The 69,245-nt window shown below is 35.3% G+C and overlaps 8 protein-coding genes and 1 pseudogene across 11 annotated transcripts in view; 3 read left to right on the top strand and 6 right to left on the bottom strand.

Moving 5' to 3' along the window:
• Nucleotides 1–2,758, top strand: part of LOC145600093 (inorganic phosphate transporter 2-1, chloroplastic-like) — a 3,110-nt gene extending 352 nt beyond the window's left edge. The window contains exons 1-3 of the mRNA XM_081655950.1: nt 1–574; nt 1,323–1,514; nt 1,706–2,758. The exon at nt 1–574 is cut by the window's left edge and continues 352 nt beyond it. Of these exons, the coding sequence (XP_081512076.1) occupies nt 1–574; nt 1,323–1,514; nt 1,706–2,548 (1,609 nt within the window). The 3' untranslated portion in view covers nt 2,549–2,758. The remainder of the gene's footprint in view (nt 575–1,322; nt 1,515–1,705) is intronic.
• LOC145600092 (beta-arabinofuranosyltransferase RAY1-like) lies at nt 483–8,058 on the bottom strand. Of its 2 annotated transcripts, XM_081655949.1 has the most exons (8): nt 7,780–8,058; nt 7,314–7,657; nt 6,376–6,628; nt 5,520–6,296; nt 5,144–5,390; nt 4,006–4,571; nt 3,580–3,890; nt 483–596 (listed from the first exon to the last, which is right to left on the bottom strand). In XM_081655949.1, exons 1-6 carry the CDS (start codon nt 7,819–7,821, stop codon nt 4,132–4,134), a joined length of 2,103 nt encoding a protein of 700 aa, XP_081512075.1. In that variant the 5' UTR covers nt 7,822–8,058; the 3' UTR covers nt 483–596; nt 3,580–3,890; nt 4,006–4,131. The 2 variants fall into 2 exon arrangements, with proteins under 2 accessions (XP_081512075.1, XP_081512074.1); XM_081655948.1 differs by lacking the exon at nt 483–596 and having other exon boundaries at nt 3,417–3,890.
• Nucleotides 8,059–12,135: 4,077 nt separating this feature from the next.
• LOC145601028 (uncharacterized) lies at nt 12,136–20,760 on the bottom strand. Of its 2 annotated transcripts, XM_081656935.1 has the most exons (12): nt 20,288–20,760; nt 18,988–19,036; nt 17,960–18,385; nt 16,642–16,958; nt 16,369–16,563; nt 16,089–16,280; nt 15,911–15,985; nt 15,771–15,837; nt 14,619–15,672; nt 14,473–14,529; nt 12,893–12,967; nt 12,136–12,605 (listed from the first exon to the last, which is right to left on the bottom strand). In XM_081656935.1, the coding sequence occupies exons 1-12, from the start codon at nt 20,648–20,650 to the stop codon at nt 12,536–12,538; spliced, it is 2,940 nt and encodes a 979-aa protein (XP_081513061.1). In that variant the 5' UTR covers nt 20,651–20,760; the 3' UTR covers nt 12,136–12,535. The 2 variants fall into 2 exon arrangements, with proteins under 2 accessions (XP_081513061.1, XP_081513062.1); XM_081656936.1 differs by lacking the exon at nt 12,893–12,967.
• Nucleotides 20,761–21,207: 447 nt separating this feature from the next.
• Nucleotides 21,208–31,094, bottom strand: LOC145600185 (ABC transporter B family member 26, chloroplastic-like). Of its 2 annotated transcripts, XM_081656083.1 has the most exons (18): nt 30,533–31,091; nt 29,322–29,449; nt 28,171–28,213; nt 27,852–27,896; nt 27,647–27,769; nt 27,388–27,491; nt 26,727–26,781; nt 26,572–26,642; nt 26,392–26,494; nt 25,093–25,303; nt 24,551–24,624; nt 23,740–23,796; nt 23,087–23,161; nt 22,911–22,985; nt 22,508–22,789; nt 22,254–22,318; nt 22,100–22,160; nt 21,208–21,785 (listed from the first exon to the last, which is right to left on the bottom strand). In XM_081656083.1, the coding sequence occupies exons 1-18, from the start codon at nt 30,986–30,988 to the stop codon at nt 21,705–21,707; spliced, it is 2,109 nt and encodes a 702-aa protein (XP_081512209.1). In that variant the 5' UTR covers nt 30,989–31,091; the 3' UTR covers nt 21,208–21,704. The 2 variants fall into 2 exon arrangements, with proteins under 2 accessions (XP_081512209.1, XP_081512210.1); XM_081656084.1 differs by lacking the exons at nt 21,208–21,785; nt 22,100–22,160; nt 22,254–22,318; nt 22,508–22,789; nt 22,911–22,985 and having other exon boundaries at nt 23,093–23,446; nt 30,533–31,094.
• Nucleotides 31,095–32,008: 914 nt separating this feature from the next.
• Nucleotides 32,009–34,032, bottom strand: LOC145600764 (uncharacterized protein At4g26485 pseudogene; annotated as a pseudogene).
• A 4,502-nt stretch (nt 34,033–38,534) lies between these two features.
• LOC145601484 (uncharacterized) lies at nt 38,535–43,641 on the top strand. The gene is made up of 4 exons (XM_081657505.1): nt 38,535–39,156; nt 41,903–42,055; nt 42,161–42,366; nt 43,257–43,641. Exons 1-4 carry the CDS (start codon nt 38,692–38,694, stop codon nt 43,462–43,464), a joined length of 1,032 nt encoding a protein of 343 aa, XP_081513631.1. The 5' UTR covers nt 38,535–38,691; the 3' UTR covers nt 43,465–43,641.
• A 1,523-nt stretch (nt 43,642–45,164) lies between these two features.
• LOC145602379 (large ribosomal subunit protein uL15x-like) lies at nt 45,165–45,839 on the top strand. The gene has a single exon (XM_081658573.1). It carries the CDS (start codon nt 45,239–45,241, stop codon nt 45,680–45,682), a length of 444 nt encoding a protein of 147 aa, XP_081514699.1. The 5' UTR covers nt 45,165–45,238; the 3' UTR covers nt 45,683–45,839.
• Nucleotides 45,840–48,399: 2,560 nt separating this feature from the next.
• Nucleotides 48,400–54,802, bottom strand: LOC145600218 (protein DETOXIFICATION 29-like). Its single transcript, XM_081656121.1, has 9 exons — nt 54,363–54,802; nt 51,468–51,663; nt 50,774–51,119; nt 50,515–50,601; nt 50,373–50,429; nt 49,990–50,228; nt 49,740–49,858; nt 49,195–49,281; nt 48,400–49,074 (listed from the first exon to the last, which is right to left on the bottom strand). The coding sequence occupies exons 1-9, from the start codon at nt 54,684–54,686 to the stop codon at nt 48,967–48,969; spliced, it is 1,563 nt and encodes a 520-aa protein (XP_081512247.1). The 5' UTR covers nt 54,687–54,802; the 3' UTR covers nt 48,400–48,966.
• A 3,282-nt stretch (nt 54,803–58,084) lies between these two features.
• LOC145601271 (protein DETOXIFICATION 29-like) lies at nt 58,085–65,061 on the bottom strand. Its single transcript, XM_081657257.1, has 9 exons — nt 64,651–65,061; nt 62,279–62,474; nt 61,759–62,104; nt 60,704–60,790; nt 60,530–60,586; nt 60,180–60,418; nt 59,669–59,787; nt 59,206–59,292; nt 58,085–58,251 (listed from the first exon to the last, which is right to left on the bottom strand). Exons 1-9 carry the CDS (start codon nt 65,026–65,028, stop codon nt 58,201–58,203), a joined length of 1,560 nt encoding a protein of 519 aa, XP_081513383.1. The 5' UTR covers nt 65,029–65,061; the 3' UTR covers nt 58,085–58,200.
• Nucleotides 65,062–69,245: the final 4,184 nt, after the last annotated feature.

Raw genomic sequence — 69,245 nt, 5'->3', positions numbered from 1 at the left:
TCCTATATTGAGGTTAAGGACTTCAAGATTTAACTACCCTCTTGCTTCTTTGTCTTCCTTTGCTGATGCAGGGGGGCAAGAACATGAGGAAGTTATTGGCAATCATCAACAGATTAAGGCTGATGATGAAGAGGCGGCGAAAACGGATGAATTGTCTGGAATGGCTAAGGCTTTTCACATATCATCCAGAACAGCTGTTGCTATATCAGTATGTATAGCATGTGCTGCTCTGATTTTCCCCTTGTTTATGCAGTCACTTGGTCAAGGGATGCCGCTTAAGACTAAGGTGCTTTCATATGTCACCTTGCTGTTTGGGTTCTACATGGCCTGGAACATTGGCGCGAATGATGTAGCCAATGCAATGGGGACATCTGTTGGCTCGGGTGCTCTGACGATACGACAGGCTGTTGTAACTGCTGCTGTTTTGGAGTTTTCCGGGGCGCTCTTGATGGGTACTCATGTTACAAGCACAATGCAGAAGGGGATTCTTGTTGCTAATGTGTTTCAGGGGAAGGAGTCATTGCTTTTTGCAGGACTTCTTTCTTGCCTTGCAGCTGCTGGAACTTGGTTACAGGTAAATCTCTGAGGCTCCTGCTCTGATTCATCAGTATAGTTTATTATATAATAGGAATATATGAATCCCACATAGAAGCAAGTAACAAAATTATAATTATGATTTTCTGCTCGAATTTGCAAAACATAGAAAAGGTACAAATCATATTACAGGAATGAAGTATTGTATTAATGTGTCTTTAACTTCTGGTATAATTCTGAATGTGGCCTCTTAAAGGTCTCAAGATCAAAAATGCAAATTATTTGAAAATTGAACAAAAACAGCAAAAAGATAGAACCTGAAGAAGTGAAGAATGCATAGAGCTTCAAATAATCAAATTTCAAGATAATTTCTTTACTAGAATCAACAATCAACGATTAGTGAATAGTATTTTCAATACCTGAGCTGTGGGAACTGTATTTCATAAAGATCTTTAAACTATAATATGCATCATATTGTAATAAACAAGCTGAGAAACTGTTACAAAATTTAATTCACACGGAATACTTCAGACAGGACATGGCAGAGAGAATAAACATGTTAGTGCACCTACAGCCGACAAGCATTGTGCAGTTGTGCTTAAGGTTACCCATAAACCACAGGATGCAACATGCAACCATTGTTTCTCCTTTCACTCAATGTGCAGGAATTAGCAATGTTCTGAACATAACCTTTAGAACACAAAAGTAAGAAATGAACATCAGACTAGCATAATGCAGACATGCAGCATATGTGCTCAGGATTGACAATCTAACATTGTGTTATACAGGTGGCCTCCTATTATGGCTGGCCAGTTTCGACGACTCATTGCATAGTAGGATCCATGGTTGGGTTTGGCCTTGTCTATGGAGGAGCTAATGCTGTCTTCTGGAGCTCACTGGCAAAGGTTGCTTCTTCATGGATTTTTTCACCCGTACTAGGTGCAGCCATGTCATTTCTCGTGTACAAATGTATCCGCAGGGTATGTATATGTTTCATGACATTTCAGCTGATGATTTCTAGACACAAGTTTCACTTAATTCATGATTATCTTTTTGGGAATTTTGCCTATAGCTTATGAGATCAAGTTTAAAAAAAAAGTCATGAAATTGTTAATTTAGAAACTTCAATTGATACAGAATTCAGAAGATCTAACTGGCATCCCTTTTCTAGTTCGTTTACAGTGCTGAGAATCCAGGACAAGCTGCTGCTGCATCTGCACCAATAGCAGTATTCATGGGTGTAACTGGAATATCATTTGCAGCCTTCCCTCTTAGCAAGACCCTTCCCCTGGCTATAGTCCAGGCATTGGCTTGTGGAGCAGTTGGAGCAGTTATCGTTTATCGAGTGATCAACATACAGTTAGGCCATCTACTTGCCAAAGCCAACTCATCAACGGAAACCCAACACAAAGATGACCACCATCCTGATCATCAAGAACAGAAGAACATTGGGCTGCTTTCTGATATTGCCGGCCCTAAAGGAACCCAACTGGAGATAGTGTATGGCGTGTTTGGATATATGCAGGTCCTCTCAGCGTGCTTCATGTCATTTGCTCATGGTGGAAACGATGTCTCTAATGCTATTGGTCCATTAGCAGCAGCTTTATCTCTACTGCAAGGAGGGGCTGCTGCAGGGGCTGCGATTCATATCCCAACAGATGTTCTTGCATGGGGAGGGTTTGGGATTGTAGCAGGTCTTACGATGTGGGGATACAGAGTGATATCAACCATTGGAAAGAAAATCACTGAACTCACACCAACAAGAGGGTTTGCCGCAGAGTTTGCCGCTGCATCGGTGGTTCTCTTTGCATCAAAGCTAGGGTTACCTATCTCAGCAACTCATACGTTAGTGGGTGCTGTAATGGGAGTAGGGTTTGCCCGAGGGCTTAATAGTGTCAGAGCAGAGACAGTAAGGGAGATTGTCACTTCTTGGGCAGTGACAATTCCTGTTGGTGGAATGCTAGCAGTTTTATACACAGCAATCTTGACCAAGGGTTTATCGTTTGTGTTATGAACATGATTCAACTATAACTTAGAACATTGGTACATCAGATTAAAATTGAGAGAATTTTGATTTTGTATGTGAGAAAAGAATGGTTCTCCGACTGCTAATTTCTTATCGGAGATCGGAAGTACATTACTTCAGCATTTCTTTTATTTGTGACCATAATCTCTTATATATATGTTCATCATCTATGAAATGTAAAATTACAATAGTTCTAAATTTTTACCCCAGTAATTCTATAGAACGAGAATGGTATGGGTTTGTTGAGAAGACAAAAGTACACATCCATCTAGACTAATAATGTCAGGGTCAGAACACTGAAACTGAAAGAAAATTTGGGCAGGCATAAGGCTAAAGGCCAGCAATCATTGTGACATGTTCAATCATAATGGTAAAGAACTTGCCATTTTCTGATTTTGGTTAAGGTTTTGTTGATATAAATAAAGATCAAGGAAACTATATATGTCAAATATACACAAAGTTAAAAACAATGTAATCCACAAATCTAGCCTGAAGTTTCTAAGCAAATTAAGAGTCTTGTCTTAGCACCAAGTACTGGATTCAAACTAAGTTTCCTAAGATCAAAAGTTATAAACTGGCTTCAATCAAGTCTTCAGACATGAAACCGTGACTATGATGTATGTAAATCTTATTCGTGACTAAGTTAACCAACTGAAGCTATGGCTCCAAGAATTCAAGGCATTTATAACAGGCCACTGGTAGTTTTGTAGAAATATAAGATAGTTTGAATCATGTTTCAAGATAGTTTGAATCATGTTTCTTACAGTATCTTCAGTAATTAAACAATCACTATGTATGCAAGTATGCAACCAATAAATTCCCAGCTATTTGCAGAGACCAACATAGATTATACTGCTTGAATATAACATAAGCATACATCACCATTACACAGAGTTCTGCCAACTTAAAGCATATGTGCAAAGCCAATAATCTTATTTACACATATTGACTGCACAAGAATAAGCACTTTAGATTTGTGGACAGACATTGATTTCAAAGGTAATAGAGGGATGACGTACCATAAAATTTTGGATGATCTATAGATGTCACTCGAGCAGACAGCCTAGGAAGCACCCTCTAATCAGAGACATGAAAAAAAGAATCATCGTCCTGTCCTTATTCTCCACACCGATCAAAATCTTACATTAAATCAAGATTCTTAATCAGAAACAAATATGGTCTTCGAAAGAACTCCTTTTGATAGTATTTTCCTGGAAGAAGCTCCTGATAGGTTTTAGATCATGCAGACATTCAACATCTTTCTTTTTTTTTGTAAATTTCAAAGATGTATTATACTAGTCCCAGAAATTAAAGCAGCTCTTCAGCATGTCTGCAAAAAAAAAAAGCACAGCATCTTTTGGTAAATATGGTCAGCTTGCATAGAATCCAGCAACTGCACTAATGTATCTCTTTTATATTTGTTTTTGGAGTGAGATTCTACTGACCTTGTATTCTTTCTGCTAAAGCAAGGCCACACCAAGACCCAGTTGGGGAACAAACAGAACTGTACACTGTTTATCATCTGTTCAGCTTATTTGAATTCAAAGGTCAAGAGGTTTGAGTTCCTACAGCTATTTTAGCACCTTCCTTCTTTGCCAGCTATGCAAACACATCCTTGAGCTAATGTCATAGTCCCATAGACCTGAATGTACCTGACGTTTTAGCTTCTTTGTCCTACCATTAATCCAGTTATTATGGAGAACGTAACATCCCATTTTTACACAAGCTGCTCGAACATTTCTTTCCTCCCACAAGCCTTGGTATGCACCATTTGGGAAGAGATTCCTGTCCAGAAATTGTACAGTAAGATTTGTTCTGGGTTCCCAGCATCTATCATCTCCAACACGATTTGCGCCATCTAGACCACATAGAGTGTCATAAAAACTTGGCTGCTCAGATAGGTCTGAAGTCATAGCGTGCATCACCACTTTCTCCATGGCAACAATGGTAGGATCATCAGACCGAACAAAATAGAATCCAGAGTTCAAGCGTCTTGGTAAGTTAATAGGCACTATAAGATGAAATTGAGATCATAATAAGATTAAGTCGTTGATAGTATTTGTTTGACACAGATAATGGGGGTAGTTGGTAAAAAGTATATTGGGCCAAAAAGAGTGTATCCAATCCTAATTAGTCACTTAAATATAAGGTGGTGTTTAGTAAGTGGATTCAAGTGAATCTACACTTTTCCGATAAGCGAATAACGGGAGCAAAATAGCATGTTGAAGAGGATATCTGATTTAAAATTTTTAATAGCCATAAGAACTTTTTGGCACCCCTTAGAATACCATATATTTACCGTATGCTACAATGTAAAGCAAATTGTACCCATATCCTTATGTGTCATACTACAACTACACAAGTATACATCCAAAAGGCAAAATACTACATAATTCATGATTTACAGTCTACTAATAAACTTTGGTATCTATTATCTACTATCTACAAATCTAATCTGCTATCTGCTAATGTAAATAGATTTTGCTCTTTTGAAGAGAGTTTTTTTTAACACTTTAATACATGCTGTGTACATCAAAAGTCAGATGTACAAAGAAAATTATCATGCATTGGGACTAGGAGTACCTGATACTTTGTATTCATCAGATTGTGCAACAAATACAGAAGGACCAAAAGTCTGCAGCAATGGAATTGGATTTTTGAACCAGTAAACATCAACATCACTTAAAATTACATTGTATCCCAGCTTCAAAATCTGCAAAACTAATCTGGATTTTGTTTTGGTGACCTTTTGAAAGCACTTAGTCCCAAAGTGACAGTCATTGAAACTGATATTTCTTGGTGCTAACGAGTCCCTGAAAACAGGAATGCCCTGTAAAGAAAATAATGAAATCATTTCAAGACAATGGGAAAGCATAATAATATGGGACTCCAAGGTTTTTAATGTAGAACTAAGAAATGCAAACACTCTAGCTGAGTGCCAAAGGAGAATATCTGTTACCTGTTGGATAGAGAACTCATATGTTTCATCATCAAGGGCGCAGACAAGAAGATTACTAATCATTAAATGCCGCAATCTGCAAACCCAATTCATTAACATGTCCTTGTAGCTGTATCCAGCAACAGCAAGCACCACGGTATTGTTTTCATCAGCTAAATTAGGCAGGAGAATTTCTAAGCCATATGGAAGGTGTAGGGGTACAGGACCACTCATCTTGCTCTCAACAGAGAAATTCATAATCCTAGCAGAAGAGCTAAATCCAGCAAGACAAGCATTTAGATTCTTTTGCATCCTAGACTGCAAGATTTGCCCCTTCCACAAGCTATTTGAGCCGTGATGTTTAGGTGAATAAACAATATTTTGGTCTTTGTTGGTAAACATAAATTGTCTATCACAGTTTACAAGCTTTATGAAATCAGAGAAATTAGCTAGATGAGAAGAAAACAGGCCATACAATTCCGCAAGTTGAAGATTACCACTGTACTCCCAGTTTGTCTTTGTATGATCAACAAAAGCAGACCCTCTATTAGATTGAATAGGTTCATGATCGTCTGAGTCCTGCACATGAAAATTTGAGATAGTCCAGCTTGCATCAAACACAAACCTATAGTTGGAATGATATATTTCATTGACGAACCAATGATTATGTACTCCTTTCCCATATAAGAAGGGGGGGAGAACGCCCATATGTAAAGGAAGATTCTTGTTATTCCAAGCCATAAGCATCCTGCCTCCGCAGTAATCCCATTGCCATGTCTGAGCAAGAACCTCCTGCAACTGATGGAATACAGCAAAATTTCAATCAAGTTGTCTAATAGGCTCATCCACATTGAATTTGTACAAGGTTCTTTGATACCTTCTGCAATGAAATGGGTATACCATCCTCTCGTAGCCATTGCCTACCAACATTATCCAAAGAGAATGGGAAGAAATAACTTTTTTTTGAGGAGGCAATGAGGAACCAATCATGATCAAGCTCATAAACATGATTTATAGTGGAAAGAAAGTCTGGAAGGAGAATGGTTTCAGGATGAATAAGAACAGATATATCTGAAGAGGATGCCTCAGCTCTAGCAACCATGGAATGGAAGAACGGAACATTTAGAAATCTACATAAAAGAACACACAACAAAAACTTCTCAGTCTCACAAATTCCGGCAACTTTTTTGAGCTTTTTTATGTTTAGCTGCATTAGCATGTCCAAATTTGTTTCTCAAATACAAGTCTCACTGGAGATCAATATTAAACTATAAAAAATCGTTTTGGACAGAAACTCTAGCAGGCAACAGGAACAGTTACATTCACACAACTATGCATGTATAACTTCAGAACTACTCTTGCACATTTCCATTGAAGAATAATGCTCCTAGAAAATAAAAATCTACAAGAATTTGTGATATCTACTGCTTATAATATAAAGAATTGCCTTCTGAACGCCTAAGGTTTTGATACTCAAAACAAGAAGGATCAATAAAAGAAATCATGAAAAAGAAAAGGGCATCATGTAGCAACATGAAGTACCAACATTTATGATTTGTTCACACTATAGTGTCATCTAAGCCATTTTACACACATCCAAAACGCCAAAACAATTAAGCCTAGTTGCAAATTTTGACAAGGGTTCTAGCTTTGTAACTCCTTAGTACAGCAATTTGACCCTATAACACTTACAATTTACAACACTAAGTATGAGAGAATTGTGACATGATCACAGAAATATCTCATGCTTCTAAGAATTCAATCACAAAATTATAAGGCTTGAAAAAATAGAAGACAAGAATTATGGACACTTACGAAAAATCGATATCGGATTCGACAAAAATCCGAGAGCCAAAGGCAGAAGCAAAGGATTGAACAGATGGGTCATTGCCAAATAGCACAACATTGATGTTAGGAGATAATCCTAGCCATGATCGAACAGCAAGACTCTGCCTTTTTCCAACAAAGCCATTAAAAGGGCTTGGAGCACTAAAAAGGGTTATACTGGGATCACTCTTACCAGCTGAATTTCTTGGGTACAAAAAACTGGATTTTCTGAATTCAACTTTGACAGTAGGTAAGAATTGAGTAGCATAAAATGAGCAGCAAATTAATATAAACCCAGTTAACCAAATTGACCATACCCCCAATTTCAGTGCCTACAAATGCAATCAAAAACCCAGAATCAAATTAATACAGAAAATGTAAATTCATTATAATTCCTAAGTACTATTATAATGACCACTTACCAAATGGGCAGTAAAAAGTTTAAATCTTTTACCTTATTGGAGCTTAAAGATGGGAAGAAGAGAAAGAAATTCATAGTGAAGATGATTGAAGAAAGTATTGATATGAAAAGGGGAAGTTTTGATTAATATTAAGAGAAAAATTAACGGAAAAGAAGGGAAGTGGAGAAGTAACAAACACGTTAATGGTGGACATGAGGAACACCCCACCACCAACAACGGCGACATTGAAAAATGGGAAGCTAAATTCCATGTGAGCAGAGAAAGAGTTTGAATCACTTCTTCATTTCGGACTTTGTTGGTCATCAAGTTGGCCAAAGTGGGCAAAGACGCAAAGTCCATGATCTTCACCACAATGTTGACCCTTTGTCGTAAAATATTCTACATGGTGACCTTGTATTTTTATGTTTCTCTATTCAATGGATTCATTTTGAGGGAGCCATGACATTTTCGTAAATATATCAATAAATTAACCCAGTTAGCATGACAATTTCGTAAATAAGTGAACAACTTTTATTAATACGCGAATCCCACAAATGTTGACTTATTTACGAAAATGCCATGCTGAGATTTTTTGTTGATTTATTTACGAAAATGCCATTAGATAAACAAAATTTTTTTATTATCGAGATAAACTTGTATTTTTCTCATTTTTATACCTCTGGATTTTAACTTTATTCAGTATTCACTATATGTCCATATACACATGAAAATTTTTAAATTCACCGTATTTTCATAAGCTTCACAAAAATATCACCACATGCCCTTTTTTCTTAATACCATTAGTCATTAAGGGTTAATAGTGTCTTGTGGCAGCCTCTATTTCGCTCTTAATTAAACTATTTAATTAATTAGTTAAAATAACCCTTACAAAAATAAATAAAAAAAAATCCCACCACTGCCAGCCACCTCTTTGCCCCCAAAACCGCCACCCAACACAGCACCCCGTCGCCCACTCCGAGACCATGCTCACCAGCGCGTCGGCGCCCGCGTCCCTTCCTTGAACCACTATACCCAATCTGAATTACCCTTCCCTCCCCGCCTAAACGCCTCCCCCACTAGCCCTTCCACCTTAGTCGAAAACCACCATGCTGAAACCCCTTCGTCGGCGGCCCAGAAACCCCGCTCTCACGTCAATGCCGCCCAATTTATATGCAAATAACCAACCTAAAATCGAAACCTTAAGGTTCGTTAAGGCTCGTTTGGCAATGCCGTGGTTTTCTGTTTTTTGGTTTTTTGTTTTTCAAACTCATATGATATATGTCATATAATGAAACAAAAATTAGACAAACTTATTAAAATCATGATAATTTTGAAAACCGACAACAGAATAGTGGAAACACCTTTTTTTTGTTTTCTGTTTTTGGTTTTTTGTTTTTAAAAAAAAAAACTGAAAACGGAAAAGTAAAAACAAAAATCAACGCCAAACAAACCCTTAAACTTTGGTTTTAGGGTTTCGGTGTGGTGATTCAGGGAGGGAAAGAGGGTGGAGATAGTAGGTAAAGAGGCGAATTAGGTTCACTGGCGCGGGGGAGGAGGTTTGGACGGCCGACAGGTGGGGGGGGGGGTTTTCGAGGAAGGGAAGGGGTTTTAGTGTAAGGGAAGGGTGGTTCAAGGGAAGGGAAAGACGTTGGCGGGGGGTTTTGCGGTTGAGGGGTTCAGGGCAGGAATTGCCGGTGTGGGGTGGATGGGGGTTGGTGGGTGGCTGGGTTGCAGTGTGGAATGTGGGTGGGATTTTTATTTTTATTTATTTTTTATTTTTTAATAATTAAATTTTTATTTTTAAATTAAATGAGAATTAATCGTATGCTGCCACGTGACATAATTAGCCTTAATTGATTAACGGAGTTAACATCGTTAGTCATGTGGGAATTCAATGACATTTTTGTTAAACTCAGTGGCATATGGTGAATTTGAAAATTTTCGTGTGTATATGATGAATATAGTTTAAAACTCAACGGTATATGGTGAAAAAACTGTTTTCATTTTCATTTTTTTCATGTTGATCCTTCATTTTTTTTTTTTAATTAACAACCATAAAACAAAGGACTACAAAATATGGCCTAATCTAGCTAATTTAGCCAGATTATGAGCCTGGGCGACTACACTTCGTTCGACCTTTAAGCACACAACAAGACCAAGTCTAGTGGCTATATTGAAGATGTCTTCTACAATATTCCTACGTACAGTAATTATCAACGAGGGTTGGGTTCCTAAGTCCAGCAATTGCCCGTTCAAAGTCTGTGTTAATTACCACATTGTTTGCTCAAGTGCTTGCCGCTTTCAAACCCCAAAGGATCGCAAGACATTTTGATTAAAGCGATGTCTATGCTCGAATTCTCATAGTGCCCTGGCATCTCCCACAGTCTCCGCCATCATTGCACCACGCTATAGCCTCTTCCCAATCCGACTTTCCTTTCCCTTGCATCCTCTTCCACGACGATCTCAATCAAAAGCTTAAGCTGATGGTTGAGGCCCAGGAATATGTTTTATATTCTATCACTCCCTCTCACATGAAAGGCCCTTTGGGCTTGAAATGTGGATGCAACACAGGCCCACCCATACCTGGTGCGAATTAATTCCACTTTGAAGGAGGGGTGGATGAGATTCGAACCCGTAACCTTTGTGTCACGCTGGCTCTTGATACCATGTTAAAGGACCATCTCAACCAAAAGCTTAAGCTGATGGTTGAGGCCCAGGAATATGTTTTATACTCTATCATGTTGAGCCCATGAACAACCCACATGTGAGCATTCTTCTTGTCCCACACTATAAAGGGGGAGTGTAGTGGTAATGAAATCCCACATTGAAAGAATTCAAGAGTTACCACCACAATATAAGGCTAAGGGGCTACTCCCCTCATTGCCATATGGTTTTGAGGAGGAACCTCCTTGGTCTTGTAAAGTGGTGGACTTACACTCTCCCGTAACGGGTGCGGCCAGACCCGTATTTAACACCCTTGCATCCTCTTCCACGACGCATCAACAACAATATAGATGAACTCACTACTGGTTGCTTCTCCGTACCTCCAGATTATCCGAGGGTTGATGCGCACTCTGGTGGTTTGTTGGTGAAGGTCTATTAGTTATTCTACTCACCGATTTCCACCATCTGTCGGCATATACCTGCGCCATATGCAACAAGTGTGAAGGAGATGTACTAATGTCTGCAAAGATAATCTGATTTCTATGGTTCCAAGTAGCCCATCACACCGCTAGGAAGTGATCTCCTATCGACTCTCTTATTTGATCTAATATAATCATATAGCTAAGAGTCTCCATTAACTAGTCTTGAAATGGAATTATGATGTTGTCTACATCAATTCAAGATGGCTTGCTTCATCACAAGGTTATTGGTTTTAAATGCCACGTGTTACAAAGTAATTTGTCAAAAAAAATACCACCCCACCCCCTTAGGGTTGGTTAGGGTTGGTTTTGAGTGGGTTAGGACTGACTTCGGTTGGGGGTGGATTTTGCTATGGTTTGGGGTGAGTGCGGCTAGTTTTAGGGTTAATGGGGTGGGTTTTCGTGCTAGGGGAAGGGATGGCCGGTATGTTTCGGGGGTGTGGGAATTTCGATGGTCAGGTGGGGGAAGGGGAGGAACTGGGGGTGGGAGTGGGTCCTATGGGGGACAAGGAGGGATTGGGTGGTCCAATGGGGAAGGGGAGAGGGCTAGAGTTTTTGTTTTTTGTTTTAATTTTTTAGTTTTTGTTAATCAATGCTTGACACGTGTCAAATGACCTGTTATATTAAGTTGTTAATTGAATAATTAGTCATGACCTGTTAGAAGAAAGCACCCCTAAAATTGGAATTATTCTAAAATAATTAAAAGTTAGAATTATTTAAAGTAAATGGCCCAAAGTTGGGATTAATAAAACCAATTTTCCTATACTATATACTGATATACATTAAAACAAACTAACAATATCACATGTGACAATTTTTTCATTATATGTAAATCACCAATGTTGGTCAATGGTCCTAGATAAAATTGTGAACAATAAAAAAATAAATAAAAAAAGCCAAAGGAGAAGAGATAATTTAACAAGTATGCATAGGCACTCATTCGAAAAATTACTTGTAATAAATTTTGTTGAACAAGAATACTTCTTAGTTAACACTCTTTGAATAACAGATTAATACAGGGAGAGTGAAGAATTCCCTTGCACAATTCTATTCTTTTTACCAGACAAACAAAGCAACAGGCGACCCATGCATGATGCACAACACACTGGCTTTAGTGATGTATTAAAAGTATTATGATCAAAGTCTCGTGTTACCAGAAGTAAGCGTTAAACTGTTGCAATTCTAAGAAGACTGGCGAGAAGATTTATTATTGGCAACTTTATAATTCCGGTGTAAGTCATATATTCCACAGCACATTGCTTTGGATTGAGAAATTCACATGTAGATAATTATATCAAGCAGAGTGTGGGAAAACATGATACAACCTCATATCAGTTTTACAAAATTTGTAGGTACAAAGAAAGAGACAAGAACACCTAAAATCACACAAGGAATACACACCAAAAGGCACAAAAACCCTCTGAATATCTGCTTTAGCAACCCAAGAATATATCCTGAACTTCACTGCTTCGCACATATCTTTCGGCAGTAACTTTGAATTCGAGTATTCAAGTGCCTGCAAGCACCATCAGACAATGAGTTTATACTTACATCCTACATGAAGGGGCCTTAAACTCATATTGGAATCTGCCAGAGCTCAAAACTTTTGCGGAAAGAAGCACTTCATCCATCTCTGATAACATCATTCAGCGCAGTGTACGTTTGATCATCTATGACGACGGACTGGTGATCTTGATCTTGACTTTGACCTTGACCTAGATCTTGACCTTCTCCCCCTGCGTAGAAATATTAAAATTATGACAATTTGTGCAGCTTTATAATAATTGGCAGACTTTACCTTCACCTACATTAACCTGTGTTAGTAATACAGAGTTTTCTCCTATTACATACATATACTGCTGTCACCCCACGATAAATACGTTGTAATATAATGATAACTAAAACGCTGCTCTTTTACAGTTGTTCCCCTTTCTTCTGGTTTATGCTTTTTATTCGGTTTTGCAACAGATAACTAAAAAGGACTAAGGATTTAAGGAAGTTTAAACATCACACCAAAGCATACCTGCTATCGTCAAGAGAAGGGTAAGGAGAATGCCTGCGCTGTGAATGCTTGCTATGAGGAGACCGTGAAACTTGTCTAAAAATGAAAACATCCATTATACAGATCCCAAGAGCAATGACTTTATATATAAGACACGACGCTAAGCCTTAATCACTGTAGGACTATTTAAGAACAAGAACCCTTGAAATAAACATTGGCTTATTGACAGGAAATTGAACTGTCTACAGGTAAAAGGAGAAGGGTGTTTACTGTTTACTATGTCACTTAGAAGACTCTAAAAGCATGAAGTTAAGTGCCAGATTAAATAAACATAAATGAGCCAACACGCTACAATTCTATGCACCCTGGATAGAGAGAGAGAAATCCCAAAAGAAAATCAAAAATTGCAAGCACAAGCCAAAGCTACTGGTCAACCAAAACATATCAACACTAGTTGATATATTATAAAATGATTATTGAAAGAATATGATGGTTAGCATTGTTAAAATAATAACACTGTAGTCATGATGTAACATTAGTAACAGTAGCAGCAACCACAGAAGTACAGTACAACCTACAACCACAGGTACATGGGGTAAAAAGAAAGTACACAAACGTACAAATCACAATATAAGTCCTGAAAAGTGAACAAATTATATACAGGTACAAGGTATCAGTGAGAGGTAAGTGGCCAACCACTTTAGGAATTCCAAAATAAAAATTGAAATTTATGTCATACTTATGAGTTATATTATGATTACAGCAATATCTTGCAGAAACACTGTAGCCAGATACAGAGTACTACTCAATTAATTCACAAATCACAAACATATCACAATATATTACACACTTTCAGTTTTGCTCTTTGCCAAGAAAAAGCATTTGAAGAACAAAGATTCAACAAGAACTACAATGCAACACAATGATAAACTTTAAGGCAGTTAACAGGAGTTACATTAGTCGTCATTGCACTAGGATTTTATTTTGATTTATCAAGCTTAAATTGAGCCAACCAAGATAGCATAAGCAATGAAGAACACCAACAGCACAAGCTTGTGCAAAATCAAATAAGCATACAGCACATTTTAACATTAAACCTACAAGGCTACAATAGTTAAACAGGAAACTGTACGTATCCAGAAATAATTCCCTTTCAGATGCCAACCAAATCTGGAATTATTATGCTAAAAAGAGGAAAAACAAGAAAAGAAAACAGCAGTTCTACGGTAAGATTGTTATGAGGTACTGTATAACAGAGGTGACTTCTAATAAGGAAAAATAGTACACTTTCATCTTGGGTACTACATATGGGATTCATCATTCAAGAGGAGGGATAAAAGCTTTCAGCTTAAGTTCTCAGATCCATCAAGATACATATGCTCTATCAAATACAAAGCAGTTATTAAATTAAATCAGCAGAAAAAATACTTCAGAGTAAAAGCAGCCAATAATTCCATCAAAATTACCACATGCACTCTCCTTTAAATAGGAAATCAGTAACCCAGAGGAAAATCTTATACATGTTCCACATTCAAAATGATAACAAATATAAAAAGATACACTTAGGGATATGTAAGATGTAGAAACCATTTGGTACATACCTTCGCTTAGACCTGACAGGAGAAGGAGACAAATTACGCCTTTTTGAATGAACCTTCCTGTAATATAAAACAAAATAATGTAACAAATGGGCATTGGCAAGTACCAGAGACACAGGAGGGGGATAATAGAAGGGTATTTAATCAACCTTTTAGAGTCGTTTGAGGCTTCATCATCAGAACCATCTGAAACTACTGCGCTTTCCTCATTTTTCCTACCTCTACCAACTGATGAGGAACGCCTTCGTTTGTGCCTACTTGCATCACTTGAGGACTTGTGTCTTGATTTATCACCTTTATCATCCTTTGTTCTCTCTTTTTTCTTATCAGCGTCATCTTTACCACTTCTCTTTTTGTCTCTCTCCCTTTCTTTTTTGCCATCCTTCTCTTCATGGTGAGGGGACCTTCTCCTAGAATCTGATTCCCTTGTTTTCTCCGCGTGTTTATCATCATTCTCTTTCGATCGATCTCTTAAAATATTGTAATCCTCTGTTTTATCCTTCTTTTGACGCTTTGGATCTCGTCTACCACGAGTCTCCTCCTTCTCAGCTTCCCTTTCCTTACCAACCTCTATCTCCTTATAACTGTCTTTTCCAGATGAGCTCCTCTTACTTTCATGTCTATCACGTCTTTTGGCATCTCTTTCCTGGGTATCATCTTTGGCTGACTTTCTCACATATTCTTTATCAGTGAGAACATCTGGCCCACTTACAGTTGCTTTGCGACCACTATCTGTTAACTTAGCAGATTCAGACTTAACGATAGGTTGTTCATCATCAACAACACCATCACCTTTCTTACCCACAGACATGGAACTTCTAGAAGAGGATTGCTGAACCTCTTTATTCAACTTAGAAGCAGGAGAATCATGGTTGCCATTACTACGATCACCTTCAGTAGCAGCCACATGTTTTCTGTAGTCTTCAAGTTCTGGCTGTCGATGACCATTCTCTCCAGCTACTTTGCCAGGCTTGGACATGCTTGAAGTCTGGTATTCATCTTCATCATCAGAGGAATAATTTGCCAGGCCTAAAACATTCCCAGCCCCAGGAGTACCAGAACTAGATTCTCCACTAACATGTCCCTCGGATGCTTTTGCTTTTACAGGAATAAGGACCTTAGCAGAAGCCTTAAGAGCTGGAACAGTTGGACGTGGTGGTGATGTTTTGAGAATTGGAACATGGTTCTCAGGTTTAGCCAAAGCTGATAGAAACAGCACCAATTCAGAGGGCCAAGATGTCAGGTAAATATCGAAATAGATGGCAACAAAAACACGTGCATGCAAGCATCATAACAATTACCGTCAGCAGCGAGATCATCTTCACTAAGTACTTTTGTGGCGATTTCATCAAAAAGCTCATCAGTCACCTATGTGCACAATGAAAAAGTCAATAAACCCAGAAACATGAAAATGAAGACAACTTTCAACTCCCATAGCAACCTTCAAGAGAACTTCAGTCAAAACACGTTTTATTTCCTGGTTGATGGCAGCAGTTTTCTGCACTTCTTCATAGTCCTAAGAGAAAGAAATCATTATAATACAACAACATCAGCTCAAGAGTAGTTAACATCATGCTGAACACTTTTAACCTGCTTAAAACAAACACAGGATAAAATACCTCATCCTCCTCTTCAGCTGACTTGGCTGAATCCATGCTTTTACTGTCTGCCTGATCACCCTTTGCTGTTGACTTATCAATAATTTCATCTTCGTTTGATTGACTTTCCTCTTTAAAGGGCTCTGGTGTCGAACTTGTAATTGTTGCTTTATTCTTAATTATTTCCTCTCTTAGCCAGTTAGGCACTGCAGCCTAACAAGAACAGAAAAGGAGCAGATATGACTATACAATTTCTCAAACAAATAACAAAATTGACCCTTGTCAGAACAAAAGAAAATGCCTTTTTAGGACGTTCAGAACTCAACGAAGCCCCATACGCATCGATGGGAAAAGCTGCAGTAGAATGTAGAGAACCTCCTGCACCCAAACCAACAGGTGAAGTAATGGATGGAACCGTTGGCTGAAAGCTTGGGCCTCTTCCAAACATAGGTGCAGGCTGTCCAGGATGTGGAGGTATACCTATAGACGGATCATGCTGCAATAGTTTTAAAAAATAAGCTTATGTTTAAGCAGATACTTAATAGTCTACATATAAAAATGTCAAATCAAAGACCTGTGATGCTGACGGAAATGCAGGTGTAATAGGTGGATAGGATACGCCTGGGGCAACAGGAGCTGACCAGGCATGCAAAGAAGGCACAGCAGTAAAAGAATCTGTTCCTCTTACAGGACCTGATGAATCAGGATAGCCGGATTGCATCTTTGAATCACTTTCATGATTGTATCTTGGAGCAAAGCTAAGAGGCTGATCCATTGGATCCATTGCATGATTTCCATATGCAAACTGAGTATGATCCATCGGTACTGACCTACCATCAGCAGGAAGCAATGGATGTCCATGTTGCTGTCCCTGAGAGCCATCTTCCTTACCTGCCACATGTTTTGTAATCAACTAGCTGACAATATGCCTACAAATCCACACTAACATGCACTCATACTCTGCTTCAACCATCCTTTATGAGATGGGATAGTGATTTTACATTATAGCCAGAAATTTAGGTATTGTTCTAAACTTGTAATGCATCTTTTAAACTACAGGCATAGCTTATTCTAGATCCTACCACGCTAAACACTAAAAAGGTAATTCTTCTTCTTCTTCACCTTGAACACCTTAATCCCATTAGTGGGGTCAGGCGTCAGCTACATGAACCAACATGAGGACCTCCCAGGAGGTCACCCATCCTAGTACTACTCTCAATCATTGTGGCTCATGCCAAGCGATGTGACAAAGTTTACACTGGCTGTCACTGGCCTAGCATAACCCTCTTCCTTTATCCAGGCTTGGGACTGGCAGCGGAAAACCCCACTGGCGGAGAAAAAGAAAAAACTTAATAACTGCTGGCCACAAAAAAACTTATTTGAGCATATGGACTGGTAGACGAGATCCAAAGCGTAATTAAAAAGATAAGGTAATTTAAAAATTTATAAAAAAAAACTCTCAATACTATAGTCACATCGGTAATACAGGCAAGCATCTGACGGTTGTATGAATTATAAAATAGCTCAAATAAGACCTGCAGGAGTATGTAAGTGTAACTGTATCCTACATAACTGAATTTAATTTGGAAGCTTATAAACAATCAGAAGAATATATATGCATATATGTAATATACGAAGAACGCCAAAACATCAAGACATTATTAAAAGGTGGTCAGTTTCTTGAACAATGTGATTCATAATCTCTGCACAAAGACCTTCAGTTCATAAAATGGTTCTAAAATGTCCTCTTCTGAGCCATTAGCTAAAAATCCAACATGTGGTTAAAGCATTAGTAGCTAGGATTTGAGTAGCCAATCTTGTCATAGCTTTAGGCATAATCGTTCATGTGAGCTACTTCACATGAAAACACAAAACTCCAAGTTAATAATTACCTGGAACAGAAGAATAACTAGAAGGTACCTCCTGCTGATGAACAAAAGAGCTTGTTGATCCTTGATGGCGAGGAAATGCAGCACTCGTATCTCCACCAAGAGCTCCATCTTTAGTAGCGTATGAGAGATGCGCATCTGGGGCATATGAACTGAAGGATGCAGGCTCCTGCTGATGAACCATCGGTGGTCTATTTAAAGGTGCACTTGATGCTTGATAATTCTGATAGCCAGATGAGGGATAGGAAGCTTGCTGAGCATCTTGATAATGAGATTCAACAGGTTGGGAATACTGGTTTGCATAGTGTGATGGCTCTTCTTGCCGTACCACTGATGTGAACTGTGCCTGTTGAGGCTGACTTTCCATCGCAGACCTGGCAGATGCCCAAGCCCTTGCCTTGGCTTCCCAGTCTTCTTCATTTGCATGGGCTGTTTCATAGAAATAAGATCATTAAAGAGATGTCACCTTGCTTGGTTTTAACAGTTTAATTGGGGGAAGATGAAGAGTTCAGCTTATTTGTCTGAACTTATTAACACAATAGAAAATTTTATATGTGAGAGTGTCATAACTTGATTTTCACTGTTCCTTATTGCTGAACTTATCTGGAATTATTTAATTTTCTGAAATCATTGAAACTTATATTGTCTTTATAAGTCAAAAGAAGTTGAACAGAACCGAGACCAACGTACAAATAAACACTGCTAAAGAAGGTAAGAGCTGATATTGAGTTCATGAAAAAAAAATTAAAACATTAGAGCCTAGAGGTTGAAGGTATAGTATGTCTATCTACAATCCTAAACATGAATCCTGATAAGATAAAATTCCCAATGAAAAGACCATGAATATGGCCAATATGGATAAATCCAATAGTGTAATACAATAGAGCTAAGTCACTAAGAATTTGGACTATGGAGACAACTAATTATGCCCCTTTAGTAGTAGCCAAATTCACATAAGCATATTGCTGAAGGCGTTGCAGAAGAAACATCTGACCATGCAGTAACTATCATAGCCAAAGGAGATGGTTTACCTGGATATTCCCAACCTGCATGATGGTTCCAATTTGCATTTGTCCAATCCTGTAAAGTATCGAGAAAAACCTTAATAACTGCTGGCCACAAATAACAATTACAAATATATATAGATCCCAGCAAGCCACAAGAAAGAAACAAAAAGTATTGTATAGTGGGGGAGGCTTAAAGCAATATGGATGCTATAGATTGGAAGTGAGCACAGCAATATACTAATAATAAGGAGTTTAATGCATATGGAAGGAGTCATAATACACGGAGTATATCATATAAGATAATTCATATTGGAACATCAACAAAGGCAGTAAAAGAGTTGTAATAATCACTCCAAGTCTACATGAAACAGCTACATCTTCGAGTGAGAGTAAAACATGTTGGCCAGATGAAGAGGCATGCAAAACATCACTCTGTCCATTGCATAACTGAGGTGTCATCAGGCCAAATTATCAATATAGCACCAAGTTACCTTCTCGATTTTTCCTTGCTTCCAGACTAAAAAAAGCAAGAGGCTAACAGGTGCTCATGGTATAGAACCACTAAACTGATAGCATTTTAAATAAATTCAAACCAGTTCATTATTACTACAAGTCTCCATGAAATGGCTAAATCTTAGGTGAAAGTACAACATATTGACCGGATGAAGAAGCATGCAAAACATTACTCTGTCCATTGCATAACTGAGGTATCATCAGGCCAAATCATCAGTATAGCACCAAGTTACCTTCTCGCTTTTTCCTTGCTTCTAGACTTAAAGAAGCAAGGGGCTAACAGGTGCGCGTGGTTCACCCTACAGTTTAACACCCTAAAATTTGACTCAATCACCATGTCCAACTATGATAACAAGAAATCAAGCAAAATGTCCCTTACAAAAACTTCTCATCTGTATAATATATGCAGCTACAATCGTCATTCATTGAGCTTAAGAACCCCAACCGGTAAGACATGCAAAAACTTATCTTTAATCACTATCATCATACTTCAATATTTCAGAACTGAAATCAAATGTTACAGGAATATCATATATTCTTCACAAGTCATCAAACAAAGGCAACAACATTCAAGATTCAAAAATGTCAACATTTACATTTACCCACAAAAACAATAGTAGTATACATAAACAATCAACCATAAAAGGAAGATAATTTAACAATTCCAATCAAAACAAAAACAGCTTAGCTTAAATAATTCCAAGAAACCCCAAACAAAAAAGAAAACCTACACTAAAATTAAACACACCCTAAATAAAATCAACCACAAAAAACCCTAAAAATCAAAAACCCTAGAAAAAGAAAAAGATACCTGATGCTGGTAAGGAGGAGGAGGAAGAGGGGGTGCTTGAGAAGGACGAGGGGGAGGCGGCGGCGGAGGAGGGTAAGCTTGCGCAGGAAAAGGCTGGTGAGAGTGCCCGGGATACGGCGGCGGCGGAGGTTGCGGGCCCCATTGATTCTGCTGCGGCGGCGGCGGCGGAGGGGAAGGAGAGTGCGAAGGGTGGTATTGAAATTGGCCGGAATACCAGGAGTTTGCCGGCGGAGGAGGCGGCGGCGGTTGATTGTGGTGCGGAAAATGGGGATCAGCCGCCATTGATGGCGGAGCTTGAGGTTGTGGTGGTGGCGGAGGAGGTGGTCTCATGTAGTGGTGGTGCGGCTGTTGGTAAGACTCCATTTTTATTTTCTCTCTCCTCTATTCTTTCGTTTCTCTGTGATATAGAAGTATGATGCAATTCTATTTGATTTGGGGTAAGAACGAAGAAGTGTTACACTTTTTTGAGGTGAGGAGGATATTTTTTACTCAAATTATAATTTCGGCTTTTGATCTGTTGCTTTATATTTCCATCGCTTAGTGATGATGCGATAAAAGGGATATAAACCGAGTCTTGGATATCACCACCTAAACTTTACTGATTAAGGTAGTTGTTTGGTTGACATATATTTTGTCTTTTTACTATTTTAATCAAACGAATTTCAAATTAGTTTATCACTCATGGAAACCCATTAGGGTTTGGTGCAAGTCAGCAAGTATGATTTGAATAGTTTACCATTAGGTTAAGCTTTAGTTTGTTAAACCCTTGATTGTTTTACCAACAATTGAGCTAGGTTGAAGTGTTGAACCAACCATGGGCAAACTAGCAAATGGTAACGGTCAAGGTTCATAGAATTGCAAAATCCATTTTGTCTACCAAATATTGTCTTGCTCCTGAAATGGTAAGTTAGAAGACCACATATTATAAGTTAAGTTCCATATTCAATATTGTATCCAACATATACTGTTACAAGGAGAATCCAACGGCACAAGAAGGTGCAAATGCGCACTGATTGATGTGATACTGTATAATGTACACTTGCAAGTTAGACAAATTCCAGATTGAACTAACTAGTTTCTATATATTGGATTATTAATACACAATGATATAAAAATTGGAAGGAAAAACAATGTGTCGCAGCTACATCAAAAAATTGAGCTGCGCCTTTTAAGTCATGTGGTCGCCACCATCAGTCCATCAACCCACCAAAGCACCAATGCACAATTTCTTCATTGGATCTGTTACATGAAAATTTTGACTTTTTGCCTAATTCACAGATCAGCAGCTGAACCATGTTTGGTTCAACCTCTCGTGGGTCGTGACTGCAGTAGAAGACTACTGTTAAGAAAGGTAAAACAGCGCACCAATGTGTTCTGTACTTCATAGCAAGTAACTTTCATGGAATTGCTCAATGCTTCAAGCCACAGCATCTGCTTGTTTACGGGTTAATCTTGCATACAAGCCATCCTTTAGAAGAAGCTCCTTGTGACAACCCACCTACACAGATAAAACTGGACTCGTAAAGACGACAGAAGAACAAAAAAAAAACAGCCACAGAAGAACAAAATTGACATCACTTTTGGACACCAAAGGGATAAATTTGCACATAAAAAGTTCACCTACAGCTAGTTGCCTATAAGTCAATTTACATTTGCAATTAAAATTTTCATCTATCTCATCAACTTTCTACCATTACTTGGTGGGAATTTTAGAACATCGTGCCAAATAACACATATTATACATTAGAAAGCTTCAAATCAGAGGCTTGAGAATCAAGATCGTGATTGTCAATCATTTATGACATGACCTACCTCGACAATATGACCACCACTCATCACTACTATTTTGTCAGCAGCTTGTATTGTTGAAAGCCTGCATAAATGGAGCATCAAATTCAACACAGTGAGAAGCCGTGAAAATGTGTGTGATCACTTTTCATTAAAGGCTTTTAGGTGATAGACAGACCTATGTGCAATTACTACGACAGTCCTCTTCGATCGCGAGTCATTTTTTACTGCACGAAGAACGCCCTACATACAAATTGATAAAAATAGCCATGTCAAAATACCCTCCTTTCATATTCTTTTCCCCACTTTTTTGAAGGAGACAAAAAAGGCAATCTAATACAGCTACTCAGAAGGATTTATCAATATTTTTGTTTCAAGGAACTCATGATATTTCCCATGGTTGAGTGTATCCTGGTTGAGTTATACACAAACCTTGATATTGTGTTCGCTTTCTGCATCCAAGGCACTAGTAGCTTCATCGAGAATCAAAATGGCTGGATCTCTGACGATAGCTCGAGCGATAGCAATCCGTTGTTTTTGTCCACCGCTGAGCAGATCATCATCAACAATGGTATTATAACCATTGGGCAAGGATGAGATAAAGTCATGAGCAAAAGCTTGCTTAGCAGCCCACTCAACATCTTCTTGTGTGACCTCTCTGGGACACCCATATCTAATGTTTGAGCTTATGTCCATTCGGAAAAGCCGAGGCTCCTGTTCAAAGAATGTGTGAGCATGGTAGGTTGTGAAAACTATATCTCTATTACCACACAGGCAGGTTACTAGCTGCCTGGCTGATCCATCAAGCTTTAACTCAAAAGTGCAAGACAAAAACCTGGCCCACATATCCCATCCTTGCTCTCAACCATTGAGCGTCCAACTTCTTTAGAGGAAAGCCATCAATTAGTATCTGCAGAAAAGGATAAGGCAAAAGAAATAAGTATTCTTTTGAGAGAGTGTAAACCTATAGTATGAGAGAGAACAAGCATTCGGAATCTAAGACACACATACCTCACCACCAGTTGGCTCATAAAGACGTAGAAGAAGATTCACGATTGTGCTTTTACCACTGCCACTAAGACCAACCTGACAAAATAACTTGATTAAAAATGGGTCTTTAATGCCATTATACAGAAAGGAAATTAAATACTATTAGTAGTCCCTTTTCAAATGCTGATGAGCTATTGATTTATTGTTCAAGCGTTTGCACAAGCCCCAGGCTCCTCCTCTCCTCATGTAACTATGTAAGGCCGTCAGAGCTATGTTGGGGGGGGGGGGGTGGAACTGCCAGCTAGCTGACCCACTGGCCCAACTAGGTCCAGGGCAATTGAAAACTTCTGTGCTCAAGCCTGGCAAACATGAAAAGCAAGACTACAAGTCTGTGATTGATTGGACTAAGTGGGCACCATACAAGGGCAGATGGAAGAACCAATGGGTGGCAGGGACCCTAGCCCCTCCAGAATGGGCTCCGGTAGTTTTTTCTTTTGGTGATAATTTATGAATTTCAACGTCACTACTCCACAAAAGGTAATTGAATTTTTTTCAAAAATCCAGAACACCCCCTCCCCCCAAAAAAAACACCCAAACAAAGAATTTAAACTCATCGTTAACACCAAAGTACCAAATTTTAATAATGAAAAAGAAAGAATTGAGTAGTCCCTTACTATAGCAATAACTTCATTGGGGTGCATGGAAACATTAATGCCTTCTACTACATGTACCTGTTCAAACTTAGCATGTTAGTCACATAAAATAGTGCAAGCAGCTAAATAAGAGCTGGAACCTTATAAACTTTCAGGTTGCAATTGACAAGTCACTACAAGGAGCTAAACTATGGTATTTTGTAATCTGAATTACAGTTCTGAGATACATGAAACCTACATTTCTGATTTTTACACTCGAATGTATTATATTATACCAAATGGTTCAAGCAATTTAGTGATAGAGAATACAATTTGGAAGAGATGGCGAATTAAAAAAAAAAGGATAGCCACAGCTCATTGCTCAGAATATGAAAGACAAGCTACCCAAAAAAAAGCATCTCTAAATTTTCACAAGGCATCTAAGCTACTAACTCTGTTTCACATTTTTTTGCAACTTTGAAGAGTGCACGAACTCTTAGGCAAAATTTGTTTGTGAGTGTAAGATAGAGAGAAAAAAACAGGAATGCATGTGATGAGGAGAGAGATAAAGAGAACTGACAACCTAAAAAGGAAAGAAAACATTAGTTGCAAATAATGTGTAGCATCCATTTTTGGCAAAAGTTGCAAAATGTATGAAACAAAGGTAGTACAATACTTCCATCCTGCCTACTTGCTTAGTTCCACGGTCTTAACTCTCAAGTTCCACAGTCCACACATCATCCAAGCTACACCAGCATATTATAGCATGTGCAGTATAAGACAATTCGAGACACTACCAGAGTTAGTGGTTATGTGCTAACCGAGCATTAGAGTCTCTGAAGATTGAACATACCTCAGGCCTTGTCGGATAGGAAAAGGAGACATCCACAAAATCAATATGCCCAGTCAGTTTTTGCAGTTTCAATCCTGCATCATGTTTCCAAAAAGTAAAATAGTAAATAACTATTAATAATAAGTGATCACATATTCACATATAAGAGCTAAAGCTTAAGCATAGAAGAAACACAAGTTGCATGCCAAGGCATGTTTTATTTTCTAATAAATAGTGAGATGGATAGCCAAGCAACTAATATAAAAAAGGATCACAAAATTCACAATAGTGATATTGATATGAGAGGTCCAGAGTTAGAATGCGTAAAGCCATTATATCATAAGAGCACAATCAAAATAAGTAGTCACAGTTTTAAAGAGCAACCAAGGATTTCAATGGAGCGAGGAGACCATGTCAGGACCAAGTTCAGGAAGCAAAAACATTAAAAATATTGATCTGAGAGGTCCAGAATCCAGATACTTAATCCTAGTGAATTTTGTTCTTCTTTATTCTATACATATCTAATTTTCAGACCAAGAAAAACCTTAAATCTGAGAAACTACCTTCCGAGATGAACTGTTCACTAGGCACAAGATCCATCAGCTGAAATACTTTTTCACTTGCTCCCACAGACTGCATTAATGATGATACATTATCCCCTATCCACCAAGTGGAATAGATTAGCCATTCACTATATAGCAAAAACTTAGTTAGTTGTTCTGCTGTTAGACGACCGGCCAAAATAGACATTCCCCCAACCAGCACAGCAATGACCTAAATGGTGAAGAGATATATGTCAGTTTTCACAATACCAAGAATTTAGGCTCATAAAGTTTAGAAAAAAGATAATCTAACACTGTTGGGAGCCATTACCAAAAACTGGAGACGCTAAATTGGGTATAATAGCTAAAATCAAGAGCACAAACAGCAGTTTTTACTCTAAGGACATGAGTTCAAGCTTTTACTGTAAGGGCACGACTTCAAGACTAGGGCTACGTTCCGTTCAACATTTTTAAGTAAACATTTCCTTTTTATCAGAAATGATCAGATTAGATCAAACCATATCATTTTAATTGTGTTTGTTTATCGCAAAACAAAAAAAATAAAAATAAAATAAAATAAAATAAATAAACAAATAAATAGATATGTAGTTTAAAAATATTATTTATAATTTAAAAAAAAAAAAAACCACCATGTTTGGAAAGTACCCATTAATACATCCCATTAACTAACATTTAATTAGGATTTTTGTGCATATAGTGGATGATCAACTAGCTTAGTTGAATAAAGTCTTAAGGAGTGGTACTCAAGACCTGGGATCAAATCCCATCTACATCATTTGCCCTTGTGCTCTCTCTACACCCAAAAAAAAATGTACACATAAACTCAAAGCTTGGTCAAGTCAGGAAATCACATCAGATCAAATCAAGTAAAGTGCACATAGCCTAGAAGTAGAATTTTGGTATGAAAGCAAAATGTGATAGACACCAATAGACAAAAGCAACCAGCAAAGTGTACCAGAATTTTTAAATCAACTCAGCCCAAAGTTAACAACAAGCATTCAAATAATAAGTAGCCAAAAGGTATGCACTATGCAGTAGTATACAATATTAAAATCTGAGATTAGCATCTTGATAGACAATGCTTGTATTTTTCCTTCATTATTTTATCCAATCATATCAATAATCAGAAAAGTAATGCTGCGCAGCTTGGTCCAAAATGGTTTTTGTCGTATACAAAATGCCAACGATTTTGCAAATCGCACAAATATAAAAGTGGTCAAGCATAAGTTGAGTATTTCTACATAAAAATAAATAATAAAAAAATAATAATAAAAAAAATTGATAAAAATTGTGCCAAACCTGCGTTGAGTGATAAAGAGTATTGAAGCTGACATTCCAAAGTCCATATGCAGCACTTTGTCGTAAGCTGATACCAGCTAATCTTTCCAGCCACACCTCATACCTATCCACAATTAAATGTAGCTCATTTGTTTACCATACAAACAGCCTGGTTTGATTTTTTTTATAAAGTATACCCACCTTCCTAATTCTTGCTCTTCTGTGCCATAAACTCTAACAGTTCGCATCAAAGAAAGTGTCTCTTGAGCGACCTATGTCCCAAAAAAAACTGAGTAAGCAGATGTTGCCAGGAGAGAGAAAAAATAAATAAAAACAAGGAGAATTATGGGCATTACATCATTGGCAGAGGCAGTGTACTCCTGGGTCAGCTTTGCTGCCTTCTTCTGATACCTGTAAGACAGATTTCAGATCCTTTCTCACAATAAAGTGACAAAGCTGTTAAAATCTGAAAGACAACATGCATAACCAAAGTCCAAATCATGGCCCACTAACCATGATTAACAAATCACCTCTTCTGACTTCCTAAGTCACTTAGGTTGTCAGGTGTGATATTGAAATTGAATTTTCAATCACATGGTACGAAAATAAGAGGAGAGGGGTGTGTTGAGACTAAATTTTTTTAGTGGTCACAGAAGGCCATGTAAGGACAAGTCAGAATTTCATTCCAACAAATAAAGGAACAGATCAGCATAAGGTCATCTGTCAGACTAGAAATGCACTGCAGCAATATGTTGAACTTTTTTTATCTCAGGGTAAATTTAGGTAAGCAAGGAAAGTATCCTAAAAGGGAACATTTTCCAGACAAATCAAATTTCTTTTCTTTTCACTATGTATTCTCTAAAAGCAAGATTCGACATTTAATTTTGACCAGCACGAAATTGTTCAGAGCATGATTTTGGAATGCTAGAGTATACATAATAGATTATTTGTCAGAGTAAGAAAGCAAAGGAATTCTATGTTCCAAGTTTATGAAGCAAGCATGGCATGAAAACTTACTGGCCATATATAATCATAATTGACGAAAGAGTGATGCATATTGCTAAGGTGCACAAACCAAGCGGCCATGATAAAATTAGCAGATAGATCAAGGCACCAGTGCCCTGAGATAGCAAACAAAGAGTGAACATTATCGAGTAAATATAACAAAGATCTAAATTTAAGCATACAAAAAATAAAACATTATAAAAAATAAAATAAAAAATAAAAAATAAAAAAAAGGGTAAACATTCCAGACAAGCATAAGGCAAAGGAGAACCTGCAGAATATTGCGTGATATCAAATTAAGATCATTTCCAATCACACGAGACACCTGCTGACAATCTGCCCCGAGCCTGCTAGTGAGATCACCGACTGTTGAAGCATCAAAAAAGGATATGTCCTACAGAGAGAATGACTCATATCAATACATTAAATTTCTATATCCCAAGGAGGGTCTTGGAACCAATATGAAGGCTCAGCACCTGAAGCATGAGTGAGGAATACAACGTTTCTCTCATTCTCTTGACCTGCATATGAGCATGAACTATGAGTCTATGATCAAGATGAGCAAAACAAGATGCCAAACAATAATTAAAAGGAAGAAGTTTTTTTTTTTTTTGAATTTGAGCTAGTCCCTTTCCCCAAGTAAATGTTAGTTTGTAAAGGAAGAAACAAAATCTCGGTCAGCTGAAAGTCTGAAACCAGGAGTTCATATAGTTTGAAAGGATGACTGATGCAGCCAGTGGACATTTACAAATCAGAACAAGTAAAGAAAAGTATGTACAAAAAACCTCCACTCACTAGGATCATATTTGCAACGCTGAAACAGCCTCCTCTTATGCCACTGTAGCTCAAATAAACATGTTACAAGTCAGTTGCTCTATTACATAACTGTACATATATTTTATACTAAAATTATTGTCACAAACATCAACTTGTACTTCAACAAATTATGATTTCAAATTCAGGCTATCTCAGTACTCAAATTTCCCAAGACTTGATCCCTGAAAATCCACGTGGCTTTAAGGGAACAGTGTAAAATACCCAAATACCCAATAACATTGATGTGCAATAAAGGGCCAACAGTAGATAAAAAAGTACATGACAAAGTTAAACTTTCTCACTAAACATTTAACATGGACTTTCTTATGACTAGTTCTAATTAATCTCCATCACATGGAACATCTTTTGTATACTTGATATTTTCGCTAAGCATGTCAGCAGTTCAATGAAATGTTGTCCCGTGAATAAATCACACTAAATTGAACCACAGAGTAGTCTCTAGCATTCCCCAGCTCTTGTCAACCTAATATAAGGAATAATACTTAGTAAAAAGCAGGCCAGTCAAGGATTTCATAAGGTAGATAGTAAGTACAATAACTTGGCACATTGACCGACAAGATTCGGACCATAAAATTAATTGCAAGAAGCTTTGTAATGCCTTCAAACTTTTAACACAATATTCCGATATTTTTGACAACTAAGGTTTGAGACTTTGAGCCATGGGATAAAACCTAATTACTACCTCCGATTACTTTTATATGCGACTTTGGAACATTTTATATCTCTTAAATAATACTCCAAAGTTGCATGTAAAAGTAATCGGAGGTAGTATTACCTATCAGGTGACCAACATGAAACATATCATGATATCAAGCAGCAATTCATCACCGTCTACATATTTCAAAAAGTCATTCCAAACATGCAATCCATGCCAACATAATATGATATCAAATTGCTGCATAAAAACAAGGCCAAGCAACATTGTTGAAATTCATTACATTTGAAGTGTGGACATGTATGCTTAGACCAACATCCAAACTCACAAAGGATGATTCAAGGGACAGGAAATCAGCAAAAGTTGAGGCATAAGAACTAGGAAAACTACAAAGTGTCATCTCCTATATTATAGTTCAGAGAAAAAGGATGTATTGACCATACAAGATTTTGACCTGCAAATTCCTGCAATGATGCAAAAAATAGACAAAAGAACCACGTTTCGACGGAAAATCATAGCATTGCCACTCTGTGCTGAAAAGATTGATGCTGTCAAGAAGTGTGGTATAGAGATCTCTGCAAGCTGAAAGGGCAAAACAAAGCACCATTTTTCCATCAAACACATGAACAGAACATCTGCTATCAATTAGACTTGTTAAACAAGCAAAGTCATAAAAACTGCATAAGTATCAGACATAGTCACATAGATCCCTTTATCCATTCATAAAAAAACTAAAAGTATGAGCACTGTAAATTAGAGATAGTGACAATCATGGATTTCAGTTTTTATACGAACAATGGACACCCTAGTAGTTGCTATCTAAAAAGACGGAAATTTTAATAGCCAAGCATTTTGCTTCACCATGAGCCAGTAACAACACTGAGTTACTGAGTACACTATTAATCGACCACTTTCAATTAGGTTATAAACCTAATACTGACAATTGTAACTAGCCAAGATCAACTGAAATAAGCATGTCTTTACTTTCACTCATGTCACAACACTACTCAACAAGTATTAGGTATGATTTACGTACTTTTATTTTTTTTAATCCAATTCTTCAAATGTGTAATTGCTTCAAAACAATGAGCATAAACTTCTAAAAATGATCCATAGTAAGGTATCATAAAGTGGCAAGTTTAATTTTGAATGCTTCCATCAGTATTCTTCAGAGGCGACACAAGTATTATGAAATAATAAAAGTGAGCCAATGTAACAACTAACAAGTAATAATTCAAACCGAGAGAGTATAATGTTACTTCTAGTCAGGCGTTCCAGCATTTAAACCCTCTCTAACTCATGTTAGATACTACTCAGACATTTTGGTAAGCAAAGCTAGCTTTTGCAACAAACTAGATGATGTAGCTTCTAAAATATTTCCACCTTGAACTCCAATTAGCATCTAAGTTTTCAGCTTCCAACCGCCTTTTCAATCAACTTTAGACTTTCAATTAACCTTTTTAACTATCAATTTCGGCACGCTCGAACCTTAACAAACCACCTTTTCAGTTTTCGCCATATCCTTAATCCATAGCAAATTAAGCAACAATTACAGGTTTAATTAGAATACTATATCAAAAATTAAAATTGGATAGCAGGCATAAACACCTAATGCGCATAAACACAACCATAATAATATACAGTAAAAGATATGGGAGAATATACCGCAGTGATAATTAGAGCAGAAAAGGCAGCAAAAATGACCCAACGATCACTCCTCACCAACGTCCACATCCGATGAAGCGCATTCCAAACAGTCACCGGCTTCGCTTTAAGATCAACCTCAATTTCTTCATCAGACAACTTCCACCATTTTCCTCCGGGCAAAATCGCCGGCAAAAATTCAAAAATCCGTCGAATTCTCTCTCCTAACTCAACCTTTTCTTCAAATTCTTGATTCTCTGGATTAGTAGCAATTGAGATTCCGTTGACCGACGCCGCCGCATTGACGGGAAGAATTCGCCGGCGCCGGAGGAAGTTTCTGGAAGGAGGAGGAAGGCGAAGGGTTGAGCATGGTGTGGGGAGGAGAGAGAAAATTCGAGGGTTTGGAAGTGGTTGAGAATGGCGGAGAGGAAGAGGAAGTGGAGGGGTGAGTTTGAAGGTGAAGGTAGAGAGCGCCATTGATGATGAGGTATGAGTTTGTGTAATTATTACTTCTACCGTGTTGAAGTGCTAAGTCTACCGTTGATATTATGCTGCGTAAAGAAGACACACACCAGAAATTCCTTGGTTTTTTCATTTATCCGTTCTTTTTTTGTTCTTTTTTGTTTTTTTTTTTATTATAATTTCTAAGTCAAGGAATGTGCTGAACTTGTGTTGGTTGGTGAAGTTAGACGGTTTAGGGTCTGTTCTCTTCATATTATTTTCAATTTAGTTAAGTTCTTATTATCCTCCTTTTATAAAATATTCAGTTTAGCTCAGCTCAGTCAATCGGAATAAGCCCTTAAACCTGATCAATGGGTAGGCCGGGATGGTTTTGGTCCGAGTTCGAGTTTTTAAAATCAGCCAATTTCTTGGGTCAGGCCTAGTTTTAGGCTGAAAATCCCAGGCCCAAACCTGCTCAAAATGGCTAGGTTGTGCTGGCTTTTCAAGGGGGCCAAAAAATGAAATAAAATAGCATAAAAATGCATAACCAAGCCTCCCAAAAAAATTTAAAATTGGGTGGGGTCGAGCTCAACTCGATTTCTGATCGAAAAATGCTGCCCAAAACCCATCCAAGTTCGGACCGGGCCATCTTTGATCAGCTCTATGTGAAGTTTTGGCCTTGTCAGAACAGTTGGCTTGTAACATACCATCTTTTATTGTCAAAGGCCGACTTTACTCGAGATATATTTAAATGAGCCGTTGAAGTCTATTTCTTTTTTTGTTATAGATGGGTTAAAAGTAATTTTCTTAACTTTTTTTTTTTGCTAGATTAGTACTCCGTACTCCATAACATTTAGAAACTAGATCATAGCTACACTCCCCTTTATTCATTATGTTATATTATTCAATTATCGTGGTGTACAAGAAGTATAGAATTAATTTTTTTCCCTAGATTTAGAAAATGTTTTGTAATTTGTTTATGTTTTTTTTTTTTGGTGCTAGATTAATACTCCTTACTACATAACATTTAGAAACCAGATCATAGCTACACTCCCATTTATTCATTATGTATCATTCAATTATCGGTGGTGTACAAGAAGTATACAAATAATCTACATTACTAGATATGCACTGCATATAAATAGATAACGTACTTTTACAATGACTACAACAATTCCGTAGCCCATATATAATTTTTAATCCAAACAATACATTCAACACAAGTTTAATTTAATTCAAGATCAATATTAGACTCCTTCAAAAAAAAAAAAAGATCAATATTAGACTTGCAATAAGTTAGGCAACCAACAACAATAATAACAACATCAACAAGTAATTTCAACTTGGATCCACCTTTTATTTAGAGGACAATCCAAATTTGTAAGTTTTACTAGGGTTACAGTGGAAGTATCTGTCCCCTCCAAACCCAAACTTGGTCTGATAACCAGGATACTTGAGATGTTTAAATCTGACTGCTTTAATTAGATATAACCCTTGATCACTTCCTAGTTTTGGTATATCCCATTGACGATAAAATCCTCTAGATGATTTCGATGTGATGTGTATTTCACCATCTTCCCTGATCATCTTCTTCGCATTTTGTAAGAAACCACTTATCAGCTTTTGATGCATACTGCAAAGCATTCAAAAAATTCGTTCTAAGATGCAAATTAAGATGCCCTATTAATCGATTATACAGTATATCATCATTGGCGGATCTATGAAGGGGCCTGGGTGGCACCGGCCCCCCCAAATTTTTTATTTTTTATTTTTTTATTTAAGTAAATATATAAATTTATAGGTTAAATACAATTTTTATGCAATAAATAGCATTAAATTAGCTTTGTTATAGTGGTAATGCATTGAGTTTGGACAGATCTTGAGAACAAATAGTATAGGGTTGCAAACTAGTCTTATGAATTATGATGGTAATAAGGCGGTCTTAAACAAATTGTTTTTAACATAATTATTATTCTTTCAAGTTCTTCAAATTAATTAATTCTTTACTCTATTTTTTTCATATAACAAAATTAAATTTTATCACCCCAAGTTGACCCACTTTAAGGGTCTTTGTTTTTTCTATATTTCACTCTTAAAAAAAAAAATTAAATAGAGAAACCCACAAACACTGCTTTATATATAGGATATTCAAATAATTTTATGGTACGGATAGAATATGATAGAGAAAAAGCTTATGCTCACCGTAGTTGTACATCACCTTTACCAAATTTCCCAGCATGTGGAAAATTGAAAATCACACGATCGAACATCATGCTACCAACGAAGGGATGATTCACCATTTTCGTGGCGTCAACACCATGAAGGACCACACCACCTCTAGTCTCCAACTCGGCCTTATTGTTGGGGAACTTGCGGTAGTTTTTGATCAAAAAGTCTGCAAATCCAATACTTTCACAACATTATATTGTTACAAAGATGCACATTTTTTTTTTGCAATCTAGCCACAAACTCGATCTTATAACATTGTGTTAACAATTAAAAGCTCAAAAAAAAAACATAGTTGAACAAGCTAATTAAGTTCGCTTACCTCTAAGGTCAAGAGAAGTTGCAATAATGTTACAAGCCGATGTACCAAAAGCAACAGCCAAACTCGCGGAGAAAGAGAAGTCGCCTTCGCCAACAAGTAACACCCTCTGATTACTAGTGTACGGCCCTATTTTACTAACAAGTATTTCACTTGAAACATTAGATGATACATAATTTACCGCAGTTGTAACATTTTTTTCTAACACTAATTCCGCTATAACTGGATTATCATCACCGTAGTCTACGACTGATTCTTCGTTACTTTCACTGATCAGATCGAACACAATGTGGGGAGCTGGTGAAGAATCCAAGTTGTTGTCATCATCATTGTTATTCCATGGAATACCGGTACTCAAATCGGAAACCGGCTGAAAATGATGATCGGATATGTTGATGTAGTAGTGGCTTTCTAGCTGATTATACTCATCAACGTAATATGTTTGGTTAACATTGGATTGAAGATCTTTTCTTTGTGTTTCATTTCTTGATTTTGCGCAAATCCAACTCCATAAGTTGGATAATATTTGACCCATTTTTTGGACTATAATACTGTATGACTAAAATCTATCTATATTATGAACTTTCATAAATAGAGTGTATAGACGTATAGTAAATTAAAAGAGCTTAATCCATCAATTGGATATAATAAATTGGATTATAATTAAATAATCTGCATTCATGGTAAGTTGACGACTTCATTGACTTCATTTGAATTCTGATTGGCACGTACCTAGCTAAATTACCCACTCCATACTCCAATAGGTTAAGAGAATTTTTTAATTTAAGTCATAAAGTGAACAATAAAAGCTTGCTACTACTAGGCACTAGCCAAGTAATACTCCTAAACTTCTAGGAAAGCTTCAAGAGACTTCATGTATAGTACTAATGTACTATACGAGTATACGTTACTGACTAATTAATAGGTACGGAATACCTATTAAAAAATTGCCAACAACTTTTACTTCCTTAATAATAGTTATAGATAGATTAGCATTCCACTCATCTATCATGATGTTTGTTTAATTTGATTCAATTCCTTTTCATCTTTATTAAAGTTACACTCCCTCCATCCCATATACTTCGTATAATAGTTGACACATTTGAGTATTTCTCACTATTTATATATTAAGCTTGACTATAGTATACTCCTCCGTTTGTTTGTTTTTTTTTTTTTCTTTTTTTTCAGAGTTGTAACAGTTTGGCTTTTACACAATTTACTTGTTTCACTTTGACTAGCTTTATTGATTTATGCTTAAGGGCATGTTCACATTTACTTAATTTCAATTTAGTTCAACTCTAATCAGTTCAGTTCAACTCCAATCAGTCCAGTTCAGTTTAGCTCCTAATTTCCCTCTCTCATAAAATACTCATTTCAGCTCAGTTCAGTTCAGTTCAGCTCCGATCAGCTCCAATCAGTTCAGTTCAGCTCCAATCAGTTTAGTTCAACTCAGTTCAGTAAATGTGAACATAACCTAAGTAAAAAATATAGTCGTGTGGGATCGATCTTGTTAGATTCGTATCGATTTATGCAATATTAATTAATATCAAATGTTTATAATTTTCACATATAGGTAATTAAATATATAAACGATTGAAAACATGCATTGGCAAGCGTGAAAAGAAAAGTGTTGCAACTATAAAAAGACAGAGGAAGTATAGGTTAGAAATTAAGTAGTAATATATCACTTTGTTTATTTGTTTTTGTTTTGTTTTCGTTTGTTTGTATGTTTTTCCTTTGTTGTGTGCTTTGTTTTCTTTTGGTTTTTTCCCTCTCTTTCACCAAAAAAAAAAAGTAAGTAGTAATATATTAACAATAAATTAAATCATGAAATATAAAACTTGATGGAATATTATAGTAGAAAATAAATTATAAGTATTCTTCAAAAAAAAGAATAATAATAAATTAAAAGTATAGTGGCCTGATAGTGCTGGTAGTCTGGTACCATGTGAAATCCAAAAAGAATTTGGGTATAAAATTAAAAAGCCCAAAGTATAATGATATATATCTAATGGAAAATTCCTAAAATTAAAGCTATATTTTTATACTGTAATATAGAATGCAATAATATCATTAAAGAATGGAAGGATTGTAATTAAATTTCAAAGAATGGTGATGAAAGACGACTAAGGGCCTGTTCTCATTGACTGAAATGAGCTGAATTGAACTGAACTAAATATTATATAAGAGAAGGAAATTAGGAGCTGATGAATTGAATTATTAGAGCCGAACTAAAAATAATCGTATGAGAACAGACCCATACCCGCCCCGTTCCTTTTTACTTCTTATTGCCCTCGGCCTTGTTTATGTGATCAAGTTAGAAAAAATCAATAGTTAAATTCATTTACATATATATTCATTCCTGTCAAAAAAAAAAAAAAAAACACATGTCTATTCATTATCATGTGATCTATTAATCAAATTAGAATATATTAAATATTAATTACCTTGGAAAAATTGTTAAGAAAAATACGACCTTTCACCGATATTCCAAAAAATATAACAATCTTTTGATTAACCCAGAATAAAATGACCTTTGTTTCAAAAAAAAAAAAAAAAAGAATAAAACGACCTTTGACATGTATCTTTTCAAAATAAAACATGATCGATTGGTAACTTGTTTAATAATGACACGTGTCGTAATGTGATTGGTGTTTATTTTTACATTTTTACAAAATTGATTTTAATTAAAAAAAAAAATTAACCACCCTTCCATCAGCCTAGTAAGGGCATTTGATGAATTTTTTAAAAGCCCTGTAGTATTTGGTGAATTTGTGAAAACTTCATTTCATTTGATGAATTTTTTAAAAACTCAGTGTCCATGGCACACATTTGGTGAAATTGCCTTTTTTCAATTAATTTTTTTTTAATAATTAAAATTATTTTTTTAAGGAAAAATATTAAAATCAAAGAAAAATCTAAGATAACCTATAAAACAGTTTATCGATTTTTTCATGATATATGAGTGTCAAAGGTCGTTTTATTTTGGGATAATCATAAGATCATTTTATTTTTGGAAGATCGATGACAAGTCGTATTATTTTTGGCAATTTTTCCTAATAACCATTGGAATTTTGATAATCAACTTGTTCTATACAAAATATATTGTACTTATAAAACTGAAAGTCTCAGATATGTGCTATAAAAATCGTTATAAAAATTACTTCATACTCTGGTTAAAAAAAATGTAAGGAAATTCCCGGTCAAAAAACATAAATTAAAGGAAAAAGAAAAATGGAAGAGGTAAAAACTGCAAATGTTATTAATCAAGTTTAAAAGCTAATTAAAGTGAAGAAATAACCCCTTCAAAAAAAAAAAAAAAAAGTGAAGAAATAAAATATGAGAATAACTTTTAAAAAAGAAAGTTAAAGTATGTGCATGATAATGGAACCAATTAGTCTTCCTTGGTGGCTTAGGAACGAAGTATACCCATTAGGACAACATACTCTTAATTTTGGGAAATCTATTTGATGATATCCGAAAGTTATGTGTGGAATTTAGTTCTTTCTCCATTTCTCATGTTAAACGAGCAGCTAATACTGTGGCTCATTGGGTTGCACGATGGGACACGAGTGTTAATAGGGAGCGTATTTGTATGAACTCTTTCCCCCAAAGTTTATTAATTTTGGTGAATCTTGATTTATGTTAATCTAATTGCTCGTTTTGCCTCAAAAAAAATATCGGGGCGGAGGGGAGTATTATTAATTAAATCACCTTGATTGCAATATACGAATTGTAAAATTAGATCGAATTGAAAATTTTATTAAGAAAATATGTACTCGGTCGGTATTACAAGGGTTACTTAATTAATGTTATAGGGGTTACTAATACTTTAAATGGTCACATCGTGTGGCCGACCGCACACAAGACGAGTGGATTTTATTATTACTTATACTTAATCATGTTATTTTCATAATTATAACATGATTGATGATTGGCTTAGATGGTTAAATTACCATCTTTCTTGTAAGAGATTGGTTGTTTGAATCTCCTTATCCTGTTTTAGCCCTTAGGGTTACATATAAGAAGCTAATTTTGCCATGCATTCCTAATTTTTATTTTTGAATGGTTATATAATTCCTATTGATATCAAATTAAAAAAGTATTAAATTCTTATTTATAGTGCTAAGGGCAATATTTAATATTAGCCATAAAATTATTATCAATTATTATCAAAACTAGGTTAGAACCCGTGCGATGCACGATTTGTGTAAAATCTATTTTTAAGTTGTACATTTCAAAAATAAATCGCTATTATACATGGATATAATAATATAATTACGTACATTTTGTAATTTTAAATTTTTTTATTTTCATCAAAATTATGATATAGTATATGCTCAACGTCGCCTATCTCATAGTTCAATGTAGGAGGTCATAGGTCATTTATTAGTGTGATATTTAAATGTGTTTCAATTTTCTACAATAAAGTAATAGGTTTTAGTTGTAATGTAGAAATTTCTAATATTTAAATTTCAAAAATGTTAAATATAATAGCTCTACTATAAAAATGACATTATCATTGTATTTAGACGGGAAATTTTTTATTAAAAAACGACACGTGTACAGTGATGACGTCAGCATATTTTGTTTTAATACGAAGTAAGGGCCTGTTCTCATTGACTGAACTCAGCTGAACTGAACTGAACTGATCTGAACTCAGCCGAACTGAACTGAACTGAACTCAGCTGAACTGAACTGAACTGAATATTTTATAAGAGAAGGAAATTAGGAACTGAACTAAACTGAATTGAGCTGAACTGAACTCAGCTGAACTAAAGTGAACTGAACTCAGCTGAACTGAACTAAATTTCAACGAGAACAGGCCCTAATAGTTAATAGAAGAGATTGAACTATTGATAATAATTTTCTCTACAAATGCCGTGATCCTAATCTTTAAGACAATCCATTTCTTCAACGCATTACCAAACTCCCAAATAAAACACCCGCCACAAGCCACGTAATTCAAACCTGTTAACACCATAATACCCTCAACAAATCCCTTTATTCCACCTTTACCACCCATTTAATCACTGTCTATAAACCCTGTACAAGAGGACAAAACCGTCTTTTCACCCGCCACTTCTCAAAATATCTCTCAACCTCTCACACATCATCACTGATCTCTCCTTCACGGCTCCTTTTGTTTCTTACTGTTGAAAGTTTTCTCTCTCCTCAAATTTCTCCGGCAACAATGGCGGCCATTCTCGGAAATCTAGTTTTACCTGTCGACCTAAATTTGCCGGCGAAGGTCATCTCCGATCACCGGAAAAAGCTCCGATTACTCCCGTACGACGTCGTGTTGAGCTTAGGCTTGCCGAAGAGAGAGAAGGAGTTCCAGATATGGGGAGAGTTTTCGACACTTGGAAGGGTGAGTTTCTCGAGGAAGTCGAACGCTGTAGAATATTCTAGCGACGAAGAGAACGGAAATGGCGGCGGAGAAGGTGGAAATGGCGGCGGTAATGGCGGCGATGATGAAGAATTGTTTGATTGGGAGATGCAGATGAGGAGGAGAGTGAAGGAGCTTGAGGAGATGAGAGAGTTGGAGAAGATGGCGGAGGAGTTGCAAGGGAAGATTGATGCTGAAGGTAGTGAAGGTGATGGTGTTGATGAAACTGAGGAGGAGAAGAAGATGAGAGTTCGGAAAGAGCTCGAAAAGGTTTGTGATCTGTTCGCCTTTTGATTTTGATTTTGATTTGATGAATTATTTGTTAATTGAATGATTTTTAATGATATATGTTGTTTTGATGATGAATTTTTAGAAATATTTAAATGCCTAGTTGTGTTTTTTATTTGATTATTTAATTTTTGATGTTGTGTTGTGGTTTTGTTTGGAGATCAATTGACTGAGGAAGTTTAGTTAGTAATTCAGATTCAAGCAATTTTTGTTTTATGAGTGAGGTTGCGAACTATGCGTAATTGTAGATGTAGAGGTAATGAAGATGGTGCCCAATTCAAATTATCGGGTGCAGGTAGGAATGTAGGGTGAGAAAATAGGGGGGCGGATATTTGGTTATTGAAGTATTGATAAAATGAATTTGATACAACAAGAGGTATAGACTTTGTTGGTGGTTAGATCAAGGGGCTCAAGGCTGTAGTAGAGGTTTTGACAAGTAGAAATGGAGAATAACCGACAAAGATGGAGGGAGTAGAGCATGCAATTCAGGAGCAGACGAGAAGTATCGGGTAAAGCCAAGGGTAGCAAAGGCACCCATTGCTTCTGAGTTTGGTAAAGATGGTGGTATTTTGAAGCATATGAGTAAGGCGATTTGTTTTGGAGAATGGGCTTAGGAGGAGGTTAATAAGGTAGACAATGGAAGTAAAGTCAAGAGTCCAATGAGTAGTTGGCAGTTTAGCATAACGCTTTTGAGTTTGGTATAGATGGTTGTGTTTTGAAGCATATGTGTAAGGCGACTTGTTATGGATAGTGGGCTTAGGAGGCGGTTAATAAGGCAGACAATGGTTAATAAGGCAGACAATGGTAGTTCAATGAGTAGTTGGCGGTTTAGCATGAAACAAATAGTAATTAAGTGTATAAGTTGGTGTGTTAGATGTGAAGTGCTATGGAAGAGACAATAGCAGGTTTGTTTAAGATATTCACTTCCATTGCTGGAGTAAATTTGGATAAAGGGAGAATTGAAGAATACTTTATGAAGGGTGTGGAAATGGAGATATGTTTTTTAGATGTTAGGATTATTTTAAGCGCCTAACCCAAATATACTTAGACCTTGTTCTCTTCACCCAAATATACTTAGACCTTGTTCTTTTCATGGGCGCTATGCACTTAAGTTAATTATTGAATATTATTTGAATAAGGTGAAGAGAACTGGGCCTTACTTAAATGATCCACATTCTACCATCTTGAGGATATTAAGTCCAAAGGAGCACTCAATTTAAGCAAAGATGATAGAAAGAGTTGGTATCTTATTATTTTTGCAAGAATTAAAATGAGTGATGATATAGATTGTAGCACGATAGTCATAGAATGGATGGCACATCACCTTTTCAAGTATTAAAATCTGCTATTGTGCCACCTTATCGAATCTCACCATCAAAAATGAACTCTTCCACTTAGCTGATAATATAGGAGCTCAACTAAAATTTCCAACATCACATTGATGATCTCATTGTATCTGGAATCAATCAATCAGTCAAAGCCTTAATCCCATAAGTGGGGTCGGCTACATGAACCAAAAGTGATTATTCCGTGTAGTCATCGACAAAAATCTTCATCCTCCATCCCTTACGATCCAATGTCTTATCCTCATGCAAATCCATATACTTCATTTCCTTCATAACTCCTTCCGACCAAGTCATTTTCGGTCTCCCTCTCCCTCGTTTAACCCTTCCTTGGCCTCACTCTTTCACTCTTCGTACCGGTGCACTCTCAGGTCTCCGTCTTACATGTCCAAACCAACGTAGGCAATATTCCCTAAGATATATGATTTGCATAATCAAAGGTAATATTCTCCTAGGAAGATATTTACATTGTCAAAGTTATGATTTGTGCCAAGTATAATTTGAGAAGATAGTATCAAGAAATATTCTTGACATTTATTCCCATACTTGTTTCTTGATGCTGTTGCTGGGTCACTCTTGATTCTTATAATTTGGTTTCTCTTATCTGCAGACAAAGTAGGATAGTGGAAAGCTATACAATTTTGAAGTAATTTAGGCTGCGATTGCTATTGCTTTTTCTGAGTGTTGCATGATATCATGTAATTAATGGCTCGTAGGCTCGTAGAGATGATGGTTGAATGCTAAATAAGCTCACTGTTCTGTTTTGAATACTTTAGTCCTAGGAGCATAGGCACTGGCATATGCTCTGTTATGCACTGTCCAGTCGTTACTCGAGCCTTCTGACTTTCTGAGTCATCGGAATAGTATAATAACAAATTTTAATTGCTTGAAGTTAGCTGCTACATTTGTCTGAAAATGTTTAGCCACTGCTTCCTATAGTATCATCCATTCCTCTGTGTTGCATACTTTCAGAAAAAGTTTTCAGGAATCAGGATATCTTTTTTGGGAATGCCTTTTCCATGTCTTCAAACTGGTTAGGTTGAGGGTTAGGACTTGTGCTGCTGGTCTGCCGCCTATGGACATCCTCAAGCCTTTAGTGGATATGTGATTGTTTCAAATAAGTGATTTGAGCAGTTAGGTGAAGGACTGAAGCACAAAATTGTCATCTAGAACTTGCTTATCTAGCTAGATGATGAAGAGTTGATGACTAGATTTTTCTACTAAAATTGTTTCTTAATGCAGAGAGTATATTTTATTTGTTGGGTCTATGTAAGGCATGAAGATTGATGGCTTTTGTTTGGTTTATTGTTTCCCTCTTTATGCTATTAAATTTGCTTTTTCAATGAAGCTAATTCATCAGTTCTTCTCTCTTGATGATACTGTAGGTGGCAAAGGAACAAGCTGAACAAAGAGCAACTGCTAAATTGATGTTTGAGCTGGGTCAGAAGGCTTATGGTAGGGGCATGTATAAACGAGCTATTGAGTTTTTAGAAGCTGCATTGACAATCATTCCCAGACCTACGCTTTTTGGTGGCGAGGTCGGTTTGGCTGCTAGCACATGATGAAATATGGCTGCTCTCTTGTTATAGTTGGTGAATGTAATTGTGGTTGGCCTAATATCATTCTCTTTTTATGGTTTTCAGATACAAATATGGCTTGCTATGGCATATGAGGCCAACAACCGGCATGCAGATTGCATTGATCTGTATCAGCAATTAGAAAAAAAGCATCCCAGTGTCAGCATTCGCCGACAAGCTGCAGAACTTCGTTACATCTTGCAAGCACCGAAAATAAAGATAACCCAAGAAGAGATGGTAACAATCCCGTTGATTGGTAATAGTTATGACAGGTGATTCTCAGGACTTACATCTCCACCTCATTTATCTTAAGAGTTCATGTTATGGGTTAAGGGCACTTTCACCACTTGCTATGAATGTAACTGTATCCAGCGTCACTGAAGCTAAAGAGAGATTAACAGTTTATCACAAGAGAATATACACTAGGTATAACATATATTAGAGATTTCTCCTCTATTCTAGGTATAAACCACGATTTTTTTATAATTTTTTTTTATTATTTATATATCGATGGCAAGAAAATTACTTCAGTGTGCACCACATTACATATCCAAGAGTAGACACTAGTTTTGAGTCTTAGTTTCACACGACTACACTTGATTATAAATGAAGCTTTTGGTCTAGCCATTAAACCCATTGGGGCTTAGACAGACCATGACTGGTATACTCTACATGAATTTACTATATGAACCTGCTGTGTGGACCGCACCTACTCTTAAGACTATGGAAAAATCACTAGACCCTCACAAGAATTTGTGGAGAAGTCACCAAAATAGCATAACAGAAGACTTCTTGGATCATGTAGAGTGTCACCAAGAGAGAATTCTCGTCTTGGATCAAAGATAATGCTTAGGGACTATGCCAAAATTACTTAATGCTTCCTAAGTTCTTTTATTTATAAAGGTCTATAAAAGCCTATTTTAACTATGTATTGATGAAAGTATTGCTTATAAAATCTGATCCAATATATCTACAAAAGCTGTAATTAAGCTTACACATTTATGCTTAATTTGTTGATAGTCTTTAGGTGTATCTCAGTTGTACCATTTTTTTGAAGCTCACTGCTGCATTTTTGTTCGCTTTATCTATGAGTGGTATTTCTTTCTGCAGATTGGCGCTTGAATCCTTGCTAACACCTGAATACTTCTATTGTCTCTTGCAGCTATGCGTCGACTTGGACCGATAAAAGCAAGGACAAGGAACAATTCATTGGTTCTTCAACTACGAGTGCATTCCCCTCATCCAGAGATTATATTGGGGACTTCCTAAAGTGGAAACCTCCTGTTAACTTGCAGGATAATCGCATTTTCTGGGCTGCAGTAACTTTATGGTTTGGTTTGGTTGGAGCTGCACTTTTACTTCAGAGATGATCAATCATATATATACATATACACCCTCCCTTATTCCTATATATAAGTAGAATCCATTCAATTCTTGATTCCTAAGGTTTTCAACATGTTGAATATGTAAATATATATATATGTGGCAATGTGCATGTTTATTGTGAACTATATATGTTAGAGCAGAATCGGCATTGTATTCTTTCTGCAATTGGGGCTAACATGCGGTCAGCCTTCTACATCTACTAGTTCTTCTGTTTCATCGCATGAAATTTTTCTTGTTTCCTCTGTCTAATTTATCTTGGACTTGGCTTATTCTTGGAGAATGGAAACGCATAGGGAGATCTACATGCTACAGTTTCGGTGTATTGGATATGGTCTGGTTGTCCTTCTAGCTCCATATTTCCCTTCCCATTTGCTTGGTGTTCAAAATTATTTCATAGGTGAGTTGCAATGGTCATCTTAGATGTTTGGCAGGCTATAAAATGGGATAACCGGATAAGTGGTACCGCTTCCATCCTTAGAAATCATGAAGTAGGTTAAATATTTGCATTTTTACTTTAGTCATCCTAAAATAATATGCCAGATTCGAAATTTCAGCTCTATTTCATAGAATTATCTTCAAAGTTTCAATGTGTCGAAAAAAAAAAAGTTGCTTCAAAGTTTTAACAAAATTTTAGATAAAGCCGTCTTATCATTATAAGACTATCTAATAGGCGGGTTAGGCTAAGGAAAGAGTAAAAACTGGGATAGGATCATAAAGTTATAATGATTTGCAAAAGTGGTCTTATGAATTATTGAATTGTATTGTTTTATATACTTCGTATATATGATTTTTTACTAAACGAAATATCATTTAACTCTGCTATCTTAAATTTCTTCCTTTAAATGAGGAATACCAAAGTTTCTTATAAGTTATAACTAGTTGTGTTTAGTTGTAACATCACATTATTTTGCTCATCTTTCAATGTATATTAATAGAGTTGCAAACAAATCGAGTCACGATAAGGTATTAGCGTGTTCGAGTTAAGTCTGGTAAGGAATGATGGTGTTGGAGCATGCTTGAGAGTCAAGACCATACAAGGTTTTAATTTTTCCTCTTTGAGCTTGATTTGTTTTGTAAACTATTTGAGTTTTAATAAATTATACTCCATAACAAAAGATGATCCGTGTGCTTTGTGTGCGGCTAACCATACCATATTACCATATTTTTTTTGACCACTTGTTTAAGTACAAAGTAGGGCCTGTTCTCATACGTTTATTTTTAGTTCAGTTCAGCTCAGCTCAGCTCTGTTCAGTTCAGCTCCTAATTTTCTTCTCTCATAAAATATTTATTTCAGTTCAGCTCAGTTCAGTCAATGTGAACAGACCCGTAATCACTAAAAGTCTGTAACAATGATCAAATAACCCAACCTCAATATGATTGGCGCCGCATAAAAGAATTTGTGAAACTTATTTATATATCTCAAATTTAATTTCTTCAAAAATCAAAATCAAAATCAAAATCAAAATTTATAAATATCCTTATACCTTCATAAATCATAATATAATGCCCCGTCAAAAAAAAAAAAAAAAAAAAATCATAATATAATGGACAGGACTAAACTACACTCATGCACTCACACTAACTGGGCCTCGAAACATTTTGACAAAAGCCCAACCACAAACCCAAAACCCCATCTCCTCATTTCCCTTCACTCACTCCATAAAACCAGAAACCCTAATCCCTCTTCTCTGGCCTCCACACTTCCCCTCCCCCAAAAACCCTACTCTCTCACAGAGAAAACCTAAATCAAAATCCACCATGACAACCCGATTGAAGAAGAACAGGAAGAAGAGAGGCCATGTCTCCGCCGGTCACGGTCGTATCGGAAAACACCGCAAGCATCCCGGAGGTCGCGGTAACGCCGGAGGTATGCACCACCATCGTATCCTCTTCGACAAATACCATCCTGGGTATTTCGGTAAAGTTGGTATGCGTTACTTTCACAAGCTTCGCAACAGGTTTCATTGCCCCATTGTTAACCTCGACAAGCTCTGGTCTATGGTTCCTGAAGATGTGAAGGAGAAGGCCTCCAAAGAGGGGATAGCGCCTGTGATTGATGTTACTCAATTTGGGTATTTTAAGGTTCTGGGTAAGGGTGTTTTGCCTGCTAATCAAGCTGTTGTTGTTAAGTCTAAGTTGATTTCTAAGATTGCTGAGAAGAAGATTAAGGAGAATGGTGGTGCTGTTCTTCTTACTGCTTAGGAGAAAAGAGAAGGTGTTTTTTTGTTTTTGTTTTCTGGGAAACCTTTTTAGTATTGAGATAATTATTAATCGTGTTTTTGGATTTTGTTATGATCAGATTTTGGGTCTTGTTAAATGGTTGTTATTATCGTATTACTGCTATTGTTTCTGTGTTTTCCGATTTTGGTTTTGAGCGTTGCTTTTCTGTGTTTTACTGCTTTTTTATGATTCACTGTCTGTTTTTTGTTATTGATTGTTAAGGAGATGTATGTTCTGATAATTTTTAGTGTTATGGATTCGGTGATTTTTGTGATTTTGTGGCCTATGAATGCTTTTAAATGAGATTATGGAACTTGTGAAAGTTTGTGTGTTGGTTTTCATTACAATTCAAGAGAAATGTTGTGTTATGCTTGCATTTGTGGTAAATTGAGGGCTTAGTAGTGACTTGGGAAGTGTTTGATGATGAAGAATATAAGAGGGTTTAGTATGATGGACACTCGACTTGCGTTCAGGTTTTAGTATGAATTAGCATGCTTGCATTTGGGTTTGGTTTGTTTTGTTGATCTTGCTTTTGGGTTTGATTTAATTTGTAAAGCTTTCATTCAAGTTTAATTTGGGGTTAAGCGAGGTTGCATTCAGGTTTGGTATGATGTAGCAAGTTTGCATTTGTGTTTGGTATGATTTAGCAGCCACCATTCGGGCTTGGTATGATTTAGCAAGCTTGCAATATGAATATTTTTTTCAACTATCCCAGTCTAGGTTGTAATTGTTCATATTTGCAGATTGTAGGAAAGTAGGATACTGAGGTTTTAAGCAGCATTTTGGTGATATACTGTGATTGAGTTCAATAGACTGTTCAATTTTTATGGAGCATTTTGCTGTTAGTTATTGTGATAATGAAATATGTTGGTTCAATTGGCCATGTTGCTGGTGATTGGTGTGATAGGTAGTAAATTTTCAGATGGACCTTTTTGAGGTGTGGGTGATTAGCTTATGGTTTAATGTGTTTGGTTATGGGTCCTGGTTGAGGCTGTTGAGGAATAATGTGTGGCATTGTGGCTTGATGTTTGTTGATTAAGTAAACGGCTGGTCTTTGGGAATTGGAAGACCTTGGGGAAAGCTATTGTCTTGGGATACAAAGGTTTATCTCTGTATATGTGAAGTTAGTTATTAACCTTGAGTTGTTGAGTTTGTGAAATTATCTTCTGAGAGGTGTAAGGCTTATTCATCTTGATGTGTTGCGAATTGTGATACTTGAGTCTGACTAAGGGTGATGGGAAGCACTGATACAGGTGAACGGTAGTTGTTAGAAAGTAGAGTATAATTTGTTCTGCTGAGGAAAAGAGGTTTTATTTGTCTTGAGGATATGCTTTGATCACGTGGTTTATATCTTTTGTCAACTTGCCTACATCCTGGATTAATTTTGTTCATAAGAGCAGCTAGTGTTGATTTTCTTTGGATTTGTAAACTTGGCAGGATTATTTTCAGATTTTTCTGTTGAATACATTCTGTTCCGAGAGAAGGATTATGGTCCTTGTTTGGGTTATGTGTTGTGCTAGCAGTTTGAGAGAGTGAATTGTGGTTAATCAATGGGTGCTTAAGAGAAGATTTTTAATGTGGATCTATGTACTGTGCTTACATTGTTAGTAGCCCTGGCTGCTACTAGTTTTGTTGTGTTGTATCTATTGAAATTAATATTTGTTGTTTGCTAGACATGTTCTGAATATGATTGTGTCTAGGGTTCATATTTGCTAGAAGAATTTTGAACAGCTTTGAGCATTATGATTCTTGATTTTATTTCGGTAAATGAGGGATATGTTTTTGGTAATGTTGGGAGCATATTCAAGCCCATTATACACCATGCTGATTTTTTTATTTGAGAATTGGGTGTAGTAGTGTTGGGAGTATATTCAGCTTGGCTTGTGATTTATGTTTGTTTGGGTATGTTTTTTCATCCATATCAAGGCGTCTTGAAGGTGTGGTGGTATCATTGAGTCTGACTAAAGAAGGAACTAAAGAAGGAATTTTGTGCTCTTCATTAATTTATAAATCCTGCTTAGTTTTAGTCTCTGCATTTACTTGGAGTTTCTCTTCGTGGAGTAGTAGTGACTGCTGAGTAGAGGTGACCCAATCTGAACTGACCTGAACAAAACCCGATTCACATTTCAACTTTTTAGAGACTGTAATTTAGCATGACTCATTTGAAATATCCCTGATGCTACTCACCAAACCCAGAGTCCCAGACTTATTTACCAGAATTGACCCCTCTTCTGGAGGGCCAAAATTTAGGTCCAACAGTGCACTTGATGAGCACTGTTGAAAAATTTTGGTCTTTGTTTTGCATCACTGATTCACTGTGACATGTCAAACTGTGTTTGTGTTGTGTCTATGAATTCTCTTTTTTCTGCTATGATACACTCTGATGTCTGAAGCATTGTAATAACATTTGCATTGAGCCATAGTATTAGTAAATACTTAATGAGGGTACCAAAGAGATGTTTTGTTGGAACCATTTGTTGCAAGTCATTATTACTATATGTTTCCTCGAATGCTATGAATCTTTAATGTGATGATGTTTTACAGAGGGTTATTGGTGTTGAAAACATGTTCAGGTGATCATAGCGTTGCCACCCAATGAAAACATGCTCAGGCTAGTTTCAGCCATTTCACCAATGTATCCCTCTGAGTTAATCTTTTTTCCAATCGATTTTACTGTATAACTTTGAACAAAGTAACACTTAATCTCATATCCATTGGTATTATTAATAGAAGTATGCTTTGTGCACAAAATGGTAATTACTGGATATGACGGGTGTTGTTATTACATAATACCCCTTTTGGTGCTTGCGTGAAACATGTAGGTTGATAAATTTAGTTTCCTTGATTAGAATCCATACATGAGATGATAATGGTTAGCTAATTGTCAAATTAGCTTGATATGCCACATAAGTTTCTAAGCTAATTGTCATATTAGCTCCAATGGCTAGCTACTAGCTTACTATTTAAATGGATCACACCTCCTTAATTTATTTATGTTGATAAATTTCATTTTATTTATTCTAATGTGTTTTATTTAAGCAAGTTTTTTCCAAACAAATTAGCTTAACAAAGCTAATTTGCATTTTCTTGCTCCAATGGTTAAGCTAGAAGCTAGGGATTATTTAATATTGCAAGTAAGTCCCTAGCTACAACCATTGGAGTTGCTCTTACAAGCTTTTCAAGCAAAAGCCTCACAAAATTGACGAGTTAGATCTTGAGAAGAAGCTATTTTCTCCTCCCACAAGGCCACAATGCCCCAACTTTTTCTATGCAACAATTTCTCTAAGTCTTGAATTGTCATCTCTCAGCATCTTGCGTTTTTCTTCTTCTATTGATTCTCCCCACTTCTTTATTCTCTCTCCAGCAATGGAAGCCTGCATATAATTACATAAATATGATAGAAGTTTTGAATACTAAACTTGTATAGCGAGGCAGCGAGCCAACTTAAAGCATCCTTATGGAGGATGAATTAGTGAGGTCTATAATTGGTTTACCTCTCTATCCCAGTTGGTTTTGTAGACTATCAAAAATAGGATAATTGTCTGTGCACATGTACCAGCGAGCATCCCAAACCATATTCCCTACAACATTTGTAACGATAAAAATCATCAAAATGAGCAAATACTCCCTCCGTCCCCTTTTGATAGTCCTTTATGGGCAAATTTTAGTCCCAAAATGTTCACCCCATTTGCTTTTTCCAACAATCATTAATATTAATTTTTTACCAAGATTCCCTCCAATTTGCAACAATACTTGTGCAAATTTAAATTTCCCATGTAAATTTTGTTTTCCCATGTACTTTTATTACTTTCTCTCTCTACTTTTTTTGCATACCCAATGTCAATTTACTTTTTCAATGTAATTTTACTATTTTTATTTATGTTTATTAATTCCCGTAAAAAATGCGCATAGGGGACTATCAAAAGGGGATGGAGGGAGTAAAAAAGAAAACCTTCGGTATATTCATCTCTAGGTGTACATACTCTCGAGTACATGTAAAAAAGAATGTTAAAAAATTTGGTGTGTTAAAGTCACATACCTTGACACCTAAACCAACAACATATCCCAATGTGAGGCCCAAGGGGATTCCTAATATGTAGTAACATGCAATGTTAATGTATGCAACCAAAGCTTGCCATCCTGCTCCAATTGCCACACCTGGTGAAACCCCATAAAGAGAACAAACATTAAATCATCTCTAATCAACAATAAACTCAACTCGGGTTGATAAGTATAGATAAGTTTAATTTTGTAAAATCGGGCGAAAATATAAGGGCTCATCTATTTACCTGAGAGAACAGGCTGAAAATTGTTGATAATGATACTAATTGCGAGAATTGGGGTTAGCTCAGTCACAAGCTCTTGTACCTCATTGCTACTGGAAAATACTGCTGGATAGTCTTTTCGAAATATAATTAGCACTGTCGCCATGATCAAACCGAACAGGAATGATGTTAATACAGAAACCAAAACTGAGAACTTTGCCATTCTGGGACGTGCTGCTCCGAGTTCATTTGATACCCTTACACTTCACAATTCAGAAACATGTATGCATTAATTACTTAAATTCATTCCCATTACTTCTATGCATAATTAGCTACCATATAAGTTACTAGTTCTATGAATTTGTCAGGACGAAGATGTGTATGTAATAAGGACTATAAACACAAACCTTACGGCTGCATTGAATCCCAAAGCCACCATCATTGTCCACCCTAGTATGTTCATGCTGCGATTAAGCTCACAAGATTAGTTTTAATTAATGCAATTATTGATGAATTTGGAAATAGATTAGCATTAGCTATTCGTCTTACCATACAGATAAAGCACCTACTGAAACCTCTGCATTCTCTAAATACCCAGCGAACAAAATGAGAGCCATAAAATACCACGTTTCTAAGCTGTGCAGATTAGCAATTAGATTAAAATGTAATAACAAAAAGAATAATGATATTTAGTTCAATTTGTATCCATGACACTGATTAACCAATTAAGCTAGTTGACATCCACGAAAAATATTTGGATAAGAATATAAGATTGTGTGCATTGTGGAGTTGAGGGCCGTAGCCTTACCATAACATCACTGCGGAGGCAACAGACAACCTAACGAAGCCCCATAGGTCATTAAAAGCCTTCCATGAAAAACCACTCCAAGCCTCTCCACACCTCCCACTGAAAATGTACGCAAGCTCGGCCAAGACTATGAACCACCATGAAGAGTCTAACACAGCGGCCCCACCAGGGAGGCCCCACCCGAGCTTTATTACAAGCAGCCATGAGAAAAAGGAATGTAGGAGCAAGGCTACACCTGTGATCGCTGCCATGGTCATCACCTTACGTTGTGCTTGTAGGAACTTTATGATTGGGAATACTGTCGCGTATGCAAATAGCTGTGGGATCATCCATGTTGCTACCTTACCTGCTCAAATGGCGGATTCAGAAATTTTTATTACCACATCTTGAGATTTTTGACCCTTTAAGTATATAGTGTTATTTTAAAACAATCCAAATTATCTTGTACTAGTACACAAAACACAGTGATAATGTAATATATGCCTACGTTTCTTTTATGCACATGTAATGCTATTACTAGTATCTTATAATCGTTTGTGCACTAGCACACTAGGTTGCATGAAAACGAATATAGATAGGTACGAGCACTAGGACATAGGTACGAACATATAATATGGACATGAAAACAGAATAAAGTACAGGACATGATTTTTAAACTATACCCCATTTACCAAATAGATGGAGCAAAATTTACCTGCAGCCTTTGAAATAGCAGGAGTTTCTCCGATGAGGAGCAAAAGCGGGGTGGCGAAGATGTAGAGGGGGCTGAGTATGAGGGCTGTAGAGAAGAGGATCACCCAAGACCTTTGCAAGTAAACTCCAAGCATGTTGAGCTGTTTTGCCCCAAATGCTTGCCCACATAATGTCTCTAAAGCACTTCCCATTCCCAGCTTCATTATATTGTTGCAACAAAAAATATTAATACCAAGTATAACGATGAAGAGTTGAAATGATGATTAAGGAAGCAATACAAAATCGAAAAAACTTTGCAATTGGAAGATTTATGGTAGGCAACATTTTATCATACGTTAAAAGAGTAACAAGGTTAGGTAAGCTATGTTAGAAAATGAAATATCTTACTAGCCTTATATTTTTACTTGTTGGGTTAGTGTGGCCCAAATGTCATAAGCCCCACTTATGTCTCAATGTTTTGAGATTGTTCAAGCATGTGGAGAAATTGGCGAAAAATAGTGGGAGATGCTAAAATTTAAAGAGTGACTATGCATATGTGTAGATGTTTTCACACACTTCTTTTCACCTATATACGTCTTCTTTAATTATGTGATGTTGGACATAAATACACCCACATGCAGATTCTCAATATTCCTTCAAGGCTCTTACCCTCCCATGTATGTTACTGAGTGTTCCCTTCTATAGTCCTATTTATATTTGGTTTAGAGGAATTCACTTAGAATGGTTGTAGATTGTTATTTCGGTTTCATTTTGGATATGTTACCTCTCGATAAAATCATGATCGGAGATTTCTACTAGACCTGATCAAGGATAGCCAGGCCCACTGGCCTGACCTGGCCTGATTTGAGCGGGTTAAACGGATCGGGCTCGACCCGGCTTGGAATTTTTTTTGAACGGGTTTGAGAATGCGGTTGCATTATTAGTTGATTTTATTGGCCCGGTCCGAAAAGTCCGTACGGCCCGACCATTTGGGCGGGTTTTGGCACAAAATTTCCCACCCGAAAACTTGGCCCAACTCGGCCCGATGATCAAGTTGTTTTTTCATCCTCGGGCCTGCCCGAACTCGGCTTGGCCTGTCTAATGATCACCTCTGATTTCTACCTACATACTATCCACGCACATAATTCACTATTCCCTCAACTTAAAACTTCCACTCAATCCCTTGTCAACCAAGCTAAGTAACAAGCAAACACTCATCCTTGGGCTTGCCCGAACTCGGCCTGGCCTGCCTAATGATCACCTCTAATTTCTACCTACACACTATCCACGCACATAATTCACTATTCCCTCAACTCAAAACTTCCACTCAATCCCTTGTCAACCAAGCTAAGTAACAAGCAAACACTCTCATTTCGCAATTTGTAAGTAAAATTATATACACCCGAATGTAAAATGTATCCAAATTAAAAGTATATTCTGCTCATTTATAAATCTTAAAATGAGCCAAATAAAAAATAATAAAAATTAGCAAAAAAACTACTACGTGCATGCACCTACCTCGAGATGCACATGGATGTACAAAAGAGACCAATTTGGATTAGTCATTTTTTTTTGTTCCGACCCCTCCTAAATAAACACTTCAGGCCCTTAAAATAAGTGTAAGCGAGAAGCGACGTAAAAGAGAGAGACACAAGATGAGGTTATTTGTCATTATTAATCAAGTCTGTGCTTTCCAACTTGATCTATTCCTTTCATGCTTTTTTTTTTTGGTGAAGTTTCATGCTCTTGTTTAGTGGTGGAGAAATTGTATGAATCATAAGACACGGAATATATGTAGATTTAAATATATCTAATCAATTTCTTCCAAAAAATAAATAAATAAATTAGTCAATTGTAGAAACAAAATAATAAAAAAATAAAATAAAAAATCATGTTTGCTATCATCATTACAATATCCAGTAATTCTTACTAATTTGATCAAATTAGTAATGTGAACGTGCAAGTTTTAATTGCCCATGATTACGAGTCTACACTCTACAACCATTACTTAATTGTGAGACGCCACTCTACAACCATTACTTAATTGTGAGACGCAGCTATATTATGATGGTGTACAGATACAATTAATATCATTAATTAGTCTTAAATTTTAATAACACAAACAATTTCTACACACATTAGCTTTAAATTTCAATAACACAAACAATCCCACCCCAAGTGCCCAACATATATAGATGGAGTATGTAAATATATATGATTACCATTATGTTATTCCCTAGATATATAATCGTCTTTTCAAATGCCAATGAAGGGGAACATGCGTCTTTTCATGTATTAGTTCAGGTGTACATGTGTAATTTCCTCATCAAACAGTAAAAGCAAGTTGCAAACAGTAATAACAAGTTACAAACAGTAATTGGACACCTCACCAAAAGTACTGAACAAATGACCACGATTTTTCAATATATTTATAGAAATGCCACCGGATTAACAAAATTTTGTTTATCTAGCAGATAAACTTGTATTTGTCGATATTGGTTTGCTCAAAATTATTAACAACTCATTGATGATATTTTGATGGTCTATATGCATAAATTTAACATTAAAGTCTTCTCTAAATAACAAAGATTAAGAGCTTGGTGTACAATAAAGGCCTTTTCTGATTTATTGAACTGAACTGAACTGAATACTTTATGAGAGGAGAAAATTAGGAACTGAATTAAACCGAACTGAAAATAAGCCGAAAAAAACAAACCCTATCAAATAATAGTAAATTAGTAACTCATCAGAAAAAAAAAACTTTTAAAAAATTAAAGTGTAGAAGGGTTGTTGCTTGTTAGGGATATGATATCTTAGATTTTAGAAAAAATAATAATTAAATACTATGGGATATTGTTTATGATATCTTAGATACGAAGTATCATATTCCTAATATGATAAAGGAGTTATTACATACCAGTACACCAAAGGAGAAGCCAGCGATAACCGAGTTCTCGACCGAAAAGGCGGCGAGGTCGAGAGTGTTAAGTTGGCCGGTGACGGTGATGGAGATCGCACCAAGGGAATACTGGCAGGTACGCATAAAAGTAGATGGTGCTGCAAGATACATGGTCTTCTTCAACTCCTTACAAAACACATCAAAAAAGATTTTTGGACTTTTGATTGGTGGAATATCCTCTTCTTCATAATGATCACCTATAACTCGGTCGTTATCGGTGGCGGCAGTGGCGGCGGCGGAGGAAGATAATAGGGGCTGATGATTGCCACTATTATTATCCATGATTGCTCAAGATGCCGAGGATGTAGGTTTGGTGTGTGGTCGAAAAGAAAATAAAAAGGACTTGTGAGACGTCAAGTACTAATTATTCAAATATTGTGCTGTATGAAAATGTGGAATTAGATGCTATGTCACTTTATTGTCTACTCTATTAGGATTGTACAGTAATTAAATTAGTGTCCAAAACATTGCTGTCCAATTATATTTGTCCAATGAATTATTAATGCGTTGATTGCGACATAATTGTGATAACTGACAATTTTAATTGTATTTGTCCATTTTACTATTTTAAATCGGATTTTATCTAATTTGTTATGTACAGTATCATGTATGGTACTCTTATAGAGTTTGTTTTGAGTCACTGATTTTAATTATTTTATATAGAAAAAAATCACACAAACCAGTACTAGAGAAAAAAGAATATAATCCCTCCGTCCCTAAATTACATTCCTATTTCTAGCATTTATTCCTCACATAATAGAGAGAAGTAGAAATGTAATTTAGGGACGAAGGGAGTACATAAATTTAATATATGGAGTATTCAGAGTATGAAGCGTCTTTTGCTACTTGCTTATTTCTTCGGACACGGAGTTTTAAGAGAAATAATAGAAATTATAATTTAAAAATGGAAGTGGGATTGGTTGAAAAACTTTTTAAAAAATAAAAATAAAAAGTGAAAAAAGGCAAAAGTGGATATAAGTACGGAGGAGAGAGTATATAAAAAAAATATTAAAATATATTATGAGGGAACCACAAGTGGGGAGAAAAATAGTAAAAATATCAAAGCAAGTGATATAATAAGGCCGCTAAAAGAAAGTAGAGCTAGTAATAAAATACGGAATGAATATATGATTATATAATTTCCCTTCAAAGGAAAGTCAAGATTTCTAACAATAAATTTTTATTTTATTTTCAGCCTTTCAGGATAAGTGTATGTTCTGAGGAAATCTCCACCTAGAAGTTACATTTATTGAGGATTGATCACCACTAGACTTTGTACTACTTAGAGCAACTCCACTAACAAGCTAATATATATGCAAATTAGCTTATTATACCACATAAGATTTTAAGCTAATCTCTTTTGTATTTGGTTTGTGTTCAATGGTTCAACAATAGCTTGTGATTGAAATGATCCTTAATTTCTTAATTAGCTCAATTTTATTAAAATGTAATATTTTTTTGATATAATTAGCAAGTTTTTTCTCAAACAAATTGGCTTAATAAAGTTAATTTTATTTTTAGCTTCAATGCTCAAACTACCAACTAGTAGCTACTAGCTAGCTATGTTAACAAAGTTATTTTATGCTTTGTAACATTTTTCGAATTTAATTTTTAGCCTAGAAACTTGCCATAAATAGCCAGAATGAAACAAGAAACATAACAAGTTTAACAACCATTCAAAGACCTTAAACCAAAATTTTATCTATGTTGGAAACATTCATAAGCATTATACTAACACTAACCAAGAACCAATAGGAATTGCCTGATTCGAGTACCATGCATTATGTAAAGTAATTAATTTAGTTACTTTATTGATTTGTTTTTATTCTAACAGCATGATGATTTAAATATAAAGCATGATAATCAAGCAGATAAATCGCATGCAACATGGATGTTCTGCTATCGACTTTCTTTAATTTCTAGAGTTCCTACAATTCCCTGCATATGTGCTTAGCAATCACATTTTCTCTGATTATCTATGACTATTTAAGATTTGACCAGATGAAGTAATCCCATTGTCCCTTATTTTTTTGCCCCATTGTAAGTATATGAGTCAAACTTTTAAAACTTTAACCGTAAATACTTGTAATTAATCTATAACTGTTATATGTTTACGGGAAACCTTGTTAGAAATGTTTCATTGTATATTTTATAAATATCAAGTTTTTATAATTTTTACTTGTTTAAAAATGGAGATATATATGTTTGAACACGCATCTTAGCTTAGAGACCGTAAAAAGTCAAATGGGATAGAAAATAAGGGATTGAGGGAATAGTTCTTACAGATTTTATTTATTATGTGATCTCATGGCTCTAATGTAAGCCTAAGTTCGTTGTATAAAACAAAATAACAAAAGGATCGGAGTAGTATAAAATATAACGACGAATTGACGACCTACTATCAAGAAATCAAACTAACCTAAAGCTTGGATGTGTGGCCGTGTGGGAGAAGGTTCGTTATTGTTAATGTTAGGAATCCTCTTTTATTTAGGAAATTAACCCTAACAACTTTTTCTGATGAAAATCCCAAAGCTAAAAGATAGATTTTGTATATATCATATATTCATATATATATATCCTCAACAGAATTATTTAATTCAATTATCTATCTCTAATAATATTGTATCACTTTCTTAACCTATCTATATCTTATACGAGGTACATCCATTGTACGATTAGGGAATTAACAGGATATCCTAATAATTTTACAACTCCCACTAGATATATAATATACACTTACACAGAGAATCATTATTGTTACGCTCAACAAAACAGTAGCATGAAAAACGGATGGTGTTTACCATTGACCATAGAGTCGAGCAATGGTTTGTTGTCAGAAAATCGAGCCCAAGAGCACATAATACTAATACATGTATATTGTGTTGCTTTGGGGTTAATGACTAAAGATTGGCTGATTGGCAGCGCAATATTGTGGATGAAGGATATTGTTGTTAATAAATGTGGCTTCTTCCATCATCTAGAGTTACATCGTCTGACCAAGGATCGGCGACCACTGCAGCATGCGGGTTGAATCAACATCAGGACCAATATCATCCGAGAACCCGATCCCAAATGTAAAGTAGCTAGGAATTGCACCGAATGTACGATTTGCTTGGAAGGATGGGATAAAGATATACCCAAAGAGCAAAGTATCCGGGTTTTAAAGACATGTGGTCATAAATTTCACAAGGATTGCTGGGTTTCTTGGTGTAAAGCGGCCATCAAAATCTCATGTCCTAATTGTCGTGCGGAGGTGCGTCAATCTGACATAACCCGTCTTTTGATTTAGGATTAATTAGTGATAGTCATGTATTCCGATCCCTCTAACCGGGTTATCAAGACGTGTATTAAGACGAATGTATCGTCTTTTTTATATGCCAAAAAATTCTAAAAACTTGATATTAATAAATTATTTATTATGTTCAGGAAAAGGTTGCTTTGGATCACGTTCGTGTTTCAAAGAGATTTTTATATATCGGGTGTACTGAGTAATTTCAATTTAGTTCTACATGTTTCTATTAGATCCCGCGACTTATTTTTAGATATTATAATAAGATAATATTTGTTGCAGATTTGAAATATATGTAGTATTTTGTATTTATCATACTAGGTTTTCTAATCTTCTACTATTGATCAATGGAGTTTTCTCGAAATTTGACAAAATATATTTCATACCGTCTTTTGCTTTCATACATTTTTTTTGGCAAAATTTGTTATGGGTAAAAAGTTGTTAAAAAAAAAAAGCCAAAATCCATATCTCAACTTATTTGTATTTGGTGTCTCAGAGTCACTATAATTATGTACGAGTTCCACCCCATTTTTTAATTCTTTCTCCAGCGATGGAAGCCTGTTGTCAAAGAAAAAAAATAAAATAAAGGCCAGGCCTGGGATCAGCGAGAAATTCAACACTCAATTTATAATCTTGAAAATAATATAATTACATACGTCTAAGAGCAAGATTAGCCCCGTCTCGTCTTAAGATTTTTTCCCCATGCCACATCATATTTTAATAATATTTAATATTTTATAATATATTAAGACTCTTTAAGATTCAACTAAACTTATATCTTCATTCCTCAGACTCATTCAAGATTTCTTTAATATACGCACTTATTTTATTTTGTTTTTATATACTCCATTTAATGTTTTAATAGTATAATTTGTAATAGCGTCTTAAGTTACATATCTTATATAGCTGAAAAATAATATCAAACCACTAGATATAGAATTATAAATAATAATGAAATTACATGAATGTTATATATATATATATACACACACACACACACAATACCATAGCCGTAAAATTTACATTTTTTTAAGTTAAATTTGTTGATGAAAATTATAGCAAATAATAGAATACTTTGGATTAAAATACAATAATAAATACGAGTAGCAAATAAAGGAATTTTTTTTTATATTAAAATACAACAAACAATTTTATAAAGAAAAATAAATAAAACCGTCAATTGCATTTAAATTTACACTTTACATTTCAATAAAATTAAATTAAATTATTGTTTCAGGAAATAAAAAAGTTATGCTTTGATATACGTATATAGGCAAAATACAATGTATAAAATATTAAATGAGTCTTAAGTTGGGTCTTGAGTTTTCAAGACTCCATTTAAGACTTTGTTAAGACTTTGCTTCATAAATGCAGAAATTTTGTGGAGTCTTGTCATAAGACAATTTAAAAGTAATTTACTGATGTCATGTATAGTCTTAAGACCTAGGGCTAATCTTGCTCTAAGTATTTGTAATCAATAACCAAAGTATAATTTTTTTTGAAATAACTTACCTCTTTGTTCCAGTTTGTTTTGTAGACTATATAAATTAGGATCATGGTTTGCACAGTTGTGCCCGATAGCATCCCAAGCCATATACCCTGCAATTGTAGATAGAATCCAAGTCATATTGACATATTGTCACAACCCTTGATAATGAAAAATGAGTCTTTATATCAATTATATGTACTTATCACTCCATCGATTTTTAAATTTGTGTAATACCTCTGGGTGTGCATTCTCTTTATTACAGTAAAATATAATAAGTTTCGAGGTTAATCATGTCGAGTCAGAGGTAAAATATGATGTGAAATTAGGAATTATTGTATCAAGTTTAATCAGCTCAAATTAGTTAATGTGAATATAACACATCGTAGTATTTATGATTGTTTTTACGAACATTATTGCAAAATAGCTCACGGCATTAGTGGTTTTACATAGCACATTTAGAAATACTCGTACAAAATTGAAGTTTACCTTGACACCAAAATCAAGCGCATAACCTAAACTGAGGCCCAAGGGAATGCCCAATATGTAGTAACATCCCACGTTTATGTATGCAACAAAAGCTTGCCAACCTGCTCCAATTGCCACACCTGTGAACACCCTCACCAAAACAAAGTACTTCAATTTCATAAAAAAAATTGTACATTGTGAATTGTCCAAAAAAGGAAGCTCGAAAAACAATCAACAACCACAAAAAAGAAAAGATAAGGGTCCAACAAACAAGCTAAGCTATTAGTTCTATTACTCCGTAGCTGAGATGAATCATAAAAGGCAACGTGGATTTGGCCACACAATTGAATTGAAATCTAATTTTTTTTTTTTTTTTGAAACAGAATTGAAATCTAATTAGGTGAGGTCCAATGTAATACAAAGTACTTGCATCATTTCATCCGTTTTATAAATATTGCAATGACTTTTCAGCACATGTGTTTGAAAAGAAAAAGTAGTCGTAAAACATGGAGAAGTGCACGTATGTACGTACCTGAAAGAACAGGTTGAATATTGTTGACCGCGATGCTAATAGCCAGAAGAGGGGTGAGGTTATACACGATGTCTTGTACCTCTTTACTGTTGGTAAATACTGCCGGATAATTGCTACGGTAGATAATCAATACTAGTGACATAATTAAACCCACCAATAATGAAATTATTACGGACACGAAGACGGAGAATTTTGCTGCTCTGGGATGCGCTGCTCCAAGTTCATTTGACACCCTTACACTACACAAATATATAAACTTGATTAATTTTAAACTATAATTATTTCTACTAATTAATGTAAGTCTAATTAGTTATCAAAATGGTTTCAAATCATGTACATAAATGGGTTACCTTACTGCTGCATTGAATCCCAAAGCGACCATAACTGTCCATCCTAATATGTTAACACTGAAATTTAATTTGTTTCAAAGGATAATAAAAAATCGTTATTAGATCACCATATATATTATTCAATTTGAACTACAATGAAAATGAAGAAAATTGTTGAGCCAAGGTTTTGTTTACCAGACAGATAATGCATCCACAGAAATTTCAGCATTCTTCAAATATCCGGCGAAAAGAATGAGAGCCATAAAATACCAAGTTTCTAAACTGCGGACAACAAGTATATTTCAAGATCAATAATTTAGAAAAAATATATAGAGTATACAAGCAATTAGGGTAACCAAAATTTGATCTTTTTACTTTTCTAGTTTAGAGAGAAAGGAAAGAGAATGAAAGTGAAAGGGTTTAATTGGGAAATTAGAGGGAAATCGTGGAAAAAAGGGGAAAAAATTAAGTTTTGGTGAAATTAATGAGTCACGTGACATGCAAGTGACGTTCAACGCCATACTCTGGCATTGACTTGCTTGAAAGTTAGACATAGTCCCCTTCACAACCTCAACTGACTTAAAAGGACTTTTTTTTACCACCTTTTATATATAAGGACCTTTTTTTCATCAAAGAGTTCATTTAAAATTTTAAATGGTCCTTTTGCACAATTTATCTAAAATAAAATTTTAATTACTTTAATTTCCTATTCCTTCTAATTCAAACAATACAATACGGAGTAGTATGTCATAATATTTAGAAAATGTGGTGAGAAAATGATTGAAAACACACGTCAAATTGATCACTAATGCAAATTACTCATGGTATAATTGATAAAAATGATAACGATGCAAATTAATCGTAGCTAGTAGAAGTCATTAAAAAAAAAAGTTTTTTTTTTCTAAGTTATGTCCCCAAACTTCTTCGTTTTCTAAGTTGTGCCCATGCTTTTTCAGACGTCTAAGCTGTGCCCTCAACCTCACTAATTTTTATTAACAATAACCTTTGACGTTAACAATAACCTTTTTTATTATTTTATTTTCTGATTTTAAAATTTTTTTTAAGTGTAAAACAATTAGATTGGGACACCTGTCAAATAAAATAACGCCACGTTTCGTTAACGGATATGGCTGTCAAAGGGTATTGTTGATAAAATATCGTGAAGTGGAGGACACAACTTATAACTTTGTACAGCTTAGAATTTCAATAACTTAAGGGGCATAGCTTAGAAAAACCCAAAAAAATCTTACCATAACATCACTGCAGAGGCCACAGAAAGCCTAACAAAACCCCATAAATCTTGAAAAGCCTTCCAAGAGAATCCACTCCAAGCCTGCCCACACCTCCCACTGAAAATGTACACTAGCTCAGCCAACACTATGAACCACCATGAACCATTCAACACGATAGCACCGCCAAGGAGGCCCCATCCAAGCTTGAGCATAAGCAACCATGAGAAGAACGCGTGTAGGACTAAAGACACCCCCGCGATCACTGCCATGGTCATCACCTTACGTTGTGCTTGTAGGAACTTTATTATAGGAAATACCATCGCGTATGCGAATAGTTGTGGGATCATCCATAAGGCTAACCTGCCTATGGTATAAATCAATATTTGATTAGTATAAATCAAAGTAATTCATATTCAAATTAATCCATTAAAAATAAAAATCAACTAACAAAAATTAGCTAATTACAAGGTATTTACATAAAATTAGGTAGGGTGTAACAAGTTTAGTTATGTACGTAAAAATTGTTACAGGGGCGTACCTGCTGCCTCGGAAATTGCAGAAGTCTCCCCAATGAGTCTCAAAATTTGGGCAGCAAAGATGTAAAGCAAGCTTAATAAGAGAGCTGTTGAGTTGAGGATGACCCATGACCTTTGCATGTAGATTCCTAGCATCTCAACTTGCCCTGCTCCAAATGCTTGTCCACATAGTGTCTCCAATGCACTTCCCATTCCAAGCTTCAAATTTTACAAAATTGTGTTATGTCTTATGTGTATGTTTTTATTTGACTTCTTAAATATTCTGTAATTATGTGTACATTATGTCTAATTTCTAAGGGAAAAACTATAACTTTGAAATTGTAGAAGTAAGTGTTTTTTTTTTTTTTTTTTTTTTTTTTTTTTTTTTTTTTTTTAAGGAAATTGTAGCAGTAACAATTTCAATTAATGTCATTTCTTAATAATTGTCTTCATTTTATGCCAATTCATAATAGTATTAAGATACGTGTAACTTGTCTAAGGCCCTGTTCTTTTGAGCTTCTGGGTAGAGCAAAGCAAATTTCAGCACAGCAGAGCAGAGTCGAGCAGATATTATTATTATTATTATTATTAGAATTATTTTTAATCAGAGAAGAGCAGGGCAGGACAGATTGAAGCAGAGCAGAGTAGATTTCAGCAGAGCAACTCTAAAAAACGGGACCTAAGTATATTCCGCTATTTTGTGAATTTTCTCTTACTTTTAGTCTAAGCTAAAGTGTCAGCGTTGGTTTTTCATATGACACAGAAAAAGAAATTTAAATACTAGCATATATGGAGTAACATAGATCTCGACTTTTAAGAACTGTCTTATTTGAAGAAAAAGTTAAACGGAATAGATTAGAATGTCAAATTGAATGTTTAATCATCCCGATCTAAATAATAGATGGTGATCTCCTCTCGATGAGGTTACCAATTTGAATAATTTTTGTATTTTAGTTAAATTCGGGAGAATACAAACCAAATCCATTATTAGTTTTATATTCACGACAAAACAATTACCTCACTACCTCAGACCTCAGTGCTCAGTTGCTCACACGTGAAATTGATTATTTTGGCTACTAATTAATTATTGGAATTAATATTCAGTTGATTAAAATAACTGATTAATTAATTGGAATACCCTATCCTTTTGCTGTCACTCTTTAATTGTACCACCCAAATTCATTCATTTTGTGGTAATTGGGGACAGATTTTCTTACTTAATAGTTAATACAAAGTAGGTGGCATAATTGCGTATATTGATATAAACAGTGCTTGCCTTTTATACCTTGTTTTTGTTTCAGTAGTTTGGTTTATTCATTTGTTTTGTGTTTTTGTAATTTATTAGTAACATGACGCTATGTACCTCCGTTTTTTATAAATATTGCCTCCGTTTTTTATTATGTGCAACAAAGTTATATTTTTTGTAAGACATAAAATATTCTTTTGTTACATAAAATATTACCTCCGTTTTTTATTATGTGCACACTATTAGAGAACCAACTCAGTATACTCTATTAGACACGTGTTCAATAGTCATCCATGAGGAGTCAAAACTTATCTTTATCAATTAATGATTCATTATTTCATTAAGCAAGGAAATAAATATCATTTGAGTCCTTTCAATACCGTTTTAATTTGCTTCATACATCTTTCGTTTCAAATTAGATGGCACGTTAGTTTTGACTTTTGACATTTTTTACGAACTCTATTTTGAATGCTTTTGTCATCTATATGTACGAGTAGATAAGAAAAAAAATCGTCATGTGAGATCTTATTACACTTCTCGTAATTTTAAATATCAACTTTTTATAATTTGTACTTATTGATAATTGATTTATTTATTTACACTTAAATTTATGCATTGACAAACGTGATAAAAAGAACGTTTCATCTAATTTGTAACGGAGGAAGCATTACTACTTTATAGTATTTTGGTCGGACAATACCCCGAGCCATTACATGTAATTTGCAATTATATATATATGTTTTCTCTTGATTAAATTATATATATATTTCACATTGTCAACACATTGTAAAATAATTATGGCATAGCTTTAAAATTTGAGGTTGTGATTGAAATCTTGATAACCAACCTTTACAATTTTAAGAATGTAAATTGATGAAATAAAATGAAAAACAATGAATCACGTGGTACATGAACAATGAATGAAAAACAATGAATGATTAATAGTAACACATTTCAGTAAATTATCCTTTTAATTCCGCTATACCGTATACATGTGAGAGGGAATTTAATTGAAATTTGTGTCAATAAAAAACAGAAGCAAATAAACAAATTCTTAATTCTTGCACAAAAATCAACAATTATAACGGATACGGTATAAGGGACGGAGGGAGTATATATATATATATCGTACAGTGTAGTGGTACGTACCAGTGCACCAAAGGAGAAGCCGGCGATGACGGAGTTTTCGACGGACACGGCAGCGAGGTCGAGCGTACTAAGCTGGCCAGCCAAAGTTTGGGTGATAGCACCAAGGGAGTATTGACATATACCCATGAAAGTAGCAGGTGCTGCCAAATACATAGTTTTCTTAAACTCTATCCAAAACTCCCTAACAAAATCTTTTGGTGTTTTGATTGGTGGAATGTCATCCTCCTCATCTGCAACGAATGAATCGACATTATTACTAGGAAGATGAACATAGCCGCCGCCGCCGCCTTTCGATGATGCGACTGGTAGACTATGATAGTTATCGGTGGTGGTAGGTGGCATTAGAGGCTGACGTTGATTTGTTGTGTTGTTTTCCATTTTGCTTTTGAGAGGAGAATGAAGTTGTTTTGAATTTAGGATGGAGTGGATGGAGTAATGAGTTTCAATAGTTTTGAGAGAGTAAAGGTGACAATAATAGATGTGGTGGGGGCAACAATGATATGGAATCATTTATTTCTTTAACAATGTGAAAACTACTACTTTTGTGTTTATGGCGTGTATAATAATATTAGGAAAATTTGCAAATTACAGCCATTTAAAGTTCGTATTTTGCAAATTGAAGTCATTTAAAAAAAAACTGCAAGTTGCAGCCCAAAAGTTTGTATAAATTGTAAATTACAGCCCAATTTAACTTTTTCATCGGTTTACAAGTCAAAAAATATTCGGTTATGCTTTTAGGGGTTATTTTAGCTCTTATGGGTCCAAATTGTGCTCGGAATTAGCAAAAAAAATAACGTAAGTGTCTCATTTTTACAGTTTACCACAAATCGATACATTTTTGTTACGCAAAACGAGACACTCGTTATGTTTTTGCTAATTCCGAGCTCAATTCGGGTCCCAAGGGGCTTAAATGGACCCTAAAACCTTAACCGAAGATTTTTTTGACATGTAAACCGATGAAAAACTTGTATCGAGCTGCAATTTACAATTTATACGAACTTTTGGGCTGCAATTTGCAATTTGGTTTTTAAATGGCTGCAATTTACAAAATACAAACTTTAAATGGCTGCAATTTGCAAATTTTCCACAATATTATAGTGGATTTTAAATTATTTGTATTATATTTGTATGGGTAATGGTAAATGCATTTAATATACTTCTTTTTTAAGTATTAGTAGAGAATTTATCCACAATTTACAAATAAATCGGTATAATAAATGTTTATTTATTGTCAATTATTTTATTTTTAGCTTCTTATGCAGTCCTTAGAGCTGCATATATCTTTTTCCTTTTAGTATTACCAAAACTTTTGTGTGCATCAGGTTTATAATTTTGGGGTAAGTGTTATTAAAATGTTTTGATCATATCTTTTTTATTAGAAGTGATTTTAAAGTACACGATTTCAAAAGTCATGTGGTATTCAAATGCAATTTGAGATAATATTCAGATAGAGTACATTTAGAATGAATTTACATCCGTTTGTTAGATGGTAATCTCTTTGCTTCTTAGGTCTTTGGTAAAGGATGTTGGGTTCAACTCTTGATAGACACATTGTATATGTAAGAAGTATCAATGGGAGGGGGCAACATGATGTGACAAAATAACATATGTTTTAAAACTAATATGTCTAGTTAAATTTAGATTTGCTCTTCTGTATATGTAACGAGGATAGTTGCACGGATCAAAAGACAATTTAGACAATGGGAGGGGGCAACATGATGTGACAAAATAACATATGTTTAAAACTAATAAGTATAGTTAAATTTAGATTTGGGTTTTGTATTTGGATTGGATCAAATTGAATAATCATATATAATAATACAATTGATATTTCTCAAAACAAATACAATTTAAATGAACCAATTTGGCCATTGACCTAACATAAACTCTCTCCATCCTCTCCTCTCTCTTTCTCCTGAACCCTAGCATTCATATTGAATTTTGAAGGGGGTTCTATTAGGTTTTGGTGAAAAGCCCGATCTTTATTTCTTTAAAGTTTTTTTGCTTTCTCTTTGTTTTTTTAGGTTCCTCAAAAGAAAGAATTTTTTATATCCTTTGAAATAGACAAAGTTTGTCTCCACTTCTTTTCGAGGCAAGACTTTTAATTTCTTATTTTATAATTAAAATCCAAGATTCTGGATCTTATGGAATGCTCTAAAATTATTTCATTGGTAAAAAAATATGCAGGGTTGCAAAAGTTACCAACTTTTCAAATGCAATTGGATAAATCAGATGAATAATATCCTCACAATTACAAAAAAAATTGTTAGATTTTCTTTTTAATAAGACTGTATTTTCTAGTGATATAAGCGGGAGATGATCGATCCACAGTGCAAGATCTACTCAATGATTGTACAACTTTTTACAATATAAAGCTTTATCTAATTCAATATGTTATGTATTTGTTAAGTATATGTTAAATTCAATTTCTTTTGTACATGTCGTATGACATTTTATTAATGAACTATTTTTCCTTTTCAAATACAAAACAATTAATGGTTATATGATTAAAATCTATATAAACCTGAAAATTTACATCTATACATCTAAAAATCGTATCAGTTCAAGAATCATCTAACTAAATCCAACTTTCATTTAAATTAAACCTATTTATGAACTCACTAAATTAAATAATTAGTACAATAAAGAAATGTCTTTAAGGGAATAATGGATATCCCTTCCCTACTCCCTATATATACCTTATAAAAAGTATAAGAAAGCTCTTATGAATAGTGCATGGACAATTATATCCCTAAAAATGTTCTTAAACATATTTGCCCCTAATGAATTCAAAAGTGTTAAATTTGTCTCTTAATTTACCAAAGATGATTAATTATTTGTGTTTATTTCAATATTTAAAGCATCTTTTAGTCTCTCTATTTTTTTTCCTTTTTGGAATATAAACACTAATTAATACAAAGTATTCTAAATTAATTATATTAAATATATATATATATATATATATATATATATATATATATATATATATATACACACACAAAAATTGTGAAGTATATTGTTGTATGATGACCTGTTTAATTAATCCAATTCGTCTAAATAAGTACTTATGAATTACCAAGCAAATAGATATAATAAAATACCATGCAAATATACATAAGGCATGCGTAAAGTCCACCAATAATAATTCTTCTCAAAGGGCTAGCCATACTGCACGTATCGTGTGCGTAAGAATCCCTAGTTACTCTAAAAAACGAAAGAAAATGAAAGTGAGTAAATTCATAAATATAGTTGTAAAGGTACTCCGTATTGTTGTCTTTTCTAATAAATTTGATATCAAAATTCAAATCAGTTTTGAGCTTGTATGATAAAAGTTTTACAAAAAAAAAAGGTTTAGCCAAAAAGGTTTGAACAAAAATAGTGGCAAGTGAATTGAAAATGTTGTTTTAAGTAATTGTAGGAGAAGCGCATGCATCATGGAGAAGTAATTTATTATTGGTAGTGACAATGTGCATAAATAAACATGCAGGTCATCGGATGTGGATCGAGATTTTAGAGAAGTGTTTAGCTTCCTTTAGACCTGATCAATATGGGCCCATCGGGCCCAATTTTGGGCGGGCCATGAGGATGAAATTTGGTCTAAAATTTACGTGGTTGAGTAAGCATTTTCGGTCCAAACCTTAGCCCGAAATAACTTGATAGACTGATTTTTTAAGCTTAGGCCCAGCACGATCTGCGCAATGATCACCTCCAGCTTACTTTTAAGGTTTTCCCTTAATAAAGTAATAATGACTTCCTGGTTTTTTACTTCTTGCTTGAAAATTTAACTTATTTTAAGGTGAAAATTTCAATGTACTCTTAGCTATTTAAAGCATAGAAGAAAATTAAAATTGAGATGATAATAAATAAGATAGTGAATCTAGATGTTTTAAAAAAAAAAAAAAAGTAGTGAATCTAGATTTCATGTGATGGTGGGTATGCGGGGAGATAATTGGCCATGCATGTCATCATCACAAGGAATCATGGTAGTGAAAGGTGTTACAGTGATGAATTAATGGTACCAAAAGTTGGTGTGGTGACATTGATAGTTTATTATTATTGTACTCCAATTAAAATGTGGTGTGAAAGTTTGGGATGGTGGAGTGGATAGGAAGAGGTAGAGGTGTGTAAAACGAAAAGAGAGTTGTGTCACATATTGAGATGCAGAAGTTCTAGTGTATTTAGAAAAGATACTTGTACTTCCTCTTTTAGCACAAGTTTTACTGTGATCTAGCCAATCATTGAATTACTATAGTGTCACTTGCTCATTGATAAATATATACGAAGTATTGTCTATCATAATGTATGTATAGTTTGAGAGTGAGAGATAACTTAAGTGGTTAGAGCTTCTTCTCTCGGTTTCAGGAAGGAGAGGGATCGATTTTTACATCCGCCCTTGTGGCTCTCTAAGCACCAAAAAATAATGTACGTATAGTTTAGTTTAGAATACTCGTACTCTATTGAATTTCTTCAGTTTTACAACACTTTGACTTTTACACTATTTATATTCACCACTTTGATTAGCTTTGATAATTTATAATATAGTTGTATGGAATTTTATTAGATTTGTCTCGGTTTATACTTGATTAATATTAAAT

Source organism: Chenopodium album, chromosome 21 (genome assembly GCF_948465745.1).
Source record: "Chenopodium album chromosome 21, dcCheAlbu1.1, whole genome shotgun sequence".
NCBI lineage: Eukaryota > Viridiplantae > Streptophyta > Magnoliopsida > Caryophyllales > Amaranthaceae > Chenopodium > Chenopodium album.
The sequence above is the reverse complement of the archived record's forward strand: the minus strand, read 5'-3'. Positions and strand labels throughout refer to the sequence as shown.

What these genes read in the sequence shown, in the direction of transcription:
- LOC145600092 (XM_081655949.1), bottom strand. Translation starts at nt 7,821, where the DNA reads ATGAATTTCTTTCTCTTCTTCCCATCTTTAAGCTCCAATAAG. An exon ending in GAATCCGATATCGATTTTTC is followed by an intron (nt 6,629 to 7,313) that starts GTAAGTGTCCAT and finishes TCTTTTATGTAG; the next exon opens with ATTTCTAAATGTTCCGTTCT. An exon ending in TGATGAATACAAAGTATCAG is followed by an intron (nt 4,572 to 5,143) that starts GTACTCCTAGTC and finishes TTCATCTTATAG; the next exon opens with TGCCTATTAACTTACCAAGA.
- LOC145602379 (XM_081658573.1), top strand. Translation starts at nt 45,239, where the DNA reads ATGACAACCCGATTGAAGAAGAACAGGAAGAAGAGAGGCCATGTCTCC.
- LOC145601484 (XM_081657505.1), top strand. Translation starts at nt 38,692, where the DNA reads ATGGCGGCCATTCTCGGAAATCTAGTTTTACCTGTCGACCTAAATTTG. An exon ending in TTCGGAAAGAGCTCGAAAAG is followed by an intron (nt 39,157 to 41,902) that starts GTTTGTGATCTG and finishes ATGATACTGTAG; the next exon opens with GTGGCAAAGGAACAAGCTGA. An exon ending in CTACGCTTTTTGGTGGCGAG is followed by an intron (nt 42,056 to 42,160) that starts GTCGGTTTGGCT and finishes TATGGTTTTCAG; the next exon opens with ATACAAATATGGCTTGCTAT.
- LOC145600185 (XM_081656083.1), bottom strand. Translation starts at nt 30,988, where the DNA reads ATGGCGCTCTCTACCTTCACCTTCAAACTCACCCCTCCACTTCCTCTT. An exon ending in CTGCTCTAATTATCACTGCG is followed by an intron (nt 29,450 to 30,532) that starts GTATATTCTCCC and finishes TTGCCCTTTCAG; the next exon opens with CTTGCAGAGATCTCTATACC. An exon ending in GCGTTGCAAATATGATCCTA is followed by an intron (nt 27,897 to 28,170) that starts GTGAGTGGAGGT and finishes GCTCATATGCAG; the next exon opens with GTCAAGAGAATGAGAGAAAC.
- LOC145601271 (XM_081657257.1), bottom strand. Translation starts at nt 65,028, where the DNA reads ATGGAAAACAACACAACAAATCAACGTCAGCCTCTAATGCCACCTACC. An exon ending in GCCTCTGCAGTGATGTTATG is followed by an intron (nt 60,791 to 61,758) that starts GTAAGATTTTTT and finishes TGTTGTCCGCAG; the next exon opens with TTTAGAAACTTGGTATTTTA. An exon ending in CGCTTGATTTTGGTGTCAAG is followed by an intron (nt 59,293 to 59,668) that starts GTAAACTTCAAT and finishes CTACAATTGCAG; the next exon opens with GGTATATGGCTTGGGATGCT.
- LOC145601028 (XM_081656935.1), bottom strand. Translation starts at nt 20,650, where the DNA reads ATGGAGTCTTACCAACAGCCGCACCACCACTACATGAGACCACCTCCT. An exon ending in TGCAGGTTGGGAATATCCAG is followed by an intron (nt 18,386 to 18,987) that starts GTAAACCATCTC and finishes TCTATGAAACAG; the next exon opens with CCCATGCAAATGAAGAAGAC. An exon ending in AGATGATCTCGCTGCTGACG is followed by an intron (nt 15,673 to 15,770) that starts GTAATTGTTATG and finishes TGTTTCTATCAG; the next exon opens with CTTTGGCTAAACCTGAGAAC.
- LOC145600218 (XM_081656121.1), bottom strand. Translation starts at nt 54,686, where the DNA reads ATGGATAATAATAGTGGCAATCATCAGCCCCTATTATCTTCCTCCGCC. An exon ending in TTTTCAGCCTGTTCTCTCAG is followed by an intron (nt 49,859 to 49,989) that starts GTAAATAGATGA and finishes GGGTTTCACCAG; the next exon opens with GTGTGGCAATTGGAGCAGGA. An exon ending in TTGTTGGTTTAGGTGTCAAG is followed by an intron (nt 49,282 to 49,739) that starts GTATGTGACTTT and finishes CAAATGTTGTAG; the next exon opens with GGAATATGGTTTGGGATGCT.